The 71309-nt window shown below is 48.5% G+C and overlaps 1 protein-coding gene and 1 non-coding gene across 2 annotated transcripts; one reads left to right on the forward strand and one right to left on the reverse strand.

Annotated features, from left to right (window-relative positions):
* Positions 1-9827: 9827 nt before the first annotated feature.
* On the reverse strand, positions 9828-44392 carry TGM2 (transglutaminase 2). Its single transcript, XM_055545019.1, has 13 exons — positions 44274-44392; positions 40073-40252; positions 34708-34950; positions 29643-29761; positions 27968-28096; positions 26806-26983; positions 24227-24362; positions 23475-23578; positions 21565-21807; positions 19484-19756; positions 13529-13689; positions 12391-12527; positions 9828-11728 (listed from the first exon to the last, which is right to left on the reverse strand). The coding sequence occupies exons 1-13, from the start codon at positions 44281-44283 to the stop codon at positions 11578-11580; spliced, it is 2064 nt and encodes a 687-aa protein (XP_055400994.1). The 5' UTR covers positions 44284-44392; the 3' UTR covers positions 9828-11577.
* A 14394-nt stretch (positions 44393-58786) lies between these two features.
* Positions 58787-58893, forward strand: LOC129626319 (U6 spliceosomal RNA). Its single transcript, XR_008701923.1, has one exon. It is a non-coding gene; the product is annotated as a U6 spliceosomal RNA (small nuclear RNA).
* Positions 58894-71309: the final 12416 nt, after the last annotated feature.

Consider the following 71309-nt stretch of genomic DNA (forward strand, 5'->3'; position numbering starts at 1 on the left):
CCAATGAGCCACCAAGGAAGCCCAATAAGTAAAATATTTATTTAAAGAAAGAAAAAGGAAATGTAGAATGAATTTTACATACCTTCCTTGAATGTCTTTTGGGTGCCTGTCACATAGCTGGGTTCTGAGTACACAAAAGGGAACAAGATGTAATCTCCTCCCTCCAAAATTTCACAGCAGAGTAAAAGAGATGAAATCAGGTCTTAAATAATCCTGTGAAATGTAATAAGTGCCAGACACGTGATATATGCCTTATAAATCATCCCTGAGTGAACGATGTGAATTAACGTGGGCATTCGGAGGAGAGAGAAATTATTTCTAGTGGAAATAGATCAAGGAGATCTTTGCAATGGCATTCGAGTTGGGCCTTAGAATCGGTTGTTTTGGGGGCATTCAGAGAACTAGCAGAAGGTAGGGACAATCTGGGTATGGGAAAAGTATGAAAAAAGGAATGGAATATGCTTTTATTTTTAAACAGCTTTATTGAGATATAGTTTACATACCATAAGGTTTATCTATCTTATAGTGTACAATTCAATGGTTTTACGTGTATTGAAGAGCTGGGCAACCATCATAATATAACTTTAGAACAATGTCCATCATCCCCCAGAGAAAACACTCATTTGCCGTCATTCCCTATACTCTTGACCCTACTCTCGACCCTACCTCCACCCTCCCATCCCTGACCCTGCTGCTGCTGCTGCTGCTAAGTCACTTCAGTCATGTCCGACTCTGTGTGACCCCATAGATGGCAGCCCACCAAGCTCCCCCGACCCTGGGATTCTCCAGGCAAGAACACTGGAGTGGGTTGCCATTTCCTTCTCCAATGCATGAAAGTGAAAGTGAAAGTGAAGTCGCTCAGTCATGTCTGACTCTTAGCGACCCCATGGACTGCAGCCCATCAGGCTCCTCCATCCATGAGATTTTCCAGGCAAGAGTGCTGGAGTGGGGTGCCATTCCCTGACCCTAGGCAACTACTAATCTATTTGTCTATTCTGGACACATCATGAATAAATAGAATCATAGTATGTGTGGTCTTTTCATTTAGGATATGTTTTCATATTTCATTCATGCTCTGGTATGTATTGGTACTTTATTCCTTTTTATTGCTGGATAATATTCCATTGTATGGATGTACCGTATTTTATTTACCCATTCATGAGTTGGTGGACATTTAGGTTTTTTCCTACTTGTTGGGGGGGCAGTTGTTTATACTCTTAAGCTACTATGAATAATGCTGCTATGAGTTTTCATGTTCAACTTTATGTGTGGACTTATGTTTTTTAATTTTTTTTTCCTAACTCCAGTAGGAGTAAAATTAATGAATCAAATGGTAACTCTATGTTCAACCTTTTGAGGAACTGTCAAACTGTTCTTTCAAAACAGCTGCACCATTTTATGTTTCCAGCAGCAATGTAGGAGGGTTCCAGCTTCTCCACATCCTACCCATACTTGTTATTATTGAGCATAGCCATCTGGTTACTATGAAGTGGTGAGTCTTTGTGGTTTTAATTTTCATTTCTTAATGTCTAATGATGTTGAACATCCCTTCATTTGCTTATTAGCGTCTGTATATCTATCTTGGAGAAATGTCTTTCCAAGTCCTTTGTCTCTTTTAAAATTAGATTATTTTCCTTTTCATTATTGAGTTGTAAGAGTTATTTACATATTCTGGATGCTAGTCTCTTATCAGATAGATGATTTCAAATATATTCCCCATCTTGTGTGTTGTCTTTTCACTTCTGGATGGTATCCTTTGAAACACAGAAGTTTTAAATGTTTGTGAAGTCCAATTTACCGATCTTCTCTTTTACCACTTATGCTTTTGGGGTATCAATTGTTCCATTTTTTAACCTAGGTGCTGGTTTCATGGGTGGGTTCAGTTTATGATTTGTGGACTTTTCTGCACATGTACACAAGGCTTCAACAAACAGTTGTGTTTTTTTTTAAGGGGGTGGTAATAAGTGCAGCTTCCTCCCCTGGGTCATTGCGGGGACTGAATGGATGAATGCATACACAGTATCTGGCACCCCTTAGTGCTAATACACAGCAGCTGTTAACTGTTGTTAAAAATCAGTCTCTGCCCCTGATGGAGTGAATGATCTTGGCCCCAAGTTACTTCACCTCATCAGACCTCACTTTCCTCATCTGTTAAATGGGTATTGCTATGTGTGTGCCCAGTTGCTCAGTCCTCCCTGACTCTTTGCAACCCCATGGACTGCAGCCCGCCAGGCTCCTCTGTCCGTGGAATTCTCAGCCAAGAATATTCCTTGATGATCTCCTTAATGCTTTAGGAAGCTCCTTCCAGCCTCCAGAATGGCTAAAACACAAAGCAAAAGAAAATAATTTGAATTGTCAGTGAAGATAGGGAACAAAAAGTACTTTCCTATGGGTTGCCATTTCCTACCCTAAGGGATCCTTCCAACCCAGGGATCGAACCCAAGTCTCTTGCGTCTCCTGCATTGGCAGGTGGATTCTGTGCCACTGAGGCACCCGGGAAGCCTGTATGGGTTAGTGCCGCCCGTTTCGCCAGGGCCACGCGGTTTCTCAAGGAGACAAGGTGCATCGTAGAGCTCCAAGTCTGCCTCTGCTGTTAAGGCGAAGCTCCCTGAATCTCATTTCTCTGTGTGTCTAAGCCAGAGACCTGTGGTTTATCAATCGGTTTAAAATTAGGCAATTTTAAACCAACTAGGATCTTTCACTCCATCGTGCTTTTTCTTTTTTTAGTTACTCATGAAATGAAAATGAAACACTATTCCCGAGTGTTTTCTTCCCTTCCCAAGAAAGCCCTCCTCATACTTTTTCTTTCTTTCTTTCTTTCTATTTTTAAGTTACTCATGAAATGAAAATGAAAGACTATTCCCAAGTAAAGTGTTTTCTCCCCTTCCCAAGAAAGGTTTCACAAGAGTTTTGGTCAATAAAACAGGGAAGACAAAAAAAAAAAACAGTCATGACTGAGGAGAGACAAATTTTCAGCTCTGTGAGCATCTGGGTGGCTGCCAAGAGCTGGCTGTGGGCCCCTCAGAGTTTCCATGAACAGAACTGGCTGGGCCTGGGAAGGAGTGAAGGAGGTACTGGCTGACAAGAGAGCTGGCTTCCAGGTGGAGCTGGCGTGCCAGGCTTGGGCAGGGCTGGAGCTCGAGCCTGGCCAGGCAGGGGCCAGGGAAGTTCACTGCAGAATGGTCAGAGACCAGCCTTCCTCTCCTCTTCAGACCCCCACCCTGGCTGCCCCTGTCCTAACCCGAACAATCCTTCCCACCTACCCCTCCCTCCACCTTCCAAGCCTGTCTTGCCCTTGAGTTGCTGCCCAGGAAGACTTCTCTGCCCTCCCCCAAGCCTCCCCACTCTCTCCCTGGGGTGGCTGGAGGGAGCTTCCTAAAGGAGACCATATCACCTGCTACTCAGTCCATGGGGTCGCAGAGAGTCAGACATGACTAGTCGACTAGGCACAGTACAGACATGGAGCTGGGAAGTGATGAAGCGCTTGAAGAGAAACTGGGGTATCTACTGTACCTCTGGTATCCTTGAGCAGTGTCCAAGAGCAAGGTTTGGAAAAAATGTCCCTTCTGCCATTTTTCCTTCTATTTTTTTGACTGTGCTGTGTGACATGCAGGATCTTAGTTCCCTCACCAGGGATCAAACCTGTGCCTCATGCAATGGAAGCTCAGAGTCTTAATCACTGGACCTCTGGGGAAGTTCCTCTTCTGCCATTTGAAAAGGAGTGCAAAGATCTCAATGAATCATTACGAGTTATTTGCCCCCCGGTGACCCTCGGATTCCATAGGCTGGGCAAGGAACCGGCGTGGTCATAAACATCATGGCCACATCAGTGGTGTCTCAGTGCTTCTCTGCTGTTTCCCTCATCTCTCCCTCGTGACAGCTGGGCTAACTAAGGCCCAGAGAAGGGATGAGCTTTACCCAAGGTCACCAGCACATCTAGACAGACCTCCCGAATCCAAATCAAGTCAGATTCTGGGGCTCAGCCTTTTTTTCTCCCTGTTCATTATTAATTATTCATAAACAGCTTTATTGAGACCTAATGAAGAATCCCAGGGACAGAAGAGCCTGGTGGGCTGCCATCCATGGGGTCGCACAGAGTCAGACACGACTGAAGTGATTTAGCAGCAGCAGCAGCAATGCAACTTGCATTGCTTTCTTGCAACTCACCCTTGTAAAGTATGTAACTCAGTAACTTTTAGTACAAAATTGTGCACCTATCACACAATCAATTTGAGAACGTTTTCATTACCCTAGGAAAAAAAAAACCTCCATGATTTTTAGCTGTCACCCCCTCCCAGTCAGCCTTCCAGCTTCCCAGCCCCAGACAATCACTAATCTACTTTGTCTGCATACAGTCGCCTCTTCTGGACATTTCCTGTAAATGAACTTATGCAATATGTGGTCTTTTGTGATTGGCCTCTTTTCACTGAATGTAATGTTTTCAAGGTCCACCTATGGTGGAACATGTATCGGTACTCCATTCCTTTTTTCTTGCCAAATAATATTCCACTGTATGGACATGCCATATTTTATTTAACCATTCATCGGTTGTTGGACATTTGGTTTGTTTCCACTTTTTGGCTATTATGAAGAACGCTGCTGTAAACATTTACAGACAACTTTTTGTGTGGTTATGTATTCTCAGTTCTCTCGGGTTTATACCTAGGAGTGAAAATAATGGATCATATGGCAACTATGTCTATGAGTCCAGCCTTTCAACACTGGCTTTCTCAGACCTTGAGGGGTGCTTATGTGAGGAAACTTGCTACTCCCAGTGGCCAGAGTCTATGGATCAAGTCTCCACCCCACTTTGGACTTAATTTTAGAACCTTGAATAAAATATTAATATGATATATTTTAAACTAGACACATTTTCACAGGCTGATTGTACTTGTTTACCCAGCACGCAGATGAAGACGGTCAAAGCCATCTCCATGCTCCCAAACCCACCTTGTGCTTCTGCCAAATCTCTCCCCTGCCAGGGAAAACAGGACCCTGATTTCTAAACACCATGGATGAGTTCATGACCTTCATCCAAGTGGAATTATGTGGAAAATGGTCTTTCATGTTTGCATCTGTTGCTCAACTTCAGGTCATTACAGATCCTGTGTTCTCAAGGCTGTGTGTGTGCGCATGCCAAGTCCCTTCAGTAGTGTTCATCTCTTTGCGACCCTGTGGACTGTAGCCCGCCAGGCTCCTCTTTCCATTGGATTCTCCAGGCAAAAATACTGGAGTGGGTTGCCATGCCGTCCTCCAGGGGATCTTCCCGACCCAGGGATTGGATCTGCGTCTCGTGTCTTATGTCTCCTGCAATGGGAGGCGGGTTCTTTACCACTAGTGCCACCTGGGAAGCCGCTCTCAAGACTGTACACTCCATCATTTTTGTCATCCCTTCTCCTTTTTATGGGCTTCACAAACCATAGGGCTTCACAGATTTGCAGATATGTGTCTCTGTGGATGTGCTCAGGTCTGTTGGGGAGGGAGGTAGGGAGGCTGGGAAAGTGTATGTTCTGACCTGGTCCTGGCCCCAAGCTGGTGCTTCTAGGAGGCCCCTCTTGGCCCTCCCACTTAAGCCTCTCCTCTTGGATTCTGTCAAAGTTCTGTTATTCTGGGCTTGCCGTGAGGCTGGGGGGTGAGCTGGCAGACTTCCCAAGTAAACAAAAGCAGCTGGAAAGGAGAGGGACTTTTGGAGGTGGAAAGATGGACCCAATCAGACACCCCACTCCATGAGGGCTGTGGTGGAGGTCTCTGCTAACATACTCTGGCACATGGTGGAAAAGGTAAAAGTGGGCCTTCTCTGGGCTAGACCAGGCACTGGGGTGGGGGTGCAGGGCAGACTGCCTGGGTTCAAATGCCCACTTTGTGCCTCACCGACTGTGTGACTATCAAATCTGTAAAATGGGGGAACTCTGGGTAAGAATATTTGAGGCGTGAATAGCTCACTGGGCGAAAAGTTTCCTGACCCAGAGGAAAGTTAGCTGTTAGGTTAGAATGTGCCAGGAGCCAGCTAAATGTTTTGTGTGCAGCGCTCTACTGAATGTGTGCACCAATCATTAAAGCAGACCCCAAATCACCCCCATTCAACAGATGAGGAGGCAGAGGCACAGACAGGTTGAGAACCTGCTTGAAGCCACATTGTGAACCCGTGGCAGCGCCAGGATTTGAGCCCAGGTCTGTTTGGCTCCAGAATCCAGGCCCTTGACAACTTGGCTTATAAGCTGAGCTTGGGCAGGAGCCCAGCAGTCTTGAGCTCCAATAGGTCAGTGACTAGCATTGTCCTATAGGGCCCTAGACAGCCCTCAGCTCTGGCTTGGGGAACAGGATCTCAGGCTCATTTTTCCTGTCTATAAAATGGGCCTATATGACCCACAAAGCCTTCCTCCTTCCTGGGCTCCCAGTTAGTGAGCTCTTGGGTTGGGGCAAGCCTATTGGGAGGTCCGAATCTGCCAGGGCACTGGCAGGCCTGGCCAGGGAGGCCTTGTCTTTTTTTAGAAGGGGAGGCAGTCAGGCCTGGGAGCTAGAGTTGGCACTACCGAGTCCACTTGGGGGACCCTCCTGGGAGGTGTGCCCTGACTCTGCTCTTGGAGTGCTCTAGAGCATGGGTGAACATCCTAAGCTAGACTGAGCAGATAATTGTAAAGGGCTCTCTACCATATGCTAAGTGGAATCAGAGCTGAAGCAGTTGGCTGCAGTCCAGGAAGGCTTCCCAGAGGAGGTCTCTTTGGAGTAGGGTTTTGAAAGCTGAGTAAGAGTTACTTAGGTGGAGATGAAGGGATGGGTGTTCTTAAAGAGAGAGCGGCAATAGGTATCAGTTACTCAACTCTGTCCCCCGCCCCCACCCTTGCCTAGCCATCTCTGTTTTTCAGGGGCTGGAAGCCTAAAAATGATAACTACCAGAGCCCCTTGCCAGCCAGTTTCTGGTGAGGATCTGCCAGTGGGGAGAAGGAAGGAGGATGAGAGATGCCAGCCTGCCTCTGGCTGCTGCCAGCACTGACTTCAGCAGCATTTGTAGATTCAGCAGCTCCGTTGGTTCCAGGGCTGTAGTGACAAGCGCCTGCAGCAGCTGGGTGGTGGGGACCAGCTCTTGGGCTGCTGAGCATCCTGGACAGCAGCTGACTCCTGATTTCTGGGTACCACTCCTTCTTCTCTGCTCTTCGGGCACCTCAGGTGCCTTGGGAGTCCATTTCCCTTATAAACTCCTTCCCCGCCTGAAATAATGGTTCTGTTTTCTTGCTGGGCATTAATTGATAAAATGCTCAGGTCATGTAGGCCAGACCCAGGCGCAATGTTTTAAAATTATTTATTTATTTATTGGCTGTGCTGTGTCTTCATTGCTGCGCAGGCTTTTCTCTAGTTGTGAAGAGCGGAGGCTACTCTCTAGTTGCGGGGCTCAGGCTTTTCATGGCGGTGGCTCCTCTTGTTGTGGAGCACAGGCTCTAGGGATCACGTGCTTCAGAAGTTGCAGTTCCTGGGCTCTAGAGCACAGGCTTAGTAGTTCTGGGGCACAGGCTTAGTTGCTTGGATCTCACAGCATGTGGGATCTTCCCAAAGCCGGGATCAAACCTGTGTCTCCTGCATTGGCAGGTGGATTCCTTACCACTAAGTCACCAGGGACGCCCCAGGTGTAATTCTTTAGGAACAGAAAGATTCAGCAGCCTGAAAAATGTGATAACGCACTTTGAGTTTTTTACTTGCATGTCAGGTGTTTCAACACGAGTTCCCTGAAGGAAGAGACTGTCTCCCAGCCTCTGTTCAATCAACGAACATTGATGAGTGCTTCATCGCTGTGGAATGAGATGAATGACCAGGTCCCTGCACTTCGGGAAATAGTCTAGACCTGGCACCATCCAATTGAAACTGAGTCCCCTGAAACTGAGTTCCCCAGGTGAGTTTATGATTAATGCCTCTGTTCAAAACTTTATTCCCTTTCTTGTCCCACCCCCGTTCCCCTAAAGATTGAGGAGTGTCAAGGAAAAGGGGAACCATACCAAGCAGGACCTTGTGGGGATTTCCCAGGTACAAAAATCCCTCTGTGTCCCCTGTTTCTTGTTAGTGGAAAGAAAAAAAAAAGGTGTGGAGGGAGGCTTTAGTCTTCTAGACCTTCCTTAAGTTCCAAGGAGCAGGTGCAAGCAGTTAACAATGACGACTATAAAATTACAGGCTTCCTCCTTCCTCCTGAAGGGATAGAGATAACAATCTGGTGCATATCTTTGTGTTGCTCTGTAGAGACTAAGACCCCCGCCCAGGTGGAGAATGGAGGCTCTGTGCTGACCACAAGCACGTACCGTAGACTAGCTGGAACCAGAAGGTTGAGATTCCTGAAACATCACCTGTTACCCGCCCCACCCCACCCCACCACCAACCAATCAGAAGGTCCACCAGCTGATCATGCATCCTATGACCCTCTCGCCTTACACTGTTTTTAAAACCCTTTCCTGAGAGCCAAAGGGGAGTTCAGGTCTTTGGAGCATGAGCTGCCTGTTCTCCTTGCTTGAAAAGAAAGTGAAAGCGTCAGTTGCTCATTCATGTCTGACTCTTTGCAACTCCATGGACTGTACCTTGCCAGTCTCCTCTGTCCATGGGATTCTCCAGGCAAGAATACTGGAGTGGGTTGCCATGCCCTGCTCCAGGAGATCTTCCCAACCCAGGGATCGAACCCAGGTCTCCTGCATTGCAGGTGGATTCTTTAACGTCTGAGCCACCAGAGAAGCCCAAGAATACTGGAGTGGGTAGCCTATCCCTTCTGCAGGGGATCTTCTCAACCCAGGGATTGAACCCAGGTCTCCTGCATGGCAGGCAGATTCTTTACCAATGGAGCCATCAGGGAAGCTCAAAACACACTGTTGGCAGTTGGCACCTTGCAAATAAAACCTTACTTTGCTGCAAATACCTGCTGTCAGCGTTTGGCTTTCTGTGTGGCAGGCACATGAGCCCTTGCTCGGTAACACAGTGTGGTAGCCAGTAGCCACCTGAGGCCACGGAGCACTTGAAATGCAGCTAGTCCTAATTGAAATGGGCTGTCAGTGTAAAATACATACTGCATTCCAAAGGCTTTGTATGAAAAGAAGAATGTAAGATATGTCACTTATAATTTTTATGTTGATTATGTGTTGCAATAACAATGTTTATTATACATGCTTATTAAACATAGTATGTTTCAGACATACTAGGTTCAACAAAATACATTACTAAGATGTATTTTACCTGTTTCTTTTTTTAATAGGGCCACTAGAAAAATTTAAATTACATATATGACTTGCATTTGTGGTTCACATTATTTTTCTACTGAACAACACAGGTCTTAGCGGAACTGAGTTGAAACACATCAATTGAACAATTCAGCATTTATTAGGGTCTGTTTAAGAGATACTTGGTCCCCACCCTTGAGGACTTCAGACAGGAAGTGAGGGGCAGGTATATCAACATGGAACTAAAAGTCACTGTGATAAATGTTTGAGTTGGTCCATGTTCCAGGGTTCTGAGAAGAAATCTGGGTAGGCTTCACAGAAGAGGTGACTTTAATGTGAAGCATTATAAAATGAATAGGAGTTCATAAGCTGAGTAAGGAAAAAAGAGCGGCATTCCAAGGTAAGAGGTTGAAAGTGCATGGGATGTTAGAAGAGAAACAGGCACTTCATTCTGATCTGAACATGGCTGTTTGGAGTTGGGATTGGAGACGGAGCTAAACAGTTGTAGAGCCTTGAATACTGGTTAAATTTAGATCTGAGGGAGGTACTGAAGCTAGGGAAAGGCTCTTAGCATGAAGTGGCTTGTCCAGATGCTAAATGAGCTTACCCACTCACTCTCCTCAAAAGCATGACCAGACCTTGTTTGAATGTGAAAAATAAACTTTTATTTCAGTGCTCGCTGTTTGTGGCTCAAAAGCACATCTACTGCTTGCTTGGAACCCAAAAGCGTTTATAAAACCATAGGGAAACAGAGCGAAATTTATATAGAACGAATATATACTGGCTCATCTTGTGCTTCTCCTTGTGCAAAGCAGAAAGTTCTAAGTGTATCAGCGTGACTTTTCCCAAGTCCCTCTCTGGGGCTTGGGGGCTCCCTGGAGGCTCTGACCCCACTCACAGAATTCTCTCCCACTTCCCTCCTCCAGGCTGAGGGAAGCCTGGTCACGTGGAGAGAGTGAGGAATAAAGTCAGAGATGGCAATTCGTGGGGTCCCCAAGCTTAGTCAGGGGGGCAGGGGCTGTGTTCCAGGACTCTGGCTCTTCAAAGAGGAGATGGCTAAGATGCCAGCCTTGTTGGTGGGTGATCAGCATAGGCAACTAAGGCTATTGTGATGTCTAGGCACTGCGGTGGGCGGGCTCATGGTTAGGACGGGGGTTTCTCGGGGGGGCTCTTTCCCCGTAGAAATGGGCTCCGAAGGCAGATGCCTGGGCACAGGTTGGGGACCCAGACACGATTGGGGACAAGAAGGTGGTCATGATCATGGTCTCACACTTTGAAGCATCCTGGGTCTGTGTCCCAGGGCTCTGCGAAGCCCGGGAGGAGGACCTGCTGTCATTGGCGAGGCTGGGTCATACAAGGCACCGGAAGTGCAGAGCTGGGAGGGCCTTGGAGATGAGCTGGTTCAATCACTCCCTGTGACTAAAGAGGAAACAGGCCCAGAGGAGGGGAAGGCAGTAGCTGGCCAGACCTGGGCCTTGAACCTAGGACTCTAAGCCCTCCCTGTCTCCCCATCCTAATTGGATCCTTTTTGATCAGGTTCCAAATGGCCTCTTGGACGCAGCCAGGTCAGGGCTGGAGTGGTGGATGGGGCACTGGACTCAGAGTCAGAAGGGCCGGGCTCCTTTCTTGTGCCTCTGCATTAGCCAGCCTTGCAAATATCCAGGATCCCAAGGGAGCAGGGCCAGCCGCCTCCCTTCTCCAAGCCCAGTCTCCTCAGCTCCCGCTCTGCAGTTTCCCATGGGGACTGAATGGGCTGATGGGCGTGTGAGCACCAGTAAGCCCAGGAAGTGCCAGGTACTTACTAGGCGCCTCGCCATTGTGAGAGGGTGGGGGAAGTATTGGGTCAGGGCTTCTGGGATGTGAGGGGATTTGGGGTGTGGTCTGTTCCTGGGACCCTCCCCATCTGCACCTGCTCAGGCTCTGCCAAGGGCCCCCGGGGTCTGGGCTCAACCTGGGGAAGGGGTTCAGGGTACTCTAGGGAGCTGAGTTCCTTGATCTGGTCACTTGGCACACTTTTTGCCTGCTTCCTGGAAAGGGGCTCTGACGACAATCAATCAGTTTGGTGGGTGGTCAGTGGCTTTTTAAGGGGCCTCTGGGCTGGGAAGGGAGGGGGAGATGGCCTACCCTCCAGGCTCAGTCAGCCAAGAGGAGATCTCCCACAGTGAAGGCACAGAGCCTCCCTCATAGGTGAGGGGCGTGGGGAGACAGGCTCAGGGGGACAAGGTGGGGGGGAAGTACATTCGATTCCAAAGGGCCCCCACAGGCAGCCCACATCTGCCCTGAGGTCCAGGGCCCAAGGAGGGGCAAGTTTTGTTCATTAGTTTGGGATAAAGATTGGGGTCAATTTGGGGGCCCTCGGTGGCTGAGGTGGGGCTGGCACGGGGACCCCTTAGGAGGGGCCAACAATGACGTTCCTGAAGCCCTTCACGGCCTTCAGCCTGTCGCTCTCGAAGTTCACCACCAGCTTGTGGCGGCCCACGTACAGAGGCAGCAGGTCCACCCTCACCTTGACTTCCTCCCCTGCCTCCACAGGGTCCGGGCTGGGAGAGAGAGAGAAAGAGGGTAAGGAGAGGGGCTCTGGCCTGGTCCCCATGATGAGGGATGGGGATGACACGTGACTACTGAGATCTCAGCCCAGTGCCTCCACGGATGTACAGCTGAATAGCGATAGGATAAAATGAGCCCTGCTCATAACTCTCAGGGGCCTGAGCTATCGCCCTCCTGTGTGTGTGTGTGTGTGTGTGTGTATGAGAGTGAATGGTGTGCCAGGGCGTAAGAGTGTGGATGCTCATGTGACCACATGCATGAAAATGCACTTAGCTGTACATATGTGATTTGTATTGTATACTGTATGCAAATGATATTACAACAAAAAGTGAAAAAACAAGTGTAAATGCTCATAAGCATATGTGTATATAGACAATTATCTGTGAGGGTACACGGCACAGGCACGTGTGTGCACCTGTGTGCATGGGAGGACTTGTGTGTCCTGAGGCGGGGGTTTAGTGACTGAATGTGTACCTGTTCAGTTGTGTGAACTGTGTGCTCAGGATGCAGCTGATGTGTGGGTGTTTAGACGTAGACCTGTGTGGGTGATGAAAGGAAGGGGCTATAGCCCAGGGCTCAGTGTCCAAGGGCACCTGTCCCCTCCACGAGCATCCACTCTCTGCTCCCGGCCCCGGTGGGAGGGACGGGCACTTACACGTCCACGGTCTTCTGCTCCTCAATCAGGCCTGCACCCTCCACAGTGAAGGTGCAGCCTGACAGCGCCACAGTGAGCGGGTTCTTCAGAGACACCTCAGCCACCAGCTTGCGGTTCTGCTTGGGCTCTCCCAGGATCTGGAGGAGACACGGGGCAGATGTCACGGGCAGCAGAGAGAGAGGGGGGCACAGAGCCGCTCCAGGGCAGGCAAGGTCCCAAATGAGCCATTTCCATCTCCACTGCAATTTGGCCCCATGTCTGTGCAGCTCCGCCGCTGTCATTCCTCGCCTCGCCCAGAAAACACGAATGATGACTCCTGCCCAGGCCTCCTCCTTCATGGAAGTGCAGAGAGGCTCCATGTGACCCACGGGATGTGTAAAGTGCCTCCTTCATTCTAAGGTCTGGGGTGGAAAAATCAGAGGCTTTGGAAGCAGGCTGATCTCTGTCCCTTCCTTGCTGTGTGACCTTGGCAAAGATACCACCACCTTCTCTGAGCTTTGGTTTCTTCATAGGAGAGAAATGCCTGACTGCAGGGTTCTCACAAGGATTCACTGAGCTAACATATGCAAGATTCTAACAGACTGTCCGGCACACAGCACTCACTCCCCACCCCGCCATCCCCTGCTCTTTACCATTTATTTGTAACGGCAGCACTTGGGGACCTGGGGCTGAGACTGCTCCAAGTGAATCACTGTGATGACCATGATGACGCTGATGGTCAGTGTTAATCAGCTTTTATTGCACCCTCATGACATGCTGGATACAGTCTATGTGTTTCCTGTAGACTCACAGCTAATCCTTATAACACCCATTTTACAGATGAACAAATAAACTCCAGAGTCTGAGCCCTTAACAACTCCACCCCTTCCTGTCCCACCAGGGCCCCAGGACCTCAGAATCTTGCCTTAGGAGTTTAGCTTTTAAGGGCCCACAATTCTGAGATCCCTAAATGTCATGATCCTACTACTCTGGGATGTGCAGATTCATTCCTGGAGGCTGTGAGTCCCAAATTCTGTTTCACGATGCTTTTCTTTGATGAAGCTAGATTTGAGGAACCCTGGGGCATCAGAGATCTTGAGTCTGCAGGGAGGGAGGTACATGCAGGTGTGGGATCTGGACCTGGGGACCCAGCCCTTACCCGAATCTTGATTTCTGGGTTCTCCAGGTAGATGTCCCTCTCGGCCAGCAGGTAGCTGTTGGCAGCCGGCTCAATGAGGAGGCCCCGCACCTTGATAAGGTTCGATTCGGTCAGGCAATCACAGTATTTTTCGTAGAGGATTCGAAGGGGAATGCTCTTCTCTGCAGAAGGGGAGAGGGGAGAACACTCATGCCATCTGAATCATGGCCCCCACCTCTCCTATGGCACCTCCACAAGGCACAGAGAGGGCAAGGGATGAGCTTGAGGTCACACAGCTGGTGAATGACTGGGCAGGTCCCAGCACTTTCTCCCACCTGCCCTGGCTCTAGCACTCCCAGAAAGGAAGTGGGAGGAATGGCCTGGGTTTTAATCCTGCCTCTGCCCTTTGCTACCTGGGGATGCTGGGTGAGTCACCCTACCTCTCAGGATGTCCATTTCCCCTCACGAGGTTGGTGGAATTGTACCCATTTTACAGATGAAGAAATACTTCTGCCCATAAGTGTTCAGAAGGGGAGAGTTGGTCCTGTTTGGACCACTGACTGACTGTGTGAGCCTGGGGAGATGACCTCCCCCCTCTGTTTCTGCTCGTTTCCTCTCTGTTCCGAGGAGCATCTGGATCCCATAGGGCAGAGCTAAGACCAGAGATCAGTTCAGAGCAAAAGTCACACAGTGATGGGGGTAAGAACAAAGCTGGCAGGGCCAATCTCCCCACTGCAGAGAAGCAAAGTGTGGATCTTAGCCCTGTTTCTCAGACAAGAACACGGAAGCCCTAGGGCACCAGGGTCAGCTTATGAGAGGCTGGCAGGAGCAGTGGAAAAGGGCGCAGGAACTGGACTGATTATCCACAGACCACAGAGAAAATTCAGTACACATATACAGTGGAATATTACTCAGCTATAAAAAAGGATGACATAGTGTCATTTGCCAGAGAAGGCAATGGCACCCCACTCCAGTACTCTTGCCTGGAAAATCCATGGACAGAGGAGCCTGGTGGGCTGCAGTCCATGGGGTCGCTAAGAGTCGGACACTACTGAGCGACTTCACTTTCACTTTTTTCTTTCATGCATTGGAGAAGGAAATGGCAACCCACTCCAGTGTTCTTGCCTGGAGAATCCCAGGGATGGTGAAGCCTGGTGGGCTGCCGTCTATGGGGTCGCACAGAGTCGGACACGACTGAAGCGACTTAGCATTAGCATTAGCATTAGCATTAGCATTAGTGTCATTTGCTGCGACATGGATGGACCTGGAGGTTATCATACTGAGTGAAGAAAGACAGAGAAAGACACATATCAAATGGTATCGCTCATATGTGGAATCTAAAGAAATTATACAAAGGAACCTATTTACAAAATAGAGATTGAGTCACAGATGTAGAAAACAAACTCCTGGTTACCAGTGGAGGAGAGGGGAGGAGGCGGGATAAATTGGAAGACTGGGATTGACATATACATACTATATTTAGACTAGATAACTAATAAGAACCTACTGAATAGCACAGGGAATTCTATTCAATACTCTGAGATGACCTGTCTGGGAAGGGAGCCTAGAAAACAGTGTATATATGTGTATAACTGACTCCCTTTGCTGTACAGCAGAAACTAACACAACATTGTAAATTAACTATACTGCAATATTTTTTTTAAAAAGAGAGAATCCACAGGCTTACGGCAGGCTCTGCTTGTTCACGTGGTCACAGAGAACCTTGGGAGAAATCCTTTCTGTCCCATGTGTGTGTGTGTGTGTGTGTGTGTGTGTGTGTGTGTGTGTGTGAGCTGCTCAGTCATGTCAACTCTCTGTGACCCCATGGACTGTAGCCTGCCAGGCTCCTCTGTCCATGGGATTCTCCAGGCAAGAATACTGGAGTGGGTTGCCATTCCCTTCTCCAGGGGATCTTCCCAATCCAGGGATCAAACCCAGGTCTCCTGCATTGCAGGCAGAGCCTCCCCCATCAAACAGGAATGTTGGAAGGATGGTGCTGGGACTCCGTGGAGCCCAGTCAACCATGATGGGAGATGCTGCTTCCTCTTTTTCTGTCATCTGCTCTCTTCTTCCCCCCAAGAGACTCGAGTTTCCCAAACTCTAGTCATTCATGTGATGTTTGACACGTCTGAGTAAATCCTCATTATTTGCTCATTATTTTTCTTTCAGTCCGCTTGCTTCATACTTTTCAACCTTTTCTGGTTAGGGAATCTTGCTACCATTATTTGCAGCAAACCTGTCTATTTACCACAAGTAGGAGGAAGCTGGTAAAAACAACCACCAGCAAACAACGTCAAGTTTATTCATTCAGGGTCATACTCTTGTCTGCTGAGTGCTCTGAGTTCAGGACCTGAGTTTACTGTTAATGAGGGAGATTAGCAAGGGTTAGGGGTGCCCAGGCCAGTGAGCACCCACTGGGAGGTCATCTACAGGACCGTGAAGGCCTGAGCAGACGGCCACCTTCTCTCTGCGTGGGTCAAAGTCTAGGTCCTGGCCATGCACACTCGGTGTCCCCTATCCTGCTCTCTGGAAAATGAGCGCCCAGCCCTCTCGTCACTCATTCCCAGGGTGGACCTGCCCCAACCTCGGCTCCGATGACATAGAAGGGAAAAAAAACACAGCTTCTGCCAAAAAGGACAAAAAGGAGTGAAAAATTCCTGGGTCAGGAATTGGTGGAACAGAGTGGAAACTCTGACCAGTTCCACAGAGAAGAAGGAAAACACGGCTCTCCAGGAGCCTGGAGGGGGTGGCCCCTGCTGTTAACTTTTCCAGGAGGCTGAGGTCAGGGTGGGACAGGACCTTTGAGAATTGCCATCCACGGGCTAGGGACCTTGGCCTGGCTTCGGGCCAGCGCTGGCCGAAAGAAAGAAACGTGTGCGGTTAGTGTCACTCATTACTTAGATGGTCCCTTTGACCATCACAGAGATTGTGCTGCCCCACCTGGATGGGTGAGGGCCCCAGAGAGAGGGGGCACGGGCAGGAAGGGGGAGAGCCGCAGAGCCAGGGTAGCAGGGTAGCAGGAGGCCGGGGTAAGGGCCGCTGGTTTCAGTTCAGCTGTCCTAGGCCTGGCTTCCTGTCCACCAGCATGTGGAAATCCCCTCGATCTTATCATCAAAGCATCACCAGCAACTCAGCCAAAGTTCAGGGTCTCGGAGGGTGGGAGAATCAGGGTGACCTTGGCCTGGGAGGCCTCAATAGCGCACCCTGGCCTAGCCCCAGCTTCCAGCTTGAAGGCAATGCTCCGGACTGCTGCCCTCCTCCGCTTTCTCCCTACAGGCTGTGCCCCTTGGGGGTCTACAGAGCAGGTGGGACCCCTCTGCTGTGAACACTTTCCCAGGAAGAGACACTGGCAGGCGTGGCTGAAGCAGAACAATGCTGTGAGGAGCCCAGATGTATCTGGGAGGCAAAGTGTGACTCAACAGCGGCCCAGGAGGAAGTCACTCTGGCATCTTGGTTCAGGTTGGGATTCACCTTATTAAACATATTCCAGGAAAGACACTTCCGCCCTTTGAAGCGGTTCTGAATGTGAGGAAGAGTTGACACATGTGCATTCGCACAATGGGGCTGGCGCTCTCTAAAGATGAACCAGGTCTCTCTTGCCTTTGGAGGTGGCCCCCACTCTGTTTATGGAGTGGGTTTCCTCCCTGAATCAACATTTTACTTAAAAAAAAAAATAAAGAAAAGATGAACCACCTTTCTAAAAATGGGGAAGCTGAGGCCTGGAATAGAGAAGAGAAATACCCAGGAGCTCACAGCCTGCAGGTGGAAGTGCAGAAAGTAGGACATGGGTGTGTCCCAAACACCCCACACACCTGGAGGGCCAGAGTCCTGCCCCTGACTTGGGGCCCAGAGGCAGAGTTGAGAGCCTGGTCTTCCAGACACCAGCAATGTTGGCCGTGACTCAGGAAGCTCTGAGCCCAGCCTGGAGAGCACTGTCCGGGAGAGCACTGTCCGGCACAGCAGCTGTTCAGCAAAGGTGCTTCTTGTCCTCCCCACACCTGTCTGCGCTTGCTCAGTGGGCCGTGAAGGGCCCCACCATGGCTGGGCACCATTTTACATCTTCCAGATCTTTCCAGAACACACATCTCCTTCAGTCCTCAGAGCCACCCACGAGGGGCGTGTCAACGCCCCAAACTGACAGCTGAGTGTGGTGTGAGGCCCGAGGCTGTACATCTAGAAGGTGGGAGAGGTTTTTCCCTGGCTGTGCAGTAGTTAGGACCTTACGCTCCCAACGCAGGGGGGCAGCAGTTCGATCCCTGGTCTGGGAACTAAAATCCCACGTGCTGCATGGTGTGACCAGTATTTAATAATAATAATAGAAGGTGGCAGAGCCAGATTCAAGGCCAAGTCTGGCCTTTGCACATGCCTTTTAGCAGTGAAAGTGTTGGGGCCCTAGCCTGGTACCAACTGGCTCTGCCCCCAAGGCTTCCCCGCTGCTCCTGGACCGACAGTCTGCTCTGTCCTGGCATGTAGCTCCAGGAGTGCCTGCCTGAGATAAAGGCCCTAGAGCTGACTGATGTTCTGCTCAAACCACGCTGTTCCCAGGTCCTCTTCCAACTCTAAGACTCCCCTGTCCTCCTCATGCCCGTAGGCTCCAAACGCAGAAGCCAGGAAAGGGCCACTGCGGGGGCTGAGGGAGAGACCAGGCTCCACGCTGCGTCACTAAGTGACCTCATCAGCCACAACCCCACTCAGGGCCTCCGGCTTATTTTTAGGGAGATAACCAGGCATGGTGACAAAGCGGACAGTGAAACGGATCAAGGGAACGATGACTGTGCAGGCGACCGACCAGGAAGAAAGGGCGACAGAGGCTCAGCCCAGGGGTGAGGGCTGGGAGAGTTGCTGACATCATTTCAGCCCCAAACATGGAAGAGGATCTGCTCCCAGGGAGGTCTGGCCAGGCCCTGGAGCATATGTTCATGCATAAATGTGGAGTCTAGAAAAATGGCACAGATGAACCTATTTGCAGAGCAGGAATAGAGACTCAGACATAGAGAATGGATGGGTAGACACAGTTGGGAGGGGTGTGAATTGGAAATTTAGGATTGATATATATACGCTACCATGTGTAAACTAGATAGCTAATGGGAAGCTACTGTATAGCTCAGTTCGATGCTCTGTGATGACCTAGAGGGGTGGGATAGGGAGCAGGGGGTGAGAGGGAGGTCCCAGAGGGAGGAGATATATGTAAACATACAGCGATTCACTCTGCTGTACACAGAAACTAACACAACAAAGTAAAGCAACTATACCCCCAATTAAAAAGATAAAAACCTAAGAAGAGAAGATCAAGGCTCTTCCCATCCCTGTGGGAGCAACACTGTCCAACATGGCAGCTTCCGGCCACATATGGCTGTTTAAATGGAATGAAAACTTTAGTCCCACAATTGCACGAGTCACACTACAAGCATTCAATAGCCACATGGAGCTAGTGGTCACCGCACTGGACAGCGCAGATATAGAACATTCTCATATCTCCGACAGGTCTCTGGGCAGCACTAGTCTTGAATCTCTTCTCCCTCAGCCTGAGAACCTCCAGAAGAACAGAGAGGTTCTCTAAAGGGCTCTGGGGAGAGACAGCTGCAGTGTGAGTTGCTGGAGACAGAGGGAAGGAATTTGCTGGAAGGGGCAGTAAGTAGAGAGTCTGGGAAAGCAGTCAGGGGTCACATGAAGATGAACTGAAACAAAATAGAACAGTTGCTGCGAGTACAGGTTCAAGTTTCTGTCCTGTCACTTCCTAATTGTGTGCCCTTAGGAAAGCTACTTAACCTCTCTGTTGTCAGTCTTCTCAACTGGAAAACAGGAGCCATAAAAGAATCCACCACCTACTTTTGTTATAAGAAGGAACTGGGTTGCTATTTATAAAGTGCCAAGGACAGGGCCAGACCTGCAGTGAGGTAGATTGTACATGCTCAATGCTTGGGGCACGATCCAGTCAGTGTGGTCAACAGCTGCTCCAGGGACACAGAACCTTACCGGAGTAGGGCTCCAGGGAAAGGCTGAGCAGATCCTTGGTGCCGCACTCAGGTCCCAGGATCCCATTGTAGCTGACAGTGCGAGCACAGAGCAGGAGGCGGCCAGTGTGCTCCTCGGGGGTGCTGTTGGTGATGTGGGCAAAGACGTCGAAGTCGCAGCCCCTGTTCATGCCCTCGCCCACACGGATCCGCATGGCCACCCCTGTCTCCTCTTTGTTAACCAGTTTGTTCAGGTGGTTGGCTCTTGTGAAGGCTTCCCTCTCCTCTGGGGACCCTGTGGGGATAGGGTAGAGAGCTTCATCACAGCTGGACAGGGGATCAATGAGGAGGAGGCTGGGGGCAGACCAAGCTGGCTTCTCAAAGTCTTGGTGACTCAGAGCACCCAGAAGGAGCCCCTTCTTTACATTACTGTGCAAGAAGGAGGAAAGTATTTTATTTACTTCCCACAAGCAAACTCCTATACATCCCTCAAGACCCATCCCCAAATGACCCCTCCTCCAGGATGCCTTCTCTGACTACTTCCCCAGGATGAATTACTCGCAATACCTTTTGGAGTTTCACAGCTGCTATTTTTTTTTTTTTTTTTTTTTGCCCACTAGGGTTTGTTTTTTTTTCTGTTCATATGCTTACACTCGCAAGTCTCTTGGGGACTAAGACTGTGTTTCACTTAATCTTAAGTCATACCCAATGCCTACAACAGTGCTTAGTGCCTAGCCGGCACTAATACAATTCAAACTTTCTCACCTCCAAGCATTTGCACAGGGACTGCTTTTACCTGAAATCCTTTCCATCACTTCTCCAACTGCTGAGTTCTCCAGCAGAACTGCCCCCTCCTTTATACCACTTACTTCTCCCCTACGTGTCTTTTATTTTTTTCCAAGTGTTGTTGGGTATATATCCATTTCTTCTATTAAATCAACAGCTGTAGACATTTCAGAGGCCAGGGAAATCATCTTTTCCTTCTGTTTTATCCCTTCCTGCAGGAGCATGGCCACTTCACAGCCAATCCCCAGGCAGCCCTTCAAAGGTCAATGGGGGTCAGATGAGGGCTGTGGTTTCTTGGTCACTTCTGTGAAACCTACTGTGCTTGGAACACAGTAGATGCTTCAAAAATATCTGTCTATTGAATCGGCCACTAGACGTGCAAAATAAACCACTTTCTTTTCCCACTCCTGATTTAACATTAGTAGCAAACAGAAGCTTCATCTTTCTGTCTGACTGAGCCCATCTTATTATCTTTAAGCTTCTTTTGGTCCATTTCTCTTTGAACCTTTCCAATCTACCTTCATACCCACTTCCCCGGCTCTATATGAAAAACTGCAACGATAAACACTACAGTTTCTCTTCCATGGAGCTTCTCTTCCATGGCCCCTCTGGACTTCCAAGCCTCTTCAGCACAAATACACCGCAGTAAAAAGGCATGGAATTGCCCATCTATTGTAGCTCCCATGACTAATGAGTACCGTTAATAAGGGGCTTCCCAGGTGACACCCGTGGTAAAGAACCTGTCTGCAAATGCAGGAAATGTAAGAGACATGGGCTCAATCCCTGAGTTGGGCAGATCCCCTAGAGGAGGGCATGACAACCCACTCCAGTATTCTTGTCTGGAGAATCCCATGGACAGAGAGGAGCCTGGAGGGCTACAGTCCATAGGGTCACAAAGAGTCAGACACGACTGAAGCAACTCAACATGGACGCACGCACTATTAATAAACATGGACATCCTAATTTTTTGTTACGATGCATGCCTCTCCTGTTTAATAGCCATCCCTTTCGGTTTTACTAAGAGTCAAACCAACCAAGAAAGTGAGGCTTAAAAACCAAATGGGATCCTTTTGTGGAATATAAAATTCTTTCCCTAAATGAGTAATCCTTTACCATTGCCTCCCCCCTCCACAGTGTGTGTGTCAAATTTGCACTTGTTTCTAAGGAATTTCTTGAAATAGTAAGCTACAGATCACTGTCATGTGCAGGCTGCCAGATAAAATACACACACGCACACACACACACAGGCATGCACGCCCACCAGGCTGGTAAAACCCCCTGCTTATCTGCAGGGCAGTGATGAGCCCCAGCACTTACCCTCTGGGTACTTGTAGCTGTGGGTGATGTCCTCCCGATCATCTCTGCCCACACACTTTGTGCTGATCTTCAGCCCCACCACCAGGGAGTGGTTGATGGATTTGTGCAGAGACCCATCGTCCTGCCGGATCCAGTCCACCACGTCAGCGTTGACTTCGGCAAAGACGAAAGGGGCGTCGTATTTGGTGCTCAGGTCACCCTCCTTGATGGCACGAACGGGAACCGGGCCACAGCAGTAAGTCCCTGGGGTGAGGGGAAGAGGAGACAGAGACGGACTTGCGCTGATGGGAGGATGGCACCTCCCAAACCTTCCACAATCAGACCACATGTGGGTAAAACCCGCAAGATGATACAGTGCTTTGACCCAGGAACTCCATTTCTAAGACAGCAGCATCAGGCAAGAACTCAGAACTCCCAGAGAGGAAGATCCCCATGGTCTAGTGGTCAGAACTCTGCGCTTTCACTGCTCGGACCTGGGTTCAATCCCTGGTCGGGAACTGAGATCTGGCAAATCTCACAATGCAGTCAAAAAAGAGAATTCCAGGGGACTCTGGAACTCAGCTTCTGGAATTCAAATCTCAGCACAGCCTCTTATTAGCTGTGTGACATTGAAGAATTCATTTAACCTCTCCGAGTCCTGGCTTCATGTGATGACATTTGTACCTGCAAATGAGGACTCACAAACTCTTATCCACTATGTGTTTGATAAAGAGAAATGTATCCCAAGGCACTTTAGGAAATGAGGGAGCCAAGTGTAGGCAATACTTTACAAGGGCGTGTGTCTGTCTGGTTTCCTGCCAGAATGAGAGTAGCAGTCAGTGCCCGACACAGAGTCAGGGAGTGTGTGTTGACTGAATGAACAAGAGAGCTCATGAACAAGACAGCTTGATGCTTATCTAGGTGTGGTTTACAACTGCCTCAAACCAGTCACAATTGCAATGTTGAGGATTAGAGGCTCAGTAGCTATATTACAATGCAGCTATCTGATGGAACATAATAACATTCAATTAAAATTCAAATCACGGAAAATGATCTGATACAGAACTGCTAATGCTATATGGAGAAGCGAGGGGGCCAGGAGAAAAGGTCATGTGCCGCCTGAGTTTTTAACCTGGGGCCCATGGATCCCCTGAGGCACAGCAAATAGAATTCAGGAGTTCGTGAACTTGGACAGGAAAAAAAAAATCACCTCACTATTTTCATTATATTTTGATAACACTTTTTTTCGATTGTGCAAGCAGACCACAAACCACAGTCTTAGGTGCACTTGTGACCTGTCACTCATAAGAACCACAGATATTTTCATATATCTTTATAGTTGTCACAGATAACTGAAAATAGAGATTATGTTCATCTCTATCAAGAAATTAGGGAAATTACTGCCTCTATCACTAGATCATGTTATGTAACACTTATATTACTATATCACAAAAATATTTAAAAAATTTTTGATAACCACGTTTCAATGGAATTCAACCATTTTTCCACTCCCGATTTAACATTAGTAGCAAAAAGAAGCTTCATCTTTATGAAGGTATTACATTCAATATAGGTGTTATATTGTGTGCATTTAAAATATTATTCTGAGGAAGGAGTCATTTGAAATTATTGGAAACTGTGTGTACATGTTAATGAAATTTCTTTGCGGGGAAGAGGATAAAGATGCTATTTGATTTTTTTTTCCTTTGTGCTTCTCCATATTTTCTGTTTTCCACAATGTGCATGAATCACTTTTCAAATTATAAAAGAGGTGTTTCATAAAACACCAACACTCAAAGTTCCTTTGGAGTCAGCCAGACCTGGGTTAGCATCCCTGCTCTGCCCTTCTCTGGGGAGTCCCTTGGGTGGGTGGGTCCCCTCCCGTTTCTGCTTCTTCATCTCAGTGATGGGGCCACTCCTGCCCAACCCACCTTCGCTCTTCTCCTGGGGCGTGGGGTCGAGGGCCTGCCACCCCTCGTACCCCGGCTGCAGGTCTGGCCTGGTCATCCACGACTCCACCCAGCAGTGGAAGTTCCTGTTGGGGAAACAAAGCAGAATATGGAGCCGGACTCACACGCAGACGTTCGTAGTCACCTCCAACGTGCCGTTCACATTTGCTTTGTCCTAAGCTAAGTGCATCACGCTCTCCCAACACTTTGCTCTTCCTCCAGGGGTCCCAGCCAGGTATTCCTTCCTACACTGAGAGTCATCCTCAATCCCTCAACCCCTCTGCCCACCTCCCTTCCCCTCTCAGTGGCTCTGCAAGTCCAGCTGACTTGACCTCCTAATTTCTTGATTGCCCCTTCTTTTCCGCCCACAGACTCTGCCTGGATTCAGGCCCCATCACCACCCACCAGGACCACACCCCACCCCCTTCCTTCTGATCTATGCCCACAGTCATCAGACCACTCCTCTCCAGTCTGAAGCCTTTGGAATCAAGCCCAGACCCCCAGCCTGCAGTGCAGACTCTGGACAAGGCATTCTCCTTTCAAGTGTCCTGTGTTGATTTTCCTTCCTCTCGGCCTTGGCTCCTGCTGTTCCTGCCTCCCTGGGAGCCTCTCCAAGTCTTGTTTCCTTTTGTCCAAATACTGCTCAACTTTTAAACCCAATTCAGAGGTGATCTCATCTGAGACATCGCCCCATCTCCTCTTCAGGTGACCCTCCCTACTGGGCAACCCCTCACCAGATCATCTCGCTCTTGTCACTCTGGATCTCCCCGAACTCATTGCGGAAGTACTCGATGAGCAGGTTGCTGTTCTGGTCATGGGCTGAGTTATAGTTGGTCACGACTCGGGTAGGGATGCCAAGGCACCGCAGCACTGGGTGGAAGACATGGTGGAAAGAGTTTAGGGGGTGGGCTGGGGCCCTAGAGACATCTGCTCTGCCTGGGCCTCTACATACCCATCTGTACCCCAGGGAGCACTGTACTCATTGTCCAAGTGGTGAGGTTGTGCCATCCCCTTGCCCAGACAATGGTGCCCACCTTGCTGATTGCCCCATGTTCCCCACTCTCCCCTTCACGTCACAGCTAACAAAAGCAGACTCTAAATGCAAATCTGACATTAACAGTCTGCTGCTAAACCCTCAATGGCTCTTCAAGGCCCTCAAGGTCAAGGCCAAACCTCCACTGTAGGCCTTGCCCTGTGGGATCTGGCCCTTGATCAATTCCTGCACACTTTGCTCCAGCCATGCTGGCCTCCAGCACGCCTCACTCCCACCTGCCCAAGGATACTGGCGTATGCCCATCCCTCAGCCGGGAAGGCCACCCCGCCAGATTTAGATTACCCCATCATCTGCATTCACAGTAAGACTAGGGATGCATCATCACTCTCAATATATGAGTATGTGAGGGATTCTTTAATTAGTCCTCTGAGGGCAGTGAGCGATCTGTCTTATGTTACAGTCCCAGAGCCCTGCAAGACCCGGCACAGACTAATTGGTCAAATGGGATGAAGGAGTGAAGTAGAAAGAGAAGGAGGAAGGGAAGGAGAAAAGGAATGACAGATTCAGGGCGAGGAGTGAACAGTGGGGTAGGCAGATGAGGCAACCAAGGTCAGGACCCTTCGTTCCAGCCCCAGCTGCTCCAGCTGTGTGGCCTGGGGCCAGTCCCTTCACCTCTCTGGGCCTTGTTTCGTCCTCTCTGGCTCAGAGTTCCAGTGCTCTGGGGCTCCACTGTGGACCAGAAGGGCCTGCACTGTGTGGAAGCACGGTTTTCAGAGAGGCCGGAGTGACTGGGAAAGGGGCTGGTGTCACAGTGATAGGTGACAAGGAGGCAGGAGGTCAACTGGCATCTACAGACCACAGAATCCTGCTTGAATAGTGGTGCTGGGTGTTCCTGACAGAGGAGATTATGGGTGCTTTTTTCCTTTCGCTTTTTAATATACTTTTTATGTAAAATGTAAAAGTAACATATTCTCAGGGTAAGATAAAGAAAGTAACATCTAAAAAAAGAAGTGAAGCAGAAAGGCCTACTAAATACAATCTGTAGGACTTTTGTTTTACTTTTAGTTTTGATGAGGTTGAGTCTCTGCGATGGGGGAGAGGCAGGAATGTGAACTTTGCCCAGTGCCTGCCATTAATCAGGGCATAAACTTCCCCGAAGGCCCAGGATTCAGGTCAGCCCTAGGAGGAGGGAGGAAGGAGCAGCTGTGACCTTCCACCTCTTGCCTGGTTCTTATGCCTTTTGGCCTGGGTAGGGGCCAGACTCTCTGCTGCCCGTGGGGAGAGCTGGTGTTCCAATTCCAGGCCTTGCCCCATCACGACAAGCTTCAGAGTACAGACCGCAGGCTGCAGGAGGCTTGTCCCCACTGATCCAGGAGCAAGGCTCCACTCCTGTCCCAGGGGATGGGGTCCCTCGGGGGCCTCATCCTCACAGTCTAAGACCAGGAGGCTGTGCCTGAAGTGGGCCCACCTAGTTCCATGCCTGGCTGTGCAGATCACCAGCTTTGTGACCTTGGCCAAGCCACTTCTCCTCTCTGAGCCTCCACTTCCTCCTCTAAGAGGAGCTAATAATAGCAGCTTGTCGGGATGCTGTAATGATTCAGAGAGGGATGGGTGTGAGCAGTCTGGCAGAACAGAAGTGTGTCACCGTGCCCGTTACTGCAAATATCCGTCCAATCACTGTTGGCCAACTAACAGACACAGAGAAGATGTCCCAGGATCCAGCTGAGGAATCCCAGATGCCCCTGGAAACCCCGAAACCCAACCTAACCTGACTGACTGTGCTAAGTGACCTTCCCTGGGTCCTAATGTGACTTAGGTCAGTTACCACTGTCTCTGTTTTACAGGTGAGGAAACTGAGGCCTGGAGACACCGATTCTCTTGCCCAGGGATTAGAGGCAAAGCTGGGATTCAAACCAGGCAGTCCAACTCCAGTCCCTGGGCTGATCCACTATTCAACTGCCTGCAGAAACCCCACAGCTGGGACTTCTGGCTATGACTCTGAGCTCCTGATGCAGGGGGCCAGGCTTTGATCTGTGGTCAGGGAATTAAACCCCACATGCTGCAACTAAAGAGTTCAACTGTCATAACTAAAGGTCCTGCATGTTGCAACTAAGGCCTGGTGCAGCCAAATAAATATAAATATTAAAAAAGAGAAGAAACCCCACAACCACCGGGGTCAGACGTCCCGTTACTTGACCGAGTTTTCCCAGGATCTGTTATACATCAGGCCTGTGAGAAGGCCACAGGGACCCTGACTCAGCCTTAGTTCCTGGAAGCCGAGGGAGGTTCCAGGCCCCGCCACATCCGCCTGCTGCTTACCAGTGCAGGCCACGGCCGCGAACACCCAGCACTGGCCGTACTTGACGCGCTGGCAGCCATCTCTCTTCCAGCGCCGCAGGATGTCCACGCTGCCGATCCAGGACATGGGGCTGATGCCATCCGCATAGTTGTTGTCCCAGCGCCCCAGGAGCACGCCCTGGTCATCGTTGCAGTTGACCTGTGACCCACAAGAGCGTCAGAGGGACCGTGTCTGGGATTAGTGACGGCTGCGATAGAGTGGGCATGAACTCAGCACATGGTGAAAGGCAGGGGAGGGGCCTTCCAGGCTGAAGGAGCAGCAGCTGCAAAGATCCCGAGGTATGACTGATGGGGAGGTTGGAGATAGGAGCGGGGGTGGGAGAGGAGGTGGAGAGGGGTCAGGGCCATGAGGATGATGCTGGAGATATGAATGTGTGCGGGGGCTGGCAGGTGGCATGATCTGAGCTTTACAGAGGCCTGTTCTGGCCCTGCCCAGACGGTGTCATTGCCCCCAGACTCTCAGCATCCTGCTGGCCTGGCCCTGAGCCAAGCAGGGTCTGGCCCCGCCCCCTCTGCAGCCCACCTGCAACCCTCCCCAGGCCCCCCGCCCCCTGCCCCTTTGCTCTCCGCTCCGCTCACACTGTCCTCCTTTCTGCTCCTCAAATCTGCCAGTCATCCCTCCTCGGGGAACCTGTGCACAAGCGGTCCCCTCTGCCTGGGACGCTCTTCTCCTCCCAGTTACATCAGCTCAAGAATCATCACTTAGGGAAGTCCCCCAGTCCTCCACTGGGGTTGCACCCTGTGGTCAGACACTATCACACGTCTGGCCCCTTTGAGAGCGCATTGCAACATGACTGGGCGCTCACATGATCCTGTGGTTAACTCCCGTCTTCTCTCACACTCCCTAGAATGGAAGCTCTAGGAAGTGAGAGACCATTCATGTCTTCCACCTGCTTTTCCCTGGTGCCTGGGACATGGGTAGCACTTGATAAATACTTTCTGGGTGAGTGAATGAATGAATTGCTTTGCGGGACCACATGGCCTTACCCTCATTTGTGTACATCTTGTCTGTCTAAATACAAGGTCTCCTAGCTGAGACTCACCCATCTCCCAGGTCTCCCCGACCATGACAGCCCAGGGCCTGGTCTCCATTATCACCTGAGGTGGGCCTGCGCTCACTCACCATGCCGCTCACCACCCGGCCCACGTAGACCGGACTACTGCGGCGGGAGCAGTCTCGGCCGGCATTCCTCAGAAACTTGGGGTTGACGTCCAGGAGCATCAGGCAGATGTCTAAGATCCCTTCTTCGAACTGTGTCAGAGGAAAGAAGGGGAGGATGAGGGAGCTGAGACGTCACCTCCTCCAGGAAGCCTGCCTTGAAGTCCAGTGGCTGTGGGAAGCCCCGTGCATTGTCTCACACATCACACCTGGAGGCTTGGGTTGGGTCTGTCACACTGCTGTGGTGCCAGCTTTCCTGGCCCAGGAAAGGGGGGGCGGTGCAATGGGATGATGACTGAGTGTATGAGAAAGGGGATGGGGTGTGCCTGCATCCAGACTTGGCGGGGGGGCGGGGGTTGGGCGGGGGTCCTGGGAACTTGGAGTGGAAGGTAAGCCCAGAGTCCCTGGAGCTTGACTGCCCTCAGTCACCTCAGGCCCAGCCGCTGCCCTCCCTGACCCCACAGCCAAACCTTCACTTCCCTAAAGCCTGACTCATTCCGCAGAGCTGATAAGTGTCCCTCCTCCCCCACCCCCACACATTGCGCTGATTGGAACCAAAGTATATATTGTAAAGATGTAAATCTAATCTCATCACTCTTATCTCCACTGCACCCAGAGTAAGATGGAGACTTCTCCCTGTGGCCTGCAAGGCCCTTCATGATCGGTGTCCCACCCCATCTTAACCTCACCTCTCAACCACACTCACTCTGCCCCAGGGCTTTTGTACATGCTGTTTCCTTTGCTTGGAATGTTCTCTCTGCCCCCCTCTCTATGACTCACACCTTCTCATCCTTGCAGCTTAGGTGCTGTCTTTATCAAAATCTCTCCCTGTCACCACCCCTCAGACCACTTCAGTCACATTCAAAGGCTCGCCCGTCTGTTCCCGGCTCTCTGTGTCTGTGGCCTTGTCCCAAATCAGGCCTCATCACAGGCCTCCCTCCATGACTTAGAGCAGCCCCCCTGGCTTGACCCATTCATTCTTTGACTCCCTATTGCCATCGTCCCGACATTCAGGGCTGTTCACAGCTTGAATACTGTGGACTTCTCCCAGGTCATCTCCTGGAGCCCTGTCTCATTCAAGTGCTCCCCAGGCTGCAAGACACTTCTGAGGCACAACGTAAAGTTTCCCACCTCTGTGCTTTCTGCTCATGCTATTCCCGAGGACACTGAGCACCAATATGTTAAAAGTGTATTTTAACGCAAAATTTTCTGGCAATTTAGACATATAATTCAAGTTTGAGGACCACTAATTTAGACAATGGTTTAAAGCCCCTCTCAGTACATGCCTAGCACAGTCAGTGTTCTCCAAGGGCTGCCCACTATTTTGCTATGGCTGTGAATGGCTCCCTCCCTCCTGGAGCACTCGCCAGCCCCACGGCTCCTACAGGCTCTCTGACTTTCTCCCACCTTGAATCCAGAGCTGCCGCTCCCGCAGTGCACAGGGCCATCCTTTGCTGTGTGACCTCAGGCCTGGCCTGGGCCCTCTCTGAGCCTCCAGCCATTTCAGAGCCCTTGAATCCTTGACAGCATGGGGTGGGTGACTCTGAGACCTTGCTTACACTTTCCGATTTTGTCTCAGACCCAGGGCCCAGCTCACAGCAAGCCAGAGATGGTTAGGAGGGGCAGAGTGTGGCCCTACCTGCCCAAAATTCCAAGGTATGTTCTTGATGAACTTGGCTGAGCCCTGGTAGATGAAGCCTTGCTGGGTAAGGACATATTCTTGCCGCTCCTCATCTGAGTCCAGGTACACAGCATCCGCTGTGGGTAAAAAGGAAAAGGCCTCAACTCGGCATCTGGCAAGACCCAGGTTCCCCACAGACATGGCAGCTGGGGTGCCAACCCTTCAGGGCAAGGGCAGCTTCCCCGAGGCCATTTTCTCTTTTAGTCAGAAAAACTAATCATTAAGTAATAATCTCACACCAGTAAGATAAAGTATTATCAGTTGGTGATAACAATGGCTGTTTTTTATCCAACACTTGCCACCTGACAGGACCTGTGATAAATGTAATGACATAAGTTAACTTGTTTAACCTCCACCAAAGCTTCATGTGGAAGACATCCTTGGAAGCCCCATTTTACAGATGGCAAAACTGAGGCTCAAGAATATTTTATGGATGGGAAAATCACACCAGCACAAGAGACAGAGGAGCACTGACAGGGGCCAGGAGTCAGGAATCCCCTAGCTCTGAGTAGGGGATTTTTGCTGTATGACTCTGAGCAGGTCACTTCTCCTGCCACCTGACTGTGTTTCCTGAGGGTCAAATGTGATCACAGAACAGGAAGGTGCTTTGCAAGCCAAAGCCCCAAGGCGGTGTGAGGAACGAGCATGATTCAGAGAAAGTCAAAGCAACGTTGCTGCAACTCAGAGGGAGAAGATCTGTCCAGCTTGGGGGTCAGGTGGCGTCTGAAGGTTGCCTTGATGACATTCTAAGCAGAGGACTAGAGAGATGAGCGGTGCAGCTGCTGGAAAATGGACGATACTTAGTTCCCTGTGGCTTGTGACGACAGAAGAGGGCCTGAGGCGGTGGGACCAGCTGGAGGGCAAAGGTTAGTCCAACTTTTCCAATTCCCACTCACAAAAGTGAAGAAATTAAGGCTGGGAAGGGGAAATCCAGAGCCATCATATGGCTTTGATCAGTCCTAGGCATTTTTGCCTCCATGGGCTCCTTCCTCCATTAAAGAAAATCTTTTTGTAATATATTTTTGGACTGCATTTGTATAACGTTGGATCTTCCCAACCCAGGGATTGAACCCAGGTCTCCTGCATTGGCAGGAGGATTCTTTGTCTTTTGAGCTACCAGGGAAGCCCAAATAAATTAATATTATATGTCAAAACATGTTCTCTGGCCTGAACCTCTTTTTTTTCTTGGTCTTCTGATTTTAAAAGAAATGAACACATTTTCACGGGTCCCTAAGAGTATGGTGGACCCACGCAGCGTGCCTACTGAAATCAGCCTGGGGAAACATGTCCAGTGCCTGGGGAAGCGGCTGCCTGGCCCCTCAGACCCCTGGGCCCCTCTACAGCAACAGGCAGGCAGCCCCTGCCTGCACCACCTGGAGGAAAACAAATGTGAAAGCGGCTGAGCACCTTATGCATCCTGCCAGGAGGCTCGGGCGATTGCGCAATGAACACCAGTCTTCAGATAAATGAGCTATGTGGCTGCAAATCAGCTGGTGGCGTGGGAGAAAGAATCTGAGAGAAAGAAAAGGCCGTGCTATTTCCCCATCCAGTGGGAGGGTGAGCACATGTTGAACTGTCCCCACCTCAGCCCAGGAAGCTGGGACTATGATGTCCCCACTCAGGTCTCTGGCTGGTAAAGATGGAGGTCTTGGGGATGCTCACTTGGGATCCTGACTATGCTGGAACTCAGGGACCAGAGGCCCCCAGGTCATGGGCAGATGTTGCCCTCTCCCCCAAGAGGGAGAGCAGTTTCCTCCCTTAGCGCCCCACACCCCAACTCAGCCCAACTTCCTATCTCCACATTTCCAGCCCACCCCTCCTCCGGGATGTTGGTCCCTTTAGTCATTGTGGTGCTTGGCTGGCTGCCACCCCATCCCTCCGGGCAGGGAAGAGGCAAGGCCACAGGGAGGGGTCATTCCCCAGAACCTCACTGCCCGTTCCTTGAACTCTGAAACCCCACGGTGATGGGGTTGGGGAGGGGCACTGCCAAGTGTCTGCCCCACGGGCAGGGTCGCCAACTACCTGTAAGTTCACACTGATTAAAATCAAAATGAGCAGACAGTGTGACCAGCAAGGCCACTTCTGTCCTGAGAAACCATTCTGTGTGGCCACAGGGCATGTGAGCAAGGAAACTCCTCCCTGTGATAAGCCATAGGGAACCAACTCATGTCTGTGGATGGGAGCCAGATGGCAAGGCCCGGGGCACTCGCAGCTCTTAAAAAGGATGAACAGTGACTTTCCTGGCGGTGCAGTGGCTAAGACTCTGCACTTCCAATGCAAGGGACCCAGGTTCGATCCCTGTTTGGGGAATAAGAGCCTACATGCAGCAACTAAGAGTTTGCGTGCCACAACTTAAGATTCTGCACACCACGACGAAGACTGACGATCCTGCAGGCCACCACTAAGACCCGGTGTAGCCAAATAAATAAACAAAACAAAAACGAAACAACAACAAGCGATGAGCAGATGTGTGCAAACTGATGCGGCAAGAACCTCAAGACGGTAGTGGGAGAAAAAAAATCCCAAATTGCAGGCTGATGTATGCAATGGGGATTCTTTAATGTTTAAGACAGGGAAATCCATAATGCGATGATGCCTTCTACAACATGATCAATATAATTAACACTGCTGTATGTTACATAGGAACATTCTTAAGAGAATAAATCCTGAGTTCTTACCACAAGGAAAATATTTTTTGCTTTAATTTTGTATGTATATGAGATGATGGATGTTCACTAAACTTATTGTGATAATCATTTCATGATGCATGTAAGTCAAATCACTATGCTGTACACCTTTAGCGTATACAGCGCTGTAGGTCAATTATATCTCAATAAAACTGGAAGAAAAAAAAAATACAGTGATGTCTCCAGACACAAACACTGAATCTAAGGAGATAAGCCCTCCAGAGACAGCTAATAATGGTGTTTCCTAAGGAGGGGAGTGAAGGATGGGAGGCTATCTCTCTGTAGTGCTTGAAGCTTTTATAAAGAGGGAGTTTTCATATCTTACTGTTATAATTAAAAATAAAAGCCAGGGCTTCCCTGGTGGCTCAGTGGTAAAGAATCAACCTGCCAATGCAGGAGACAGGGGTTTGCTCCCTGATCCGGGACAATCCCACATGCCGGGGAGCAACTAAGCCCGTGTGCCACAACTACTGAGCCGGTGCTCTAGAGCCCAGGAGCCACAACTATTGAAGCCAGCAAGCCTAGAGCCCGTGCTCCACAATAAGAGAAGCCACCTCAGTGAAAAGCCCACGCACTGCAACTATGAATAGAAAGTAGCCCCCACTCTCCGCAACTAGAGAAGAGCCCATGCAACGAGGAAGACCCAGCACAGCCAAAATGAAATGAAAAAAAGAAAGAACAGCCAAAGTATATAAAAGAGAAAATAAAAAATCTTTCTGTTCAAAGAAAATGCCTCCAAATGGAGAAGAAAAATAAATAAATAAACCAGTGGCCCAGTAGGAGGTTGGAGGTCTGGAGGTCTGGTCTGGCCCAGTAGGAGGCCAGAATTTCTGTTCTGGGGCCAGGCTTCGAGGAGGGAAGTCCATCACCAAGCTGGGCCTGCCCACATGGCCCCTCTCTCTGCCTGGCTAGGTATAAGCAGCAGTAGTAGGGTTAGTTGCTCAGTCGTGTCCGACTCTTTGCGACCCCATGGACTCTTTGCGATCCCCTCCTCTTTCCTGCTCGAGACAGACTCAGCCCTTTCCCTGATTCTCTGGTTTTGTCCGGCATCCACCAACTTACTTCTTGAAGGAGCTGCCAAAAGCCACTTATCTCTAAGCCTCAGTTTCCTGTCTGTAAAACAAGGATGCTAATCTCTGCCCCTGGGGGTTGTTGAGAGCAACCATTAAAAAAGTGTATAAAGGGGCCTCCCTGGCGGCTCAGTGGTAAAGGTCCGGGAAAATCCCACCTGCCATGAGACGACTAAGCTTGTGCACCGCAACTCCCGAGCCTGCACTCTACAGACTCTGAGGGCTGCGACGATGTGGCCCCGGTGCTGCAGTGAAGCAACTGCTGAAGCCCGCACGCCTAGAACCCGTGCTTCAAGCCACTGCAGTGAGAAGGCACCCCAACAAACGGTGGCCCCTGCTCACTGCAACTAGAGAAACTAGCCTCACAGCAACAAGGACCCAGCACAGCCAAAAATAAATAAATAAAGATATATTTTAAAAATAGAAATCAAAAGAGAAGTTAAAAAAAAATGGTGATAGTGATAATTTATTAAAAAAAAATAAAAGAGTGTATAAGGAGCACTTAGGTGGCCAAACTGCTCCTGCCCACCTCTTCTGGGTACCCCATCCCTCCATCTCCCTGCTTCCCTTCCCCAAGCCAATCTGGTGAGATTTAAAACAGAGCCTCACAAAATAGAACCAGGTATGAGGCCATTGCCCTGGGCCTCCACTGGACAGTCCTTTCCTGAATGGGGCTCTGAACCCAGGCCACCTCCAGGCAAGGTGGGATCCCTTTGTAGCTGTGTTCAGTCGCTCAGTTGTGTCTGACTCTTTGCAACACCATGACTCTTAGCCCATCACCCTCCTCTGTCCATGGAATTTTCCAGGCAAGAATACTGGAGTGGGTTGCCATGTCCTCCTCCAGGGGATCTTCCCAACGTATGGGTCGAACCCAGGTCTCCTCCACTGCAGGTGGATTCTTTACCATCTGAGCCACCAGAGAAGCCCAAGAATACTGGAGTGGGTAGCCTCGACCCAGGAATCAAACCAGAGTCTCCCACATTGCAGGTGGATTCTTTACCCTCTGAGCTACCAGGGAAGCCCTGGTAGCTGTGTAGACTGGGGCAAGTCATTTTGCTTCTGTGAGCCTGTCCCCACCTCTATAAATGGGAATAATGAGAGTTCTGATATCATGAAGTCTTGGGAGGCTAGAGCCTCACTCAGTCCACCTGGATGTCTCTGCTGCCCCATCTTCCGCCCACCACCCCCCTGCCACCAAGTGGTTCCCATGGGTGGGTCCAGCCCTGCCCATCTTCCCATCCTGCCCGTGGATAGAGTGCAGCTCACCTGGACACCAGCTGTTGAAGAGCAGGGTGAACTGACCCAGCATGAAACTTGAGCCCTGGTAGCCAGTGGAGGCCTCCAAGCTGAGATGGTAATGGCCAACGGGGGCATTGGCCGGGGTGCTGAGCTGCAGCGAGAGGGTGCTGTCTTGCTGGTCTACTGCCACCGCCGCCCAGGCCCCTTCCTCCATAGCATCGGACAGCCTGAAGAGGGCCTTGGTCCCGGCCTCCTCACTGGGGTCTGGGCCTGCAGAGGAAGAAAGCAGTGGGCCATGAGCTGGGGGTGGTGAGGGAGGGTGAGCACCAAGCCTGGCAGGGGCAGAGTGCACACCTGGGGGTTGTCCTGGGCCTGGGTGTGAGAAGTTCCCAAGTTCCCAGAAGGAACTTGGAGAAGTGGTTTCATCTCTCTGAGCCTTGGCTTCTTCATCTGGGGACTGGACTTCAAAATGCACAGGCTGGTTTTGTGGGAATGCACGAAAAGTGCCAGGCACACAGCACGTCCTCAGTCTCCTGGGAGAGGGGACAGCGTGGCCTGGGACAGGGTCACAGTGACACTGTTCTGGACTGGTGTGACTTTGAGCAAGAATATCCTCCTCTCTGGGCTCAGTTTGCCCATCTGTAAAATGGCCAGGAATGAGGCAAGGTACTCCCCAAAGGTCCTCCATTCCCACTTAAATCCTTTACCTGCTGGCATCCTGCTTTCTCTTTCAGAAAAAGAAGCCCAGACTCTGAGTAAAATGGGACCTCAGTCCTTTGAAGTGGCCAGTGGGGCCTGTCTGAGAGCCTGCTTGCTCCTGGCTAGCAGAGGGTGCTGGCCATTGTAGATCCAGGTCTCCCCAAAGCCCCCTCCACCTCTTGGCCTCTGTATCTTCACAGGCAACTCTGAAGAGCCAGAACCATCCCTCACCTCCCTACAGCCTCTTACACTTTACCAAGTGCCCTTGGCACTTCCCGCTTCCCCTGAGACCCCTTGTACAGGTGGAAAAACCGAAGCTCAGAGAGAAGGGCTCTTCCAAGAATGTTCCAGGGGTCTGTGGCAAAGTCAGCATTTGGGCCCAGGTCTCCACGTTGTCTCTCATTCCCAAAGGGGAGGTTTCCCCAGTTGGGAGGATAGTGTCTTAGGTCTCAGTGTGCTGAGGGCCTGCCTCCAATTGGCTCTTTTTCGGGGGGCGGGCAGGGCCCAGATTTTGCAGGGAGGTCTGAGTCATAGGGAGGGCAAGGGGGGCCGGTCCCCCCTTCTGGACTTGGGTGGTGGAGAGAAGAAACAGAACTTTCCCTGCCTGGTTGGGCGGCTGCCTGGGAGGGTTTCTGTTTACTCTTCCATCTCCCTCCCTGCCACTCTGCCGTCCACCGCTGACAGTGTGAGGGCCTGCTCAGTAAGGGGCTACCTGCCAGCCCCGCCCACACCCGGGCCCAAATATAACTATGAACTAACAGGCATGATGTCGGCCTCTGGGGCCTTGAGCCAGGAGCCAGCTGTCCTTTAAACACTCCCTGTCTTCCAGAGTTAGCATTTAGGGGAGGAACTGGGCAGCACTGGGGCCCAAGAGCCAGCCTGAGTCTGGTTTCCCCCAGTGAGACCTGGAGTGCTGTGTGACCTCGGCTAAGTCATGAGACCTCTCTGATCTGCAATTTTCTCATCAAAGACGAAAACAGGCTTAGACTATATTCCCCGAAAGGTTTGATTCCAGGTCTGAAACTGACTCTGTGACCTTGGACAAGCTTTCGCTTCTTTGTGCCCCAGTTTCCTCATCTGTAAAATGGGGTCAATTATAGCACCTCCTCATAAGGTCATCGTGAGGCTTAAAGAAGCTGAGGCTTGTAAAGCACGTTACAAGGTGCCTGGCACGCGGTAAGCACTCATAAGTAATAGTTAATTATTTACTACTGTCACTACCACCTTCTAAACGCTGTTTAGAGGAATTGGTGAGAGTTCATAGAAAGCATTTAAAGCAGTGACTGCTGCTGCTGCTGCTGCTAAGTCGCTTCAGTCGTGTCCGACTCTGTGCGACCCCATAGACGGCAGCCCGCCAGGCTCCCCCGTCCCTGGGATTCTCCAGGCAAGAATGCTGGAGTGGGTTGCCATTTCCTTCTCCAATGCATGAAAGTGAAAAGTGAAAGGGAAGTCGCTCAGTCGTGTCCAACTCTTAGCAACCCCATGGACTACAGCCTACCAGGCTCCTCCATCCATGGGATTTTCCAGGCAAGAGTACTGGAGTGAGGTGCCCAGCACATAGTAATTTTGCAGTAAACATGAGCTATCCTCAATGTCATCCAACAAGACCATTACAAATCAGAGTTCTCATACCAAATAACAGATTTTGAGACTGCAGTGGAATGTAGTAATCGCCTAGCTCAATTGCATCACTTCACAGATATGGAAACCAGGGCTGAGAGTGATAAGGTTTGGGTGACCATACGTTCTAGTTTTCCCAGGATAGTCCCATTTTATGCCTGTTGTTGTTTAGGTGGTAAGTCTTTTGTAACCCCATGGACTATAGCCCGCCAGGCTCCTCTGTCCATGGGTTTTCCCAGGCAAGAATACTGGAGTGGGTTGCCATTTGCTTCTCCAGGGGATCTTCCTGACCCAGGGATTGAACCCACATCTCCTGCATTGCAGGCAGACTCTTTATCACTGAGTTACCAGGGAAACCCTTTCATGCCAGTGGTCCCAGCATAATCCTTTTATTCACAATCTTTTCATTCTCAGAAGAGACTCTGTTGGGATGATCAATGTTCTGGTTTCCACAGTGACAGGCTGGGCTGGGTCCCATAGTCACTGTCACCACTGACACACCGCCCTTGGGGACCAGCCAAGAAACACTTGCTCTCTGTCCTGTGGCAGCCTTGTACACACACACACACCCACCCCTTTCTTCTGAGGGGTCTTGGGGGATGGGATGAGGATGGGCTGTCCCCCAACCCCACCACTGTTCATGTAAGCTGGCTTAGAAAATTCCTTGGCTGCAGTTCCATGCGGTACTCTTTGTGGAGCCAGAGGCTCCGCAGAGATCCTACTGGGCATAAATGACCCTGGAGACCTGAGGGGTCCTGGCCTCTATCCTAACCACAGCAGTGAGGGGCTGGGTGGGGTGGATGAGGGGAAGCTTCCAGAGTCAAACCTGCTATTAGCCTCATAAGGGTTCTTTTCACTGTTCCAGGCTGACCTCACTGTCACCCCTCCACCCTCAAACCCTGGCCTCCCTTGTGGGGGAAGTAGAGCTTTAGTCCATAACAAGGATGGTGCTTGTCTGCTGTGGTCTGTACCCCACAACAGGCCTGTCCGGCTTTGAAGTGTCAGGGTGAGACGCTCAGCATCTGGGCATGGGTGGCATCAGGCCACACACTCCATTCGCTGGGTGACCTTCACCAGCTCTCTCCCCTCTCTGGGCCTCAGTTTCCCTGAAGAGGTAGGAGAAGTGGATCACAGGCTAGAATGTTCTAACACCAAAGCAGGGTGCCTGGGCCAGGCTTGGCCAGAGGCTGACTCAAGCTAGGCCTTGAGGTGGGAAGCCTGGCTTCCTGGCATTGTCCCTCAGCTTCTTCAGCCCACGGGAGGGTCCTGGTAGCTCAGACAGGGAAGTCAAGAGCACCCAGAGATACAATGCCTTCTATGGCTGCCCTGGGGGCTGCGGAAGTTAGCAGGGCAGGTTGGTGATGGCTTGAGATAGGTTGGCAGAGACCAGAGAACAGAGATTAGTTGCTGGGGTAAGAAGGCTGCCTGCCTGCCTCCCGTTGCGGTCCCAACCCTGAACTAGGCGCCTCATTATCTAGCACCAGGCTGCCTAGACAAATGGAAAAGAAGGAAGAAGAAATCAGACACCTTGAGAGTGAAAGAAGAGGAAAAAAGGTGGGAAATTCCCATACCAGCAGTTCAACAACCATCTATTTCACAGAAGAATAAACCAAGGCCAGCAGGCCCTTGTGGTGAGCAAGTAGATGTCTCTGCTCTCAGATCACAGCAACAAAAAGCCTCAACTCTGGGGTCAGGGTTTGAATCCTGCTGTGTGGTCTGGGCAAGTAAATTGACCTTTCTGAGCCTCAGTGTTCCCATCTGTAAAATGGGGGCTAGTTATGCATTCAGAACAGAAGGATTCTGGATAAGTATACTTACACCACAGATGTGATTCTCGCCAGCCCAAGCCTGACTCTTCTCAGGGCACCACCCCCAGCCCTTAAGTTCCATAGATTCAGGCTTCCACTTTACAGAAGGGGAAACTGAGACTGGAAAGATCAGAAACTTGCCAGAGGGCCCTCAGGTCTATAGAATGAACCCCAAGGCTGCTGGGTGTGAGTGTGTGTGGGGGGGGATGCCCCTGGTTAGTAGGTGTGTCCCTGCCAGAAGGGAAAGGGGAGGGAGGAAAGGGATGGAGGGGATATCCGTAGCGGGTCTGCAGGCACTGTGATAAGCTTTATCAAACGGCCGCCCAGGTAATACAAGCCTCAGCCTGCTTGCTCTCTGGCCTCAGAGACCTCAGAAAGAGCTAGAGCTGGCCTTTCCCACCCCTGGGCCAGAGTCCCAGCCAGGTGGCCCCTCGCTGACCTCAAGGGAGTGGTTCCCACCAGAAGCCAAACCCAGTGGCATTTGAGGTCACTTTCTGGGTATGGCAAACAAAGATGACTGGGCATTGGGTATCTGGGGATGGGGCTGCTGGGGCCTCATCCCTTCACCCATCACTAGAGTCCCTGGAGCAAGATCAGCAACTGCTGTGAACATCTGCAGGGCACTCCCTCATGTCAGGCTCTTTTTACCTTAGGAGTGCTTTAGCTCGGAGAGGCTAAGTAATTTGCCCAAGTCACACAGTGGGCAGGCAGTCTGGTCCACACCAGAAACCAAGTCTGTGAGTCTGAGGCAGCCTCCTGAGGCTTAGAGAAAGAACTATGGGAACACAAAACTGCCCACTCAGAGAGCTAGAGAAAGCTGGGTTCTCTCCACCACCCAGACTCCCTTTGGGTCTGATCCCAGAGGCCTGGTTAGGTTGTGTGGGTTTGGAGAAGAAGCTGTTGATAATTAGAAAATTGTATGGATGTGGGAAAAGGCAGGCAGGATCTCGATGGACCTGTGTGCTAGCAAACGCCGCCCCCACCCCCCCATACCCAACCCTGGTGATAACAGGTCGTCAGGAAGCCAGGCACCCAGAATCACAGACTTGTCTATAAAGCTGAGTCATGTGGGATGACATCTCTCCACTCTCTGGACCTCAGTTCTCTCATCTGTAAAACGGGGCAGTGACTGCTGGGAATTTCTCAGGGGAATTCCTGAGAATTTCTTAGGAATTTCTTCCCAGGAGGAGGAATGGTGTCACCTTTCCCATGGTCTGCAGGGGACAATGAAATCAGAACGGGAAGGGGTGGAGGGTAGTACTCACCAGTCATGGCACAGAAGGTGAGGCTGTCCACGCTGGCCTCATAGTTCCGGCCCTCAAAGTGCAGAGTCAGCCAGAAGCGCTGGCCCCGCCGCACTACCAGCCTTTCCCTGCACAGGTCAGCTGTGTGGTGGTCACGGCCGTTGGCCTCCAGCTCCAGGTCACATCTCTCCAGGACCAGCTCTGTGAAGACAGTGAGGGGCTTGAGCCAAGGTTCCATCTCACAGCCAGCTGTGTGCCCCAGGCTCCTGGACATGGGGTGTTCAGGGCCCTCCCAACCCTCAACTGCCCTGTCGTGCAGAAGTTAACCAGGTCTAAATGTCCCCAGTTCTTTTTTTTTTTTTTTTTTTTGGCCATGCCACACTGCTTGCGGGATCTTAGTTCCCTGACCTGGGATCAAACCCAGGCCTGCTGCAGTGGAAGCTCAGCATTCTAACTGGACCACCAGGAAAATCCTCCCCAACCCGTAATCACATGTTGTGGACACTGGGGCAGGTGGGGAAGGCTCTGCCACCTCCTAGCCGTGGCCCTCCGGCGACTCAGCTCTTCTGGGCCTCACTTTCCCCACCTGAGCCCACAGTGAGAGACAGTAGGATCCAGGTTGTCTGTGAGCCATTAAGCCTGGTGCCTTGCACATAATAAAGCACCTTCTAGATATGGGCTAGTCTATTGTGACTGGAGGGTTCTTTTGGTAAAAAGTGGGGTGATATTTGGTATTGGTTAGTTACACGGGCTTTGCCTTTTAGGTTTAATTTTCAATTTCCAGGAAATACAGAGGACTGAGGAAGTCATTAAATTTAGGACCAGGACACGCATGGGTGCTCAGTCGCTTCAGTCATGTCCAACTCTTTGCAATCTTACGGACTATAGCCTGCCAGGCTCCTCTGTCCATGCAATTTGCCAGGTAAGAATACTAGAGTGGGTTGCCATGCCCTCCTCCAGGGGATCTTACTGCCCCAGGGATCGAACCTACACTGCAGGTGGATTGTTTATCCACTGAACCACCTGGGAAGTCCCAGGACCTGCACTCAATCAACAAAATTTATACTCTGGGAAACTACAAGCAAAGTATTTGGTTTCTTTAACCAATAAATTGCAAAACAGAAAGAAATCAAGAAAAAAGACAAGAAAAAAAAGTTGAAGGGGGTAGACTAAAAGAAACCTAAGGCACATTATAACCCACTGTGCTGTATGAGCCTTACTTGGATTTTGATTTTAAAAACTATTTATCACATACAATTGGCAATTTGAACACTGATAGAAAATGGTGATATTAAGGAATTTTTTATTCATGTCTAACAAGGAGTCCTTATTTATTGGAGAGAAATATCGAAATATTTACAGATGTACAATGTGATGTATGGGAAGTGAAGTGAAAGTGAAAGTCACTCAGTCATGTCCGACTGTAGTCCATGGAATTCTCCAGGACAGAATACTGGAGTGCATAGCCTCTCCCTTCTGCAGGGGATCTTCCCAACCCAGGGATCGAACCCAGGTCTCCCACATTGCAGGTGGATTCTTTATCAGCTGAGTTACAAGGGAAGCCCAATGTATGGGATTTGCTTTCAAATAATGGAGAAGGTGGTGATGAAGGGGCAGGAAGCAGCAGTAGCTATAAGTTGGTGGTGGCTGAGACTGGGTGATGAGAACATAGGCATTTATTACACTATTCTCTCTACTTTTATATGTGCTCAATATTCTCTATAATAAAATTTCTTTTTTAATGACAGGAGTTTGGGAGTCTTTAGGACCTAGGTTTCAGTTTGGATGTACTGCTGTGTGATCCTTAGCAGGTGTCTCTCCCTCTCTGTGCCTCCTTTTCTGAAGATTCAAGGGCTTAGCCCAGAGCAAAAGTTTGATATGTGAAAGTTCTTTTTATAATTTCTGAAGGAGCTGAAGGCCAAAGTAGGGACAGTGAGGGGCTAAGGAAAGCACAAGTCTCATAACCTTGGCAAGCTCAATCTGACATAATCAAGGTCAAGATTAGGGGGACAGTAGGGTCGGAAGAGTGGGCAAGGCAGGACTCCCAGAGCTATGGGGCCCTTGAGAGTAAGTTCTCCCAGTGAGGCCCCAAGGCAGGGACTGGCAAAGTCACCTGGCAAGTGGGTCCTCCCATGGGGTCATCCACGCAGTTCTCCTTCCTCCCGCCACTGAACATCCTCTAAATGAGGCGCAAATTGCCCAGTGACTGCCAAGGACTTTGACGTGGGTTATCTTCACTTAAACCACAACTGCCTAGTTCAGTTCAGTTGCTCAGTCGTGTCCTACTCTTTGCGACCCCATGGACTGCAGCATGCTAGGCTTCCCTGTCCATCACCAACTCCCAGAGTTTACTCAAACTCATGTCCATCGCATCAGTGATGCCATCCAACCATCTCATCCTCTGCTGTCCCTTTCTCCTCCCGCCTTCAATCTTTCCCAGCATCAGGGTCTTTTCCAATGAGTGGGTTCTTTGCATCAGACACAGCTACTATCACTCTCTTCACTTTGTAGGGACATTATGCGGCGCCAGGTCTCATGGCAAGCGCAAGACCAAGCTTGGGGATTTGAATCCAGAATCCAAGGCTGTAGAGTCTGGAGCCCAGCCTGGTAACCACCTCACTCACAGCTCAGGATCTGCTGTCCATCCCCCACCCACATCCTGCGTTGTTTCACACCTGGGAGGAGACCTGGGAGGAAGGTGAGGTCCCTGGGATCACAGCAGGAGAGACCTCCACTAGCCACAAGGAAGAACTTCCTGCTGGCTTCCTGGGGTGAAGAAGGAAAACTGCAATTCCAGAGGGCTGACGCGGCAAAGAGGCTTAGGGTGTTGAGTCCAGCAGAATTAGTGCAGACACGTCCCCTGTCGTAGGGATCTCGCCTCTGAAATTTGTTGTCCCCGTGGGAGACCTTAGAGAGATGGTCAGACCCTGGTGTGGGGCAAATGGGGTGCTATCTCATGCTAATTGTGTGAAGGATTCCCAGAAATTATGCCCAGCTCTAGAGGTGCAGAAACACCAGGGTCTAGGATTTCTGTACCGAGAAAGGACCTGAGGTCTTCCAGGCCACTGGGACCCCTGTAGGAAGTGGCCACTCTGGCAATGGGGCAGGGGGCTCATCATAACTGGTCACTCCAGGTCCCCCAGCCCTACTGAGCCCCACTCTTGGGAACAGGGATGAGAAACTTCATTGGACACAAGTGGCCACCTAGCTGGCTTTCGGTCACATGTGTTGGGGAGCTGGGTCCCAGAGAGGGACAAAGGTGGCCCGAGAACGCACAGCCGGTCGGGCACGTCCATGGTTCTTCCCACTCATTCCTGCTCCATCTGCCCCGTGTGCCCCTCCAATGTCCCCTCCACCCCCCTCCTTCCTGGGGGCTGCGGTGGTGCCAAGGCCACCTCCAAATGGACTTGACCCAAGAGTCAGCCAGGGTGCTGAGCACAGCTGCATTAGTGCAGGCTTGTCCCCCATCGTAGAAATCTTGCCTCTGAAATGGTAGCCCTGCCCGAGTGTGTGTGTGTGTGTGTGTGTGGAGGGGGACAGGTAGGAAATGAATTGAGCCCCTTCTCCACTCCTCTCCTCACAGATGTACCAGTGGCTGGAGTTACTGTCCATGTTTTACAGGATGGGAAACTGAGACTCAATCAGTGGCCAAGGACAGGGGATGCAGAACTTGGAGGCAGCCTGCGAGAGCAAGCCTGTTCTCAGGCCTCTCCTCCACTGGATGCTAGGAGCTCCCCTCCATCTGCTGAGACCAAGGAGACAGCCAGGATTGGCCTACACACCATGAGGGACTAACCAAAGCTCAGTCCCTGAGGCCAGGGACAGCATTCTCTGTACAGCTTCGTGCCCAGCACGAAGCAGGGAGCCAGGCTCCACTAACTGACTGAGGACAACTGACAATGGTCGGTGAACAAGGTACCTTACGGTTTAGAACACACCTTTGTGGTCCATTGCCTCATCTGATCCAGGGAGGCAGGGGTTAATGAATATGCCCTGGGGATGGGGAAACTGAGGTCCCAAGCAGAGCCAGAACTGGGGGACGCGCACCTCTCATCCAGCCCAGCCCTCCTGTTTGTGCTCCAAATCGGGGGCTTAGGGATTGAGTCCAGCCCGGTCCTGACCCCCACCGCACCGGTGGGACCACCGAGACTAGGGAGAGATGGCTGGCCCCTGGACCCCGGGGCCCCTGCGCGGCGGCGGCACCCCTGACTCTGATACTCACCCTCGGCCATGGTCAGGTGGTGGCTGTGCTCCTCGGACTGGTGGCAGGACACTGCAAGTGCAGACCACTGGCGGCGGGCAATGCAGAGGCTGAGAGCGAAGTGAACTTATAGCCCGCTTAGGGGCGGGCTGGGGGCGGGGCCGCGCGGGAAGGCGGGGCCCGGCAAGGCCGGCTTTGCCCTATCTGGGCCCACGTGCTTTCCACCGGCCTGCAGGGGCGCCTTGGGAGGCAGAAGCCCAGGGAGGAAGGGAGAGGGCTGGGCAAGGGCGCCCTCTGGGGAAGCAGACACGAGCGCAGGGCTGGGACAACAGCCGCAGGCAACACAAGCCAGGGCACTCAGACACACCTGGATACACAGAGTCAGATCTTGGGTGACAGAGACACCTGGATACAGAAACACACACACAGATACAGATACACTGTTGCATCAAGACACACAGGCATACCTGGATACACAGACATGGACCCACAGTCAGGTCAGACCCGGGATGAAGAAGACACACACGTCCTCAGATACAGACTCATGGAGACCTAAGGATGTGGACACACAGACAGACAGACAGATACAGCAGATGAACCTGGACACACACAGCTGGTGACATGGACTTAAAATCAGTGACATGCCTGTACGTAGACACAGCCGGACACATTGGACAGGTACCCACTGAGAACCACACAGAAATAAGCAGGTGTCCGGAGGCACTCAGCTCCCAGACACACACAGACAACACACTGTCAGAGGTGGACACAAAATCAGATTGGGACACCTAGACACACACAGAGGTGCAGATCCTGGGAGCGGGACACGGCCTCATGTACAGACATGCAGACACACCCGCAAAGACAGATATACCACACCTGTCTCTGTAGCAAAACCCAGACATCCCTCTAGCTCGTCTGTTCCTCTGTCCCATCCATCTAATCTAATCACTCATCCATCCACTCATCTGTCCATCAATCCATCCATCATCTACTTACCCCTCCCCCTCTCACTTCCACAGATGATGCTCCTTGCAGGCCCACCCTGTGCCAGAAGGAGACAAAGCCAGTCTCCCAGGGACTCAACCTCTGCCTTCTCACTCCTAGCATCTGGGGGCAGGAGGCATCACCCATTCTTCTCCCTCTGATCCTCCAGCCTTCTGTGCTTCTTATCCACCATGAGTCCTGAGCAGGAAGGGTCTCTGGGGAGACAGGGGCCTGTGAGCCTCCCCCAACCCTTCTTCCTGAATGGAACTTCCTGAAATTTCCATATCTATTGATGGATTGGAAATTTCCATATCTATTGATAGCTTACAAAATTGGCCCCAGTTTCCATTCCTGTGTGACACAGTGCAGGGAATAAACCTGTGTTGTTTCAGTAGATGTTTGTCCCTGAGTCAAATGGACCCTGCCTAGGATCTTAGTGAACAAAACACAATGATTTTGGGCCCTGCTGACCCATAAAATAGTCCCACGGGTGAACCTTGTAATTGCCCCAGAAACGCTGGACTGGAAGAAACACAAGCTGGAATCAAGATTGCCGGGAGAAATATCAGTAACCTCAGATATGCAGATGACACCACCCTTATGGCAGAAAGTGAAGAGGAACTAAAAAGCCTCTTGATGAAAGTGAAAGCGGAGAGTGAAAAAAGTTGGCTTAAAGCTCAACATTCAGAAAACGAAGATCATGGCATCTGGTCCCATCACTTCATGGGAAATAGATGGGGAAACAGTGGAAACAGTGTCAGACTTTATTATTTTGGGCTCCAAAATCACTGCAGATGGTGACTGCAGCCATGAAATTAAAAGACGCTTACTCCTTGGAAGGAAAGTTATGTCCAACCTAGATAACATATTCAAAAGCAGAAACATTACTTTGCCAACAAAGGTCCGTGTAGTCAAGGCTATGGTTTTTCCAGTGGTCATGTATGGATGTGAGAGTTGGACTGTGAAGAAGGCGGAGTGCCGAAGAATTGATGCTTTTGAACTATGGTGTTGGAGAAGACTCTTGAGAGTCCCTTGGACTGCAAGGAGATCCAACCAGTCCATTCAAAAGGAGATCAGCCCTTGGATTTCTTTGGAAGGAATGATGCTAAAACTGAAACTCCAGTACTTTGGCCACCTCATGCGAAGAGTTGACTCATTGGAAAAGACTCTGCTGCTGGGAGGGATTGGGGGCAGGAGGAGAAGGGGACGACAGAGGATGAGATGGCTGGATGGCATCACTGACTCGATGGATGTGAGTCTGAGTGAACTCCAGGAGTTGGTGATGGACAGGGAGGCCTGGCGTGCTGCGATTTGTGGGGTCGCAAAGAGTCAGACATGACTGAGCAACTGAACTGAACTGAACTGATAGGTTGTTGTAGAAAGTGTCCCCTGCAGCTGACGAGAGCTCCGAGGAGGAAAAGGGGCAAGTGAATATCAGTCAAGAAGCCAGGGTCTGAGATCCCACTATGGAGCCACGGGCAGGCGTTTTAGGTCTCCAGGTATTTTAGGTTTCCTCCTTTGCAAAATGGGGGCAAGAATTCCTCCCTCTCAGGCCTGGCATAAGATTCAACCAAAATGACTAAGGTTGGGCAACTAGTACCTGGTGAGCACTAGATAAATGGAATGTCTGAGTTTTGGAGCAAAAATGCCATGTGTCCCAGAAACCTGACCCTGAGGGACAGGGACCCCAAAGAGAGACAGGAGGCCTGGGGACAGTCAGGCTCTGCAGAAGGAAGGCTGTAGGTTAAATGTTTCTATAACAGCCAGCCTTGCCCCAAAGAAATGGATGAATTTTGCCTTTGTTCATTCTTTTACATTTGAAAATGACATGTTCTTCTCCACGTGGTACTCATCTTTCTTTATTGTCCCCACCTAGGAGCTCCCTGGAGGGAAGGAATGGACTGGAATCTTATTAGAATGCCCATCAGGTTTTTCCTGGGGCCTGGCTTGGGGCTTGGCACAGGCCCAGATCTGTTCCTGACCCAGAGGGGCAACTCCTCTTCCTTCCTCTGCCCGATTCTGTAGAACTGTGACCACCTACGTGATGCAGGGCCTTGAGCAATCCCAGGACAGTTGGAGTCAGAACTGACTTCCAAGAAGTGGTGAATAAAGACCAGAACCCAGGGTGGGCCCAAAAACCTGAATTCCAGGCTTATTGACCAGGTGGCCTTTGCCTCACTCTGGGACTCCTTTTTCGCATCTGTTCAGGAGGCCTGGGAAATGCTGCCTTGTCTTATCTCATTGGGCAAGTCAAAAATTCAAAAGCATTTTACTGAAGGGGAAACTGAGGTCCAGGGAGCATAGTTATGGGCTCAAGGTCCCAGACAGTGCAGGAAGGGGTCTTTCATTATCCCTTGCAGGGGAAGTGCAGGGCAGGGCACAGTTGAGGTCATCTTGACTGTATGATCCTGGGTAAATTACTAGAAATTATCTCTAAGCCTCAATTTCCTCATCTCTGAAATGGGTATAATAAGAGTCACCATTCTTGGGAATTAAAGATAGCATCTGTGCAACGGGGGGCACATAGTAAGTGCTCAATATCACCTAAAACATTTTTATGATGATGTCATCAAGAGTCAGGACTCCAGGACTTCCCTGCTTGGTCCAGTGGTTAAGAATCCACCTGCCAGTGCAGGGGACAGGGGTTTTATCTTCCCTGATCTGGGAAGATCCCACATCTTGAGGAACAACTAAGCCTGGGCACTGCAACTACTGAGCCCACACACAGAGTCCATGCTCTGCAATGAGAGAAGCCCTTGCAGTAAGCCTGCACACCTCAACGAACAGAAGCCTCTGCTCCCCTTAACGAGAGAAAGCCCGTGCGCAACGAGGACCCAGTACAGCCAAAAAGAAAATAGAGAGGATTCCCCTTTCCCCACAAAAGGAAGATGCTGACGTGTGTAGGTGAAGCAGGTTGCAAACAACGTAGACTATTTGGTAAGGGTTTCTTAGAAGAACTTCCAGTTCCCAGGGTCACTGACTGAGGCCTGAACTCCCCCTTTCGAGGGATTAGTCCTTCATTCCATAAGGATTTCCAGGTTTTCAGGTGGAGACAAAGGTAAATTTTTAGAACTTCAAAATAACCCATCACAGGCCAGATGTCTCATTTAAAACTCACAAAATGATTTTTGTCCTTTATTAAATGAGAAAACGGGGGCTTAGAAAGATGAAGTGACTTGCTTGAGATCACAGTCAGTAAGTGGGGATGTGGAACCTGGGCTTGGTTCAAAAGCCTCTGCTGGCTTTTCCAGGGTTCAGAGGTCAGTCCTATCCCACCCCTTCACCCTCCATTCCCACCCACCTAGGAGTGGGGCCTCAGGGGCCTGGGTCATGTTTAGTCTTAAAGCTCTTGGCAAGTGAGACCTCTAAGGGCTGTGGTCCATGATTGTGACCCATGGTGTCTGGTGTATTGTAGACGTTCAATAAATGTCTATGGCATGGGGGTAGCAGTGGGGATGGGTGGTGTGGGGATGAATCAGAGTAAAAGGAAGAAGGAAACAAGGGAAGAAATTAAGGTTCAGAGAGGTTGGGGAAATTGCCTGAAGTCACACAGCTCAGTCAGGCTCCCAAGCCCTGGCTGAACTCAGCTCTTCCCTAAGGACCAGGGACCCCTAGATCAGAGATCCTCTTGGCTGGCTGAGTTGGGAGTGGAGGGAGGGCTGGGAAGTAGTGGGTGGGACCACCATAGGACATAGTCTCAGCTTTTCTACCAGCTGGTGACTAATGACGGATGAGCAGCGTCTAGCTTAAAGCCCAGAGCAGGCAGGGCCTGACTCCCCTGAGCTGGGAGGGGCTGAGGTAGGGACATCAGGACAGGGGCCTTGGAGAAAATGTCAAGGGGGCAGGCATGACCTTTTCAGCCCTTTGAGAGGGAGTGGGTGGGTGGCCTCTCTAAGGCAGAACCTGGGTGTCCCAGGCCATGGGGAGCAGAGAGCAGGACACCCGACTGGGGAGGGCCCTCCCAATGTGTCCATTTTGCGGATGGAAAAGCTGACCTGGCCATGGTCCTCAGCTCCACCCTTACAATGTGTCCCCCACTCCCCACAGTCCCTGGCCCCCAGCATAGGGCCTTGGCCCCAACTCTGCCACTTAAGCTCTGGAGACCATGGACCCTTTAGTTCATTTCTCTGAAACTGCAGTTTCTGTGAAAGCAGGAATTACCACCAAGACCTCAGGGAGCTGATGGGAGGATGAGAGGAGGTGTGGAGCCAAGAGGAGCCTTCTGAGAAGTGATCTGAGCTTGTCCCACTCCTGCCGAAAAGTCGAGGCCCTGTAGGTCTGGCCCTTCTTAGCCTCCAATTGCATCTCCCACATTTGCACCCTCCAGCCCCACCAGAACCCCCCCAAATGCATCCTGAAGTTATCTACCTCCAGGCCTGGACGCAAGTTGTGCCATCTGAGATGCCATCCCTCTTCACCTATCAGCTTCACCAGGCTTTCCATGCTCCCGAGCAGGCTTTCCTTCCTTCACGCCCAGCACCCACAGGGCACAGCTACAGTATATGCCTTGTATAAGGACCCGTGTGTGTGTGTCTGTCTCCCACCGCCCACCAGACTCCTGGTGGCTGCTCAACAGATGTTTGCTGAATGAACAAGTGACCTGCCTCAGAGAGAGACAGAGAGAAGTGGGAGCAGGGGTGCGCTGGGGCAGGCTCTGACGGTTAGCTTAGAGCCTTGGTTGGCAGGACCTGTGGTACTGGTTGCCTGGGGCAAGGACATGATTCTGGGGCATCTTTCTGTTCTTGTTGCCTCCACCAGAGACAAGAGGTCTGGGCCCAGCTTACTCTCCAATCATATCTCCTACGATCCTAGGAGCAGACAGACCCACTGCTGAGCCTCAGAGAGCGCAGATAACTTTCTCAAGATCACACAGCAAGTTAGGGCAGAGTCAAGGTAGGGCCTCCAAACCCTATAGAACAATAAGTCTTGGCCTGTACCTCTCCTTTCAATTTTGGAAAGGCAGAAAGTTGCTTTTATTTAACTTGGCAATTGGACATCAGTTGAAACTGAGAATGGGGTGAAACTTGAGACTTGCATGATGGAATCAGGGTGAGTTGGTGTGGCAGGGGCTGACACAGGGTCCAAGAGTGCCAGGCTCCAGCCCTCTCTCCCTCCCTTTATTGGCTGTGTGACCTCAAGTCTTAATCTCCTATCAAATGGGACAACCCCTCCCCTCCCCCGCCACAGCCCGCTGGACTCCGAGGAGGAGGCTCAAAGTAGTGACAGCCCCTCCCAAGGAAAGTAAGCCGATCCTATTATTATCACCATCGTGTGGCTGCAGTTCTTAACTCTCCAGACACCCCAGGGAATGGAGGGTTTTAGGATTTTTGGAGAGTCGAGCCCTGTTCATTTCAGGCAGCAAGACTTGCTTTACTCGTGGGAAAGCCCACCTCAGACCCTTACTCACAACCTGTGATCACTTAGTTGACATACAATCCTAACAAAGATGTAACACCCTTACTGTGCAACAGCCCCTAAAGGTTAGACATTGAGACATTAGGACTGGGGAGAAGAAACACTAGAGGTGGGAAGTGCTGAGAGAGAGGGAGACGTCAGAAAAGCTGCACAAGTAGACGAGAGAGCTCTGACGTTGGTAAGGTCTGGGGGCATTTGGAACTGGGTTAATAGTCCAGCCTCATGGGGCCGTCATCATTGGTCATGACAGTGACCCAGAGGCAGCCTATGAGTAAAAGGACTTTATGATCTGCCCATGGAGCCCTTGAGACATTTTTCAGTCCCTCCCTGCTTCTTTTCACAGCACTGACGTTCAGCTAGAAGGACACAGATGTATGTGGGAGCTCCACAGACCTGGGTTCAGAGCCAGCTCTGCCAGTTATTGGGTTGGCAAAAAAAAAAAAAAAAAAAATCGTTCAGGTTTTCTATAAGATGCTATGGGAAAACTCAAAGAAATTTTTGTGCAAACCAATACTTTCCTCTGTGATCTTGGCTAAGTCATAGCACTTCCAAGCCCTAGTTTCCTCATCTGTAAAAATGGGTATGATAATAATCATGCTTACTTCTTCTCAGGCTTTCTGTGAGGACTAACACCATGTCTGGTAGAGAATAAACCCTCAGAAATGGGTGACTGATTATTTGACAATTAAGAAAATGAAGTAGTGATGTGTCTACAACATGGGTGAACTTCCAAACCATCACACTCAGTGAAAAGAAGTCAATCACAGATGTCTACATAGAGTATGATTCCATTTATAGGAGATGGACAGGTCAGACAAGTCCATAGAAAGGGAAAGTGGGAGCGTAGTTGTCAAGGACTGAAGGGAGGAGTGGGGAATGGAAGAGCGGATAATAATGGGTACAGGGTTTCTTTGGGGGGGGAGTGAAGGAAATGTTCTAGAATTATATTGTGGTGATGGTTGCACAAATATGTGACTATACTAAAAACCATTGAATTGAACATTATAAATGGAAGAATTTTCTGGGGAGTAAATTATGTCTCAACAACATGGCTTTTTAATATGGCAGTAGAGTGACTTCCCTGGTGGTCTAGTGGCTAAGACTCCACATTCCCAATGCAGGGGGCCCCGGGTTTGATCCCTGGTTGGGGAACTAGATCTCACATGCTGCAATTATGATCCAGTGCAGCCAAATAAATAAATAAAATGGCAGTGGATTTTAAAAAAAAAACATAAAGTAAGAATAAAACTCTGGAAGCCTTTGCAAATATTGTCCCATTTTCAAATTAAACCTAACAGAAATACTTGCACTTTTGTCCAAAGGGCCTGTACAGGGAGGGTCTTTATAGCATTATTTGTTATGGTGAAACTGGCCACAACCTAAGTGCCCAGCAAAAGGGGATGTATAAACAAGCCATGCTTAGGAAGGTCCGTCTAGTCAAGGCTATGGTTTTTCCTGTGGTCATGTATGGATGTGAGAGTTGGACTGTGAAGAAAGCTGAGCACCAAAGAATTGATGCTTTTGAACTATGGTGTTGGAGAAGACTCTTGAGAGTCCCTTGGACTGCAAGGAGATCCAACCAGTCCATTCAAAAGGAGATCAGCCCTTGGATTTCTTTGGAAGGAATGATACTAAAGCTGAAACTCCAGTACTTTGGCCACCTCATGCGAAGAGTTGACTCATTGGAAAAGACTCTGCTGCTGGGAGGGATTGGGGGCAGGAGGAGAAGGGGACGACAGAGGATGAGATGGCTGGATGGCATCACCGACTCAATGGACGTGAGTCTGAGTGAACTCTGGGAGTTGGTGATGGACAGGGAGGCCTGGCGTGCTGCGATTCATGGGGTCGCAAAGAGTCGGACACGACTGAGTGACTGAACTGAGGAATATTACACAACAATTAAAAACCAGAAGAGGTAGTCCTCTGTGTATGGACATGAAAGTAATTCCAAGTCACATCGTTGAGCAAAGAAAGCAAATTGCAGGACATTAACTAGGATGCGATTCCACAAGACTATTCATTTCCTATGAAAATAATAAGTAAACATATGTAAAATATGTAAACAGAAGTACACAGAAGAAGGTTTGGAAAATTTCTCTCCAAATTGCTGACGGTGATGGGAGGAGTATTAGGACCATAATTAGGGGGCGGTAGTGGTGATTAAAGTCTTCCCAGGTGGCTCAGTGGCAAAGAATCTGCCTGCAGTGCAGGAGATGAGGGTTTGATCCCTGAGTCAGGAAGATCCCCTGGATAAGGAAATGGCAGTCCACTCTGGTATTCTCGCCTGGAAAATCCCATGTGCAGAAAGAAGAGCCTGGTGAATCTAATTGATTCGCAAAAGAATCAAATACGACTTAGTGACTAAACAGCACTTGGTGATTAAAGGTGATTTCAGTATCCCCTGGAAGGTGATAAAATTTTTAAGTGGAGAAGTATTTTTTTGTATCACTTTGGTAATTAAAGTTTAACTTTTCAAGAGGAAAAGAATAACCTGTTTATATTTAGAAGTGAGTTTTTATAAAAATGGAAATACTCCAAAAGAAATTCTAGTAGGTAGAAAGAAATACAGACTGAGGGGGAAAAAAGAAAAGAAATTGGCCAAAAAAATAATCCACAATCAGTCCATTAAAAAAAAACAACAACAACTTTTGTCAATATTGGCACAATCTTACAAAACCAAACCCATGAGCACAGCACATGAGTAAAGATGAAATATGCAAATGTTCCCACATCTGAAATTTGGAATTTTGAAAAGGGTACACTGAGTTTCTGTTTACTTCCCAATCCTATTTATGTCTTTAAATGCTTCTGGAGCACTTAATCCCAGTGAAATCTAAGAATGTGCTTGAAAAATCCTTTCCTGTGTTAAAAGGAGGGTCAGAGAGGTGAAGTGACTTGCCCAAGGCCACCTAGCTCAGAAGGGGCAGAGCAAGTGCTCCAAAGTGCATACTTGGAATCCATATGGCTGGAACTTCATACCAGGGGAGTTCAGCCTTGGTGTGGGAGCCTGGCTAAGCCACCATGGCCATTTGCGGCTGCAGAGGCCTGGGAGATGAACCACTGGATTCTGTAGCATTACCCTGCTTCTCCCCTACTTAGACTGAGTCATTGGTTGTGTCTGCCTGACACACCCCATTCGGTCAAACACACTTTCTTTCATGGAAATAAATGACTATCTAGGGCAGAGGCTGAGCTTGTCTGGCTAAATTGAACACTTGTGTGGCTTGAACAAACCACTTGTTTCTCCCACCTGCTTGATGAGCCACTCAAATGATTGTCTGAACCCCATGCTTATAGGTCTGAAGCAGCCCTCAGCTTGACCCAGTCAGTCTGAAACCCAACTTTCATATCTGGGGGTAGTCTGCCAGCACCACGTCCCATCGTCACAGAAGATGGAAGCTTTGGCCACGTTCCTACAAAGACAGAGCTCAGTGTCTAGGATAATAACCCCCTAGGCTATAGGCCTCTGCAGTTGGAGCCCTCTTGGTAGATACAGCTTGTTTGCTTCTGGGAAAACTGCCCTTTTCTGTGGGCTTGATGGGGCTGTCAATCAAATGGCCCGGCCCAACTCTAGTTAAGTGCAGGCCTGGGACCCAAACTCAGCCAATCAGAAGCTCTTCTGGGACTTGGCATCTTCCAACTCTGATACAAGTTCTAAATGATGGTAAAATTCGCTGGTTCGTTCCTAAAACTACTTCACGTTTTGTCTTTTCTGAAGCTCGGCTTTTTAGCTTTTGTTTGACTTTTAAAAGTCAGATTTATTGAGTTGCAATTTATACAAGCATTCCATTTCGCCTTTTTGCGTATACAGTTCAATGAGCTGACAAACATGTACTGTCCTGTTACTACATCACAATTGTGACTTAGAACGTCTCCAACAGCCTCCAAATTTCCCTCCTGCCCTTTTCCTGGCAATTCTCTCCCCACTTCCTCTGGGCCTGGCAACCGCTAACTGATTACTGTTCCTATTTTTTGTCTTTTCTGGATGTCATGTAAGTGAAATCAGACAACAGATACCCTTTTGAGTCTGGTTTCTCTCATTTAACACAGTGCATTTGAGATTCATCCAATTGTTGCAAGTGCCCGCCATTCCTCCCTTTGTGTTGCTGAGTAGTAAGTATTCCATTGAATGAACACATCACAGTTTATTTCTACATTAACCAGTTGAAGGACATTTGAGTTGCTCTGGGTGATTATGGATAGAGCTGCTATAAATACAGAGCTACAGTTCTTTGTGTGGACATATATTTTCACTTCTTTTGTGTATCCTTCTAATTGATTTTTTTTTTTTTTTTTTTTTGGTAAACTGTTAAGCTCCCCTGAGTCTGTGTCTATCCATATAACCAAAGACTGAAACAGACATTTATCTTATTAAATTCTCCAAACGACTCTAAGGGATTTAGGGATTATTGTCCTCATTTTACTGGGGAAATCGAGGCTCAGAGAGCCTAAATAACCTGCGTTGAACCACAGAGCAAGGATTTGAATCCAAATCAAAGTCCTAAAGGGAGTCATAGCTGCCTTTCTAAATCCCTGGTCACCTTGGCGGGAGAACAGCTTCATAATGAGGGTTCTAACTCATATTGATTGGCTGACAGTCGGTAGAATAAATGCTTCACCCCTTTACTCCAACCTCAGTTTGTCCACTGGAGAAATGACAAGATTGGACCAACAATGAATTTCTGATGCTCCAGATTCACTGGTTTCAACACGCTATGACTATTAATAAGATAGAGCTGTCTGATAAACCATTCCTGGGAAATGGAGCTGGTGGGGGAGGGGAGCCCAGCACACCCCCCCACACACATCACCCCCCACAGATGGCTTCCTGAGCTTGCACCCTGCCTGGCTGACCCCCAGCAGAGCAATTTGCACTCTCTGCTTTCCTGGCCTGAGAAAAAAAAATACCCCTGTCACATTGGATTAACATCACCCCTCTCGCTGAGAATCTTCTCCTGGGTGCAGCCCCCTCTCTTTGTCAATATTTTCAGAATGTTCAGGTTTCTAAACAAGACCTGACAGGTTGACGGTTTTTTTTTTTTTTTAAGAATAAAACAAATCACCTTGAACACGGTCTGGAGGCTCAAATTAGATTAACCCTGTCCTTTCCCAAGTGGCAGTTGGGCTTTTGGCCTTGCTGGGGGATGGAGAGGTGAGAAGAGGGAAGAGGCTGATGCCTCAACCCACCTTCTTCCCAGATCCTCATCCTCCCTGGGTGGTACCCAGGCCTCTCCGGAAACCCAGAGGCAGAGCGATGGAGGCCTTCCAGGTACAACAGCCACATGCTGTTAGCTGGGAGCATGCCTGGTGAGCTAAAGGGGTGGCAGGGAGGCCAGCGTAGTGGGAGCGGAGTGAGCAGGAAGGGAACAAAAGTGGTGGATGGAAAGCACAGGTCCACACACAGGTCATGCATGTAACTTCGTGTTACATGTAACTTCACCTCAATTTTCTCACCCAAATAATGAGAGAGTGAGAGTTCCAGTCTCCCAGACTTGAGAATAAATGCGCTATTGCATGGGACAGCATAGGGCACAGCGGGAGCCACACAAGCCTTGGCTGTTTTAATGACTCGTTATTTTTAGGGGCTTCAAGTGCCATCTGTTCCCGCAGGTCAGCTCTGGGGTGTGGGTGAGAGGGGGATGCTAGCATCTTGTGCATCCACTGTGTGCTGGCCCTGTAGGGAGAAGCCTTCTGCATATACTTGCTCTTCATTGGTTTGTTTGCAGCCCCATCTGGCCCTACAAAGACCCTAAGTTGTCCTTCTCTTCCATAATTCTCTGTCTGCATGATGAATGGCTCCATCCCCCAATTGCCAGACGAGAAGAGTGAGGTTGTGAGAGGGCAACAAGGTTCACTGAGCACCCACGGTCACTGGGTGGACATTCCAGAGCTGGGGTGGACCCTGGGGCTGTTGGGTGGCTTCACACTTGGTCTGTCCCTTCCCTGTGGATCCCAGCTCCATCTTCTGACACATCCCTCCAGCTGAACACAGTGGACCACCTCCATGTGGCACCCCTTTTCAGCTGCCATCCAGCAGGCCTGGAAAAGGTGCATCTTTCTAGACCAGCAGCTCAGACCCACTGGGACTGCATTGCTGCAGTTTGGGCAAAGCATCTGTTGCGGTGCCCCGAGGAGGCAGAGGTCAGCAGGACTTTGACCTTCATCAGCCCTCCCTCCCAGGTTCACAGGGAGCAGCAAACACCAGCTCAGCCACCTCCCATTAAAGTCACCTTTTATTAAAGCCTTTCAGAGCCACACAGCCCCCCTCCGCCTTTTACTGGGGAGGGGGAAACTGATGCATTTGCCCAGGACCAGGTCTGCCCAGCTCTAAAACCCATGCTTTTTGCAAAATACCTTTCCCCTGTCAAAGGGCCAGTTCTCATGTGGAGAGCTCAAAGAAGAGGCTGGTGTCAGAGTCCAGGTGGGAGAGGATGGAAGCCCAGGCTAGGGAGAAGGTGGTGGGGCCCTGTTTGCACCTCCGTGCCTTTGTCTTCTATTCTTTGTGCTTGTCTGTTCTTCCCATCCTACTTCCAGGGCCACATGTGCTGATGATGGCTGCTACTGATTTGTCAGCATATGTGTGGCCATCATTCGCTCAGTGCTCACTCTGTTTGTGGACCTGTGCTTTCCATCCCCCACTCTGTTCCCTTCCTGCTCACGTGGCTGTCACCATGCTGGCCTCCCCACCACCCCTTTAGCTCACCAGGCATGCTCCCAGTTAAGAGTTTTTGCACTGGCTATTCCCTCTGCCTGACATGCTCTTCCCTGATGTGGAGACCTGGGCACAATGTGGGTGCCTGAGAAGGCTTTGCTACATCTGAATGGTGGGCTTGTAGGAAACTTAATGAAGGAAGGGGTAAAGATTTGGCCCCTACACATTGGTTGCTGCAAAAACTTGGAGATTACTTAAATCTCTTCTGTTTCAATTTCCTCCTTAGTTCTTAAGAGATGGACAGCGTCACTGAGGACGCTGATTCTTCACAGCTTGTGGGGACAGAGAGGTCATGTCCTGAGAAACAAACCAGTTTAGCCTTGTCATTATATAATTAGGGATCCTGAGGTCAAGAGAGGATTCATGTTGTTTTGAGACCCATAAAGCATTCGAGATAAAGCTGTGTTTTTTTTTTTAAAAAAGATTACCTATTGGATAATTTATTTATTGAGTACCTACTATATGGTGAATCATGAATAAGACACAGTTCCTGCCATTAAAGAATTCTCAAGTGAGTGGGAGAAATAGGCTAAAAGACACTCACTATGTAAACATTACTTCCCATATACTGTGTTCAGGATTGTGGTGGAGGAAAGCTTGGGGCCTGAGGGAACCCAGCTGGGAGAGAGACTCTTTCCATGTGGTAGATCAGGGCAGGCTTCATGAAAGAGGTAACACAATCTGGGTTTTGCAGTATGAGTAGGAGGTTGTCGGCAGATACCATGAAGAAGAGCATTTGCTGCAAAAGGAACCCATCTGTGCATATAGGGGCAAAGTCATAGGGGTGAGAAAGACTGTGGAGAATTCATGGGAATGGAATGTCAAATAGTGTGAGTGGGGTTTAGGGATGTTTGGAGGGAATGTTAAGGCTGGAAAGCATGGTGGGCCCCAGACCACAGCCAGCCTTCAATTCCAGGCTCAGCTTAGCCCATAGGGAGTCATGGGAAAGCTTTTAAACAGTGGAGTGGTATGATTAGGGCTGAGTTGGGGAAAGATAATGATCTAATCATTAACCATGGAATTTTAGAGCTTAAACTAAGTGATTGTCATGATCTCTGGACCTTATTTTAAAGATTAACAAATTGAGGTAAAAATGTGTTGCCCACAGTTGGCCAGGAGAAGCATTTTCTCCCACCTTGTCTCTGTAGGTGAGCTGATCCTGAGACTGGGACATTGGGGTGTGCTTGCATGGCCTGTGAGGTAAGCTGTTCCCAATAGGATGAGGTCCCATCCTTCTGTGACATCTCTCTCTCCATTTCTCTTCTTTGGTCCTGCCCTTCATGGTCTCCAAAGACAATGGTGCATATGGGAGCCCCCTTCTTACAAGTTCCTTCTCAGATGTGTGACCCTAACCATGTCCCTTCCCCTTGGGAGCTTCAGTTTTTCCATCTGGTTAACGGGTGTGATAAATGAAGAGATGGTGCTCGCTTCAGCAGCACATATATTAAAATTAAAATGATATAGAGGAGATTATCATGGCTCCTGAGCAAGGATGAAGCACAAAATTGTGAAGCATTCCATATTTTTAGATGTAGAAAACAAACTTATGGTTACCAATGGGGAATGGTGGGGGGCGGGGGTGATAAACTGGGAGACTGGGATTGGCATATATACACAATTATATATAAAATAGATAACTAATAGGAACCTACTGTATGGCACAGGGAACCTACTCAGTACTCTCTAATGACCTATATGGGAAAAGAATCTTAAAAAGAGAGGATTTATGTATTTCTATAACTGATTCACTTTGCTATACAGCAGAAACTAACATAACATTGTAAATCAACTGTACTCCAACAAAAATTAATCTAAAAAAATAAATGAAGTGATGGCTGGTGCTGACTATCAAACATTCTGGGACCTCCTCCAGCCCTCACTTCCTAAGGAGGAAGGAGGCCAGTCATGACCAGGTTTCCTGACCATGGCAAGAAGTGTGAGGCAGAAGGTTGCTGTTAGTTGGAAAAACTAGGAAAAGTTTGGAAAAACAACTTTTTAAAATAATTTACGTGATTAGTCCAAATGTGACTCTGGGATACACAGAGCCAACTGGATTCTCACTTTTCTCATTCAGGTCCCTATACTTCTTTTTTTTTAAATGAAAAAATTATTTATTTATTTGTTTTTGGCTGCACTGGGTCTTTGTTGCTGCCAAGGGCTTTCTCCAGTTGTGGCAAGCAGGGGCTACTCTTTAGTTGTGGTGTGAGAGCTTCTCATTGTGGTGTTTTCTCCTGTTGCAGAGCACAGGCTCTAGAACACAGGCTTAGTAGTTGTGGGGCATGGGCTTAGTTGCTTCACAGCATGTGGGATATTCCTGGACCAGGGATCAAATCGGTGTCCCCTGCATTGTAATTGTTAAGAAGGATTCTTAACCACTGCCACCAGGGAAGCCCTAATTTTGTCTTTAGTGTGATGTAAGCTACATAACATAAAACATACTATTCTAACCATATTTAACTGTACAGTTCAGAGGCACTAGTACATTCACTTTGTTGTGCTCCTCTTAATGTGAACTAAGACCTCAACAGCTGTGTAAGTGAAAGTGGTAAAAACCATCCACTGATGGACTTCTCATAATATCGAGGGACAGCCCTGGAGAAGTACAGATACCCCTCTTCTAGTTTCCCGAGACCTTACCTGGCTGAGTCCAGCTGGTAGCAGGGATGTCAGGTCTGCTTGCTGACTTGGCAAGCCAAAGCATTAATGGCTCCAGGACCTGTCGGGTGCATGGGAGGGGCAGGACTGAGTCATTGATCGAGTCCCTTAAGACCCTTGAACATGACTTCACTCTGGCACAGCCTCTGCAAAACTCAGGACTGGCTCCTGGGGAGATGGGCACATGGCTTTGGAACTCTGCCAATTTTAGCTGGAAGAAGCATACTATGTTAGAGTCAGGATTATCCTAAAAGCTCAGTTCTACCTTCCAGCTGCTTGAGAAAGATCCAGAAACCACTCAGGCAGAAAATAGAGGTGCAGTCACTTGGTCACCACATGTAGATTTTGGTCCACCTCTGTGTCAGACCCTGTGGGAGACAGAGAAATGAGGCAGGCATATTTCTTTTCTGCGGCTTTAGCAGAACATCTGTGATTTTTTTCCCCTTAATTGATATTAATGCATGTTCACTCTCCAAAACTTGTAAAATGCAGAAAAGCCAAAAGAGGAAAATAAAAGTCATTTCAAATATTATCTCTGGAGAGAATTATTAACATTTTGCTGTATTTCTTTCAGGCTGGTTATAGCATATTTAAGTATATGTGTATATGTGTGTGCTCAGTCACTCAGTCATGTCTGACTCTTTGTGACTGCATGAACTGTAGCCCACCAGGCTCTTCTGTCCGTGGAATTTCTCAGGCAAGAATACTGCAATGGGTTGCCTTTCCCTCCCCACAGGGGATCTTCCTAAACCAGGTATAGAAACTGAGTCTCCTGTATTTTAGGCAGATTCTTTACCTACATGTAAATAAATGTATATAAGTGTGCATTTCACTTCTTATTTTGGATTTAACTTCTAAAAATGGAATTACTTTTCATCATCCAACAAATGTTTATTGAGTACCTACTTTGTGCCAGCCAGTGGGATACACAGGAGGACAAAACGTATGTGGTTCCTAAAGTCGTGACAGGTGCTGATAAGTACTACTCTGACACCTGCCTTTTTTCGCTGTATGTCTGACATGTTTCAGGTCACAACAGGTATTTCTACAACAGAATTTCATAAAATAGATGAAGCCCACTTTATCAAACCCCTATTGTTGCACATTTAGTTTTTTCTCCATGTTTTCACTATTGCAAACAGTGGTCATCACTGCAGACATTTATTATAATTCATTTAGACATTCATTTCAACTCCTTTTGATGTTCCTTCCTAGACTCCCTTGCAGCTAAAGTTTGGAGACCTATTTGCTCATATCCATTGATGCACATGTGTGAAGCTCCAAAATCACTGTAGATGGTGACTGCAGCCATGAAATTAAAAGATGCTTGCTCCTTGGAAGAAAAGTTATGACCAATCAGACAGCATATTAAAAAGCAGAAACATTAATTACTTTGCCAACAAAGGTCCATCCAGTTAAAGCTATGGTTTTTTCAGTAGTCATATATGGATGTGAGAGTTGGACTATAAAGAAAGCTGAGCACCGAAGAATTAATGCTTTTGAACTGTGGTGTTGGAGAAGACTCTTGAGAGTCCCTTGGACTGCAAGGAGATCTAACCAGTCCATCCTAAAGGAAATCAGTCCTGAATATTCATTGGAAGGACTGATGTTGAAGCTGAAACTCCAATACTTTGGCCACCTGATGTGAAGAGCTGACTCACTGGAAAAGACCCTGATGCTGGGAAAGATAGAAGGCGGGAGGAGAAGGGGACGGCAGAGGATGAGATGGCTGGATGGCATCACCGACTCAATGGATATGAGTCTGAGTAAACTCCAGGAGTTGGCAATGGACAGGGTGGCCTGGTGTGCTACAGTCCATGGGGTTGCAAAGAGTCAGACACGACTGAGCGACTGAACTGAACTGTGAGATTCTAAAGGCAGAACAATGTCTAGGTTATCTTCCTGCTTTGGCTGTTTACCGCTGGTGGTGAAGGCGTTAAGATTTTCTACAGCCATGGTCTTAGTGTTGCCACCAGCTCATGGTGTCGAGAGGTGGTGAGGGGGCATCAGCACATCTGATCCCTAAATTAAAACTGAAGTGACAGTTTTTTTCCATTAAAAAAGTTTTGGCCATGCCACATGGCTTGTGGGATCTTAGTTCCCCAACCAGAGATTGAACCTGTGCCCCATGCAGTAGAAGTACAGAGTCTTAACCACTAGACGGCCAGGAAATTCCCCACAGCGACAAATTTCTGAAGACAACAGTTACGGCAACACTTCCAGGAAGTGGTAGAGGCAGCAGCTCCCACAGGTCAGCAGTACAGTGATAATTTATGAGAGTCACTCCTGGAAGCACATCCCACTCTCTAGGTCTTTCAATAATTTTGAAAGAACCCAACTTCCTTATTAAGTCTTCACTAGAAGTAGAAAATGTGGTTTCTGTTTCTTGCAACTGAACTCTGAATCATGCAAACTACTCTTTTCAGTCTGTTGGCAGTGATTGCCTTAGCATAAATTTCTAATCATGGAATCAAGGATCCATTTTTGGTTTAAATAGTTTTATTGAGATATAATTAATATACAATAAAACTCATCCATTTAGAGTGCACAGTTTAATGGCTTTTAATATATACAGAATAGTGCATCCATCATCACAATATAATACTAGAACATTTTTTCCCCCCCAAAAGAAGCTCCATACCCATTAGCAGTTATTCTTTACCCTCCTTCTCATCCCAGGCAACCACTAATCTACTTTTTGTCTCTATGGATTTGCCCGTTTTGGACCTTTCCTACAAACAGGATCATACAATATGTGATCTTTTTCACTGGGCTCTTTGACTCAGCATTATAATTTCAAAGTTTGTCCATGTTGTAGCATATATAGCATCAAAATTCTGTTGCTTTTTATTACCAGGTCATATTCCGTTAGTGGAGATACCATTTATCAGTTGATGGACAGTGGGGTTGTTTCTAGTTTTAAGTTATTGTGAAGAATGCAGCTGTGAACATTTGTGTGCATGTTTTTGTGTGGATGTATGTTTTAATTTCCTGGAAGAGGAAATGGAAACCCACTCCAGTATTCTTGCCTGGAGAACCCCATGGACAGAGAAGCTACAGTCCAAAGGGTCACAAGAATCAGACACAACTGAGTGACTGAGCACATGTTTTAATTTTTCTTGGTATAGACTTAGAAGTGGAATTGCTGAATTACACAATAACTCTTGTATAGTTTTTTGAGAGACTGCCAAAGTTGTAGCGCTATTTTACATTCCCATTAGCAACATCTGAATTTCTATTTTCTCCACATTCTCCCCAGCACTTAATATTGTCTCTTTGTTTATTATAAACACTCTAGAGGCTCTCATGGTTTTGATTTACATTTCCCTAGCACAGAGTTGGACATGACTGAAGCGACTTAGCAGCAGCAGCAGCAGCAGCAGTGACTAATGATACCAAACGTCTTCTTATGTGCTTATTGGGCACCTGTATATCTTCTTTGGAGAAATGTCTATTCAGATCCTCCTGTGTTGGCAGGTGGGTTCTTTACCACTAGCACCAACTGGGAAACCCATTCACATCCTTAGCCCATTTAAAAATTTTTTCATTATTTATATAGTTGTTAAGGTTATTTATATATTCTAGATACAAATCCCTTATACTACATGTGATTTGCAAATATGTTCTCCCATTATTGGGTTGTCTTTTTGATGAAATTGCAGCACAAAAGTTTGGTTTTGTTTATTTATTCTTATGTTTGGGGCTGTGCTGTGTCTTGCTTTGCACGGGCTTTCTCTAGTTATGGCGAGCAGGGCTCCTCTTCATTGTGGTGCTCAGGCTTCTCATCTCAGTGGCTTCTCTCGTTGCAGAGCACAGGCTGTAGGACATGCAGTAGTTGGGGTGCACAGGCTTAGTCGCTCCGAGGCATGTGGACTATTCCCAGACTGGGATCATGCCCTTGTTCTCTGTGTTGGCAGGCAGATTCTTATCTACTGCGCCACCGGGGAAGTCCCTGCAGCACAAAATTTTTAATTGTGAGGAAGCCTTATTTATCCTTTTTTTTTTTTTTTGCCATTTGTGATTTCGGTGTTATATCTAAAAAGGCTTTGCCCAACTCAAGGTCATGAAGGTTTATGCCAGTATTTTCTCCTAACAGCTTTATAGTTTTAACTCTTATGTTTAGATATATGATCCATTGAGTTAATTTTTATGTATGGTCTGCATGTGGATATCCAGTTGTCCAGCATCACTTTTTGAAGGATTTCTTTCCCCCACTGAATAGTCTTGGCATCCTTGTTGAAAATCAATTGACCATAAATGTAAGAGCTTATTTCTGGACGTTCAGTTCTCTTCTCTTGATCTATCTCTATGTTCTTAATGCCAGAAAACATTGTCTTGATTACTGTAGATTTGTAGTTAGTTTTGAAATGGGCAAGTGTGAATCCTCCAACTTAGTTCTTCTTTCTCAAGACTGTTTTCAGTATTTGGTGTCCCTTGCAATTTCGTGTGAAATTCAGGATCATCTTATCATCCTCTGCTAAATAAAAAAAGGCCAGCTGGAATTTTGATAGAGATTGCACTGAATCTATGGATCAATTTGGAGGGTATTGCCGTTTTAACAATATTAAGTGTTCCGGTCCATAAACATGGGATATCTCTCCATTTATTTAGATCTTCTTTCACTTCTTTCAACAGTGTTTTGTAGTTTTCAGTATACAAATCTTGTACATCTTCTGTTAAATGTACTCCTAAATACTTAATTCTTTTGATCTCTTGTAATTGTTTTCCTAATTTCATTTCATATTGTTCATTGCTAGGGTATAAAAATATAATAGATCTTTTTGTAATGATCTTGTATACTGCAACCTTGCTAGCCTCATTAGTTCTAATAATTTTCTAGTTAGTTAGTTCCTTTAGGATTTTCTCTATATAAAATTAGGTCTTCTACAAATAGATATAGTTTACTTCTTTCCAATCTGATGTCTTTTATTTTATTTTCTTAACTGATTGCTCTGGTTGGTATCTCCAGTACAATGTTGAGTAGAAATAGGAAGGAGAGATATGATTTTCTTGTTCCTGATCTTGGAGGGAAAACATCTAGTCTTCTACCAGTAAGTAGGAGGTTAGCTGTGAGTTTTTCATAGATGCCCTTTATCAAGATAAGGACTCACCCATTTTTTAAGACTCATTTTGTTACATGAATCATGTCCCTTTTACATGCCAATCATTTTCCTTCAGCTACTCTCTTGGCTACTACATTCCAATGACAACCTGGGTCACTATGAAAGTGTAGCCTCTAGGAATGACCAAAACTCTCCAAGTGATGACTAATCAGCAGAGAGAGCGAGAAAGAGAGAAACTGAATGAATCAACTCCCTTGATCTAGGTACAATATTCCCATGCATGCAGTTTAATGTAGAACTGGTTCTCTGGTGACTGTAACTTACTGTGGATTTCCTTATGAACTTCAGCTAAATTGGTGGCTCTCAACCCTGTCAGTCCAGAGACACTCCTCCCTTAATAGCTTTTTATTGACATAAAGCATTGTTATGTGTCAACCTGGCTGACCCACAGTATCTAAGTATTTAACCAAACATTCTAGATGTTTCTGTAAGGATATTTTTTAGATGAGATTAACAGTTAAATCAATAGACCTTGGACAAAGCAGATTATTCTCCATAACGTGGGTGCTGCTGCTACTGCTGCTGATTCACTTCAGTTGTGTCCGACTCTGTGCGACCCCATAGATGGCAGCCGACCAGGCTTCCCCGTCAGTTTTGTTTAATCAGTTGAAGCCTTTAATAGAAAACAACTGACCTTCCCCAAGAAAGAGAGAATTATAATTCTACCAGCAGATGGCCTTTGGACATGAATTGCAGCATCGGTTCTTCTCTGGGTCTGCAGTCTGCCAGCCTCCCCTGTAGACAAAGGACTTGCCAGCCTCCACAATTGTATGAATCAATTCCTTAAAATACTACCCCAAATTATATGCATACAAACATACATACATACATATATATATATGTATATATATATATTGGTTTTAGAAAAGGTAGAGGAACCAGAGATCAAATTGCCAACATCCGCTGAATCATCGAAAAAGCAAGAGAGTTCCAGAAAAACATCTATTTCTGCTTTATTGACTATGCCAAAGCCTCTTGTGTGGATCACAAGAAACTGTGGAAAATTCTGAAAGAGATGGGAATACCAGACCACCTGACCTGCTCTTGAGAAATCTGTATGCAGGTCAGGAAGCAACAGTTAGAACTGGACATGAAACAACAGACTGGTTCCAAATAGGAAAATAGTACCTCAAGGCTGTATATTGTCACCCTGCTTATTTAACTTATATGCAGAGTACATCATGAGAAATGCTGGACTGCAAGAAACACAAGCTGGAATCAAGATTGCCAGGAGAAATATCAATAACCTCAGATATGCAGATGACACCACCCTTATGGCAGAAAATGAAGAGAAACTAAAAAGCCTCTTGATGAAAGTGAAAGTGGAGAGTGAAAAAGTTGGCTTAAAGCTCAACATTCAGAAAACGAAGATCATGGCATCCGGTCCCATCACTTCATGGGAAATGGATGGGGAAACAGTGGAAACAGTGTCAGACTTTATTTTTTTGGGCTCCAAAATCACTGCAGATGGTGACTGCAGCCATGAAATTAAAAGATGCTTACTCCTTGGAAGGAAAGTTATGTCCAAACTAGATAGCATATTCAAAAGCAGAGACATTACTTTGCCAACAAAGGTCCGTGTAGTCAAGGCTATGGTTTTTCCTGTGGTCATGTATGGATGTGAGAGTTGGACTGTGAACAAGGATGAGCGCCGAAGAATTGATGCTTTTGAACTGTGGTGTTGGAGAAGACGCTTGAGAGTCCCTTGGACTGCAAGGAGATCCAACCAGTCCATTCTGAAGGAGATCAGCCCTGGGATTTCTTTAGAAGGAATGATGCTAAAGCTGAAACTCCAGTACTTTGGCCACCTCATATAAAGAGTTGACTCATTGGAAAAGACTCTGATGCTGGGAGGGGTTGGGGGCAGGAGGAGAAGGGGACGACAGAGGATGAGATGGCTGGGTGGTATCACTGACTCGATGGACATGAGTCTGAGTGAACTCTGGGAGTTGGTGATGGACAGGTAGGCCTGGTGTTCTGTGATTCATGGGGTCACAAAGAGTCAGACACGACTGAACGACTGAACTGAACTGAACTGAACTGATACATGTATTTATATATCCTGTTGGTTCTCTTTCTCTGGAAAATTCTTAATACAAGCATATACACAGAAAGTGGACATAAAGGCTTGATGAATTTTCACAAACTGAACACGACAGATGAAAACACAGGACACAACCATCGTCCTCCCTGTGCTTCCATCCAATCACTGACTCCCCAGAGGTAACCATTATTCTGACTTTTAATAGCATAGATTAATCCATACTAATATATATGGTATACTGACTTCTAATAGCATCAGATAGGGCTGGTTTGAGGACTTTATAGAAATAGCCTTTGCTCAGGACAATCCCTGTTGTGTCTGGCTTCTCTCATCCAGTTTTTAGTTAAGATTCATCTGCATTGTTGTCTGTTCTTGTAAAGAGCTTGTTGTTTTTGCTCGGGAGGATTCCATTGTGTGGCTCACCTCAGTTTATGTATCCATCCAGCTCTGATAGATATTCCATTGTTTCTAGTTTGGGGTTATTAGGAATGAGTCATTAGCAACATTCTTACACATGTTTATCAGTGAAAACTTGTAACAATTCTAGTCCCCTATAAACCCAAAACTGTAATTGCTAAAGCCCCTTTTTCATAGCAAATATCTTATGCTTCCTTGCATTTTGTTTTCCAAAATGAAATTCATGAAGGATAATCTACATAAACATGTATATGTCAATAGAATGCCTAGTCTGCAATATAAAGGAGGTATAAAAGGGAAGTCATTTACAATAAAATTATGTGTAACTCCATATGTTCTTGGGAACATCCACCCAAAAAGACATAATAACCCATACCTACTCATAATGAATAAGTTTGGATTCCAAGGACATTACAGATCAGACGCCATGATACATAAGCAGTGCAGGAAAATGACAGGGCAGGAGGCGCAGGTGAAAATTAAAATCAAAACAGTTGTTAGAGCAAGACACAACAGACACAACTCATTTGTGTAAGATAAGAGAAAGAGACATAACCTTCATTGGAGTAAGGAGAACACGCCAAGACAGGTAGAGGAAAGGAAGGTGAGCATTTGAGTGTGAAAGTGTTAGTCACTCAGTCGTGTCCGACTCTGTGACACCATGGACTGTAGCCTGCCAGGATCCTCTGTCCATGGAATTCTCTAGGCAAGAATACTGGAGTGTGTTGCCATTCCCTTCTCCAGGGGATCTTTCCAACCCAGGGATCGAACCTGAGTCTCCTATGTTACAGGCAGATTCTTTACCGTCTGAGCCACAAGGGAAGCCGAGTGTAGTGATAAATAATTTCTGTTTTATGGCCACCTGATGTGAAGAACTGACTCATTTGAAAAGACCCTGATGCTGGGAAAGATTGAGGGCGGGAGGAGAAGGGGACGACAGAAGATGAGATGGTTGGATGGCATCACCGACTCAATGGACATGAGTTTGAGTAAATTCCGGGAGTTGGTGATGGACAGGGAGGCCTGGCGTGCTGCAGTCCATAGGGTCGCAAAGAGTCAGACACGACTGAGCAACTGAACTGAACTGACTGCTGGTACAGGACAGGGGAATGGTGTGGCCACACAGAAAACACATCTTTAGAATCCCATTCCTCAACAGACAGGTGCATTCTGCCTTCAGGACTTTAAAAGAAAAAAGTCCTTTGCTACAGCATCCCTCATTAGGGATTAGCAGGTGGATCACAAAAAGAAGTTTTCCAATCAATGCTGTCAAGAAACCTCGTGGTGCTTCCATGAAGACAGTTTCTGAGTAAGATTGAAAAATGATAGGTAACCTCCGAGTAAATCATCTCAATGTTAAATTTTTACAACATAAATTCAAAGCAACCATCCTTAAAGGAACTCAGATTTCGTGCATCTCTAATTTATTAATATTTGGCTCTAAACCCGTAAAAAAAAAGGATTATGTGTACATAATGGATTATGAGTTACATATCTCTTCTATTAAATATTTACAGTTGGTTTCACTTTTTTTTGCAGTAACATCATCCATGCCTTGGAACCTTTTCCTCTCAATAGGTAATCAGTGATGGTCTAATACATTGACCAGACAGACTGCAGAAAGAGAAAATTATTCAATAATTGAATTAATGTCTTTATTCCATTTATGCTTTCCTGTCAATAACAACCTTCTCCTAAGTCATTGAGTTTTTCATGTGACAGCTCATGAAAAGCTTTCAGTATTGTAATGCACTAAAGCTTGGCCTATTTATATTTGTCTTGAGTTTTCACTGGATGGGTGTTTGAAATTTGTGAAGGATGCAGGGCAATTTCCAACAGGCTGAGCCTGTTTCATGCATAGTGAGATGCCCAGAATCCCTGGTCCTTGTCCCTAAATGTCACTAGGGCCCCCAGTTGTGTGTGACAGCCCAAAATGACCCTGTGAGTATGTTAAATGCCCCGCTAAAGAACTACTGACTTAAATTGACTTCATCGCAATTTTGTCTTCATCCCAAACGCATTTGTTGGCATTTGGGTTCAAGTACAGGAGTTGATACTCACTCTTATTATATTTCATCTTCGTATAGTCGGCCCATTGTTCCTGTTGATCAAAGTCTTTGGACTCTCTGATTCTGAAACCCAGCGTCCTGCTGCCCCTCCCCCTTCCCAGACACCCTGGAAAGGGCCATCTTTCCACCTTAAAATGATGGATAGACAGTCGAACAGGATGGAGCTGGGACAGAACCCTATGACAGTCCATTTTAGACTTTTGCTCAGGCCAGCGGGGAGCTGACATCTGATATTTTCTGGCTGCTGGTTATTTGTTGGTCTCATAGGATGCAGCCCACTTTGCATCAGCTTGTTCTTAAGTAGAATGCTTAAATGCTGGAACTTCATTAAGAGCAGAAGGAGCACAAGTGAGAACAGAAAACTGACTTGCCCAAGGTCATTCGGCAACTGATAGTCCCAGCTGGGGTACAGCCGGTTGCCCCAGAACTGACCCACTCCAGGCTCCAGGAGATTTACATTCCTCTGATGGCTACTCAGAAGCCGAGGGTGGACCATGCACTGCTCCGAGCTGGCCTAAAAAGGGGTGGAATCCAGGGGCCTCTCCCAGCCAAGGGCAAAGTGTCCACAAGTCTATTTTGGCATCTGGCTTGTCTCTGGAGGATGGGCAGGGAGCCAGCACTCCATGGAGCGTGTGGGATGAGTGCTCACGAGATTAGACACCAGCAGCTGCCTTCTCAGGCATCCAGGACAGACTGGCGGACACAGCCCTGCGACGGGTGGCCCAAGCAGCATCGCCATCCTTCAGCCCTCTCTTTCCCTTTCTGTAAAGTGAAAGCTATTTGTCCTCCCTTGCTCACCTCCCAGGGGTATTGTAAGGAGGACCAGCCAGCAAGGAGGACCTTCTAGAACATTCCAAAGACATTGTCTTTTACTCTGGATGAGATGAGAGACAATGAAGGTATTTGAGCAGACAAGTGATTTGACTTAGGTTTTAACAGGGTGTTCTGGATTCTGTGTGTGGGAGGAGCGGCTGCATGAGAGGACTGCCTCAGTCATCCAGGTGAGCGATGACGTTGGCAGTTGGGCAGGTGGTGATATCTGTGGATATATCTCTTTTTATTTTTGGCTGTGCCATGCAGCTTGCAGGGTCATAGTTCCCCCAACCAGGGACTGAACCTGCTTCCCTGCAATGGAAGCACAGAGTACTAACCACTAAAGAACTGGAGAAGTCCTTATTTGGATGTATCTTGAAGTAGTGCCAATAAGATTTGCTAACAGATTGAGAGACAAGCATCAAAGATGATTCCAAGTGGGACTTCCCTGGCAGTCCCATGGTTAAGACTCTGCATTTCCACTGCAGAGGACATGGGTTCAATCCCTGGTCTGGGATCTAGGATCTCGCATGCCATGTGGGGCAGCCAAAAAGAAAAAGAAAATTATCACAATAATTTTGACCTAAGGAAGGAGGCAGTTGTTACTGTCTACAATGGGATGGCTGTGGGAGGAGCTGGACTGGTAGCCTAGAGCAAAAGTTTGGTTTGGGACCTGGGAAGTTTGAGTTGCCTCAAGTGGAAACATCAAGTTGATCGTCTTTGAATAAATAACCCCTGCTGTCTCTCCCAGAGAAGCACTTGACTCCTACGGCATGCACTTGAATTGGTGATGATATCTTCATAGAAAATTGGCATCTGGGA

Source organism: Bubalus kerabau, chromosome 13 (assembly GCF_029407905.1).
Source record: "Bubalus kerabau isolate K-KA32 ecotype Philippines breed swamp buffalo chromosome 13, PCC_UOA_SB_1v2, whole genome shotgun sequence".
NCBI classification, from domain to species: Eukaryota; Metazoa; Chordata; class Mammalia; order Artiodactyla; family Bovidae; genus Bubalus; species Bubalus kerabau.

Coding starts and splice junctions, on each gene's coding strand:
- TGM2 (XM_055545019.1), bottom strand. Junction 26,984..27,967: donor GCCGGGTGGTGAGCGGCATG/GTGAGTGAGCGC, acceptor TGTGGGTCACAG/GTCAACTGCAACGATGACCA. Junction 23,579..24,226: donor GACAAGAGCGAGATGATCTG/GTGAGGGGTTGC, acceptor TTTCCCCAACAG/GAACTTCCACTGCTGGGTGG.